Source organism: Vicia villosa, linkage group LG1, assembly GCF_029867415.1.
Source record: "Vicia villosa cultivar HV-30 ecotype Madison, WI linkage group LG1, Vvil1.0, whole genome shotgun sequence".
Lineage (NCBI taxonomy): Eukaryota > Viridiplantae > Streptophyta > Magnoliopsida > Fabales > Fabaceae > Vicia > Vicia villosa.
The window spans coordinates 6,697,806-6,769,894 of NC_081180.1; the positions used below are offsets into that span (position 1 = coordinate 6,697,806).

The 72,089-nt window shown below is 32.2% G+C and overlaps 2 protein-coding genes and 1 long non-coding RNA gene across 3 annotated transcripts; 2 read left to right on the forward strand and 1 right to left on the reverse strand.

The window, feature by feature from the left end:
* Window positions 1-7,132: 7,132 nt before the first annotated feature.
* Window positions 7,133-7,689, forward strand: LOC131600291 (uncharacterized). The gene is made up of 3 exons (XR_009283092.1): window positions 7,133-7,175; window positions 7,268-7,381; window positions 7,616-7,689. It is a non-coding gene; the product is annotated as an uncharacterized LOC131600291 (long non-coding RNA).
* A 36,920-nt stretch (window positions 7,690-44,609) lies between these two features.
* LOC131616058 (uncharacterized) lies at window positions 44,610-46,229 on the reverse strand. Its single transcript, XM_058887639.1, has 3 exons — window positions 46,133-46,229; window positions 45,700-46,034; window positions 44,610-45,431 (listed from the first exon to the last, which is right to left on the reverse strand). Exons 1-3 carry the CDS (start codon window positions 46,227-46,229, stop codon window positions 44,610-44,612), a joined length of 1,254 nt encoding a protein of 417 aa, XP_058743622.1.
* A 17,574-nt stretch (window positions 46,230-63,803) lies between these two features.
* On the forward strand, window positions 63,804-65,415 carry LOC131617898 (uncharacterized). Its single transcript, XM_058889494.1, has 3 exons — window positions 63,804-63,900; window positions 64,005-64,345; window positions 64,993-65,415. The coding sequence occupies exons 1-3, from the start codon at window positions 63,804-63,806 to the stop codon at window positions 65,413-65,415; spliced, it is 861 nt and encodes a 286-aa protein (XP_058745477.1).
* Window positions 65,416-72,089: the final 6,674 nt, after the last annotated feature.

The window sequence follows — 72,089 nt, forward strand, 5'->3', positions numbered from 1 at the left end:
ACATTACATTACCTCATTAAAATGTTTCATCCAAAAACACTATAAGATTTTATTTGTGAGATTTCTGCGAAGAGAGAAAGTTGACTTTGGGGAAGGGAGATTTGAAGAAACAATAAAAAAGTTCTTAACATTAGTTGAAATGATGTTTTGGTATAGAAAGAAAAATAAATATTTATTATTAATATATATATTTTTAATTTTTAAAATATTATAACAAAGATTATATATTGAGAATTTATCTAAGTTATCCAAAATACTACTAAAATGCAAAAAATTTGAGTACTCTAAATTAAAGAATTTCACTTTATGAAAATAGATAAACCCATTTAGTTCCAACAATGTCTCTCAATTTTACATATGTTTTGTATCCTTGATCAATGTAGGAGCTTCGCTATAAACAGACGATGTTGGAGGACTAACAATGTTTTGTCCAAAAGTTTTGACTTTTTTGGTGCTTTTTTTCTTTTAAATGGCCTTTCACAGCAATTTTTGAAAAAAAGACTAATCTGACAAATTTCTTGCTTCCTCCGTTGCAATGTTACTTTCCGAAAAGCATTTGCTATTCTCCACATGCAGCTCTCCATTTTCACAATGATTTACATCTTTATAAATCATCACTGCAAGCTTCTCCTCTTTTTTTCCCAAGGTAACATCATTTTCTTCCGATGTTTTTATAAGCTATGAAAACTGACCAACACTATAACTTTATCCTTGTCACTGTTCTCCGGAGAAGGGATGGTTTCCGTAGGAGGCAGAATCGATTGTGGTTGTGACGAACCCGTATGGCTAGCCGCAACAGAGTTCATCACCGATGAATTTGACCACTGCGACACAAGTCCATGAATATTTATCAGCGGCCTCGGTATTGAAATCCCCAATTCCCTTACCATTGCAAGTTCCCTCCTCACCTCTTCCTCCAACTCCATCCTCCGCAAAATTTCTCTGCGGATAACCTCCTTCTCAAGTTCTCGCCGCAGTGCCTCCTCCCCGGTTAACGAAGGTCGGAAGCCATAAAAACCACCATTCACTGAAAAACAACAACAACGATTAATATCAGGCATACAAAGAATGCTGTTGAAGCAAAAAGGGTATTTCTAGTGACTTACTTTGAAGTGATTGATGAGGGAGATATGTGCCTGGGGAAGGAGAATGCGAAGTTGCTGTTGGTTTGACGTTGTCGACAGCATGATATTTGAACTCCATTGAACAAAAACTTGAAACAGAGATAAATATTATGAGAAAAGAGCTATATGATGATGAGAATGAGAGGTACAAAGAAAGACAGAGTGATATTTAAAGGAAAAAAACAAAGGCGGGAAGAATATGGTTTGGAGGAGAATGGGCCTCATGCGCAGAACTTGAACGCGTTGGTTAGAAGTATAAGGTAAAGAATTTAAAATATTACTGCTTTCACCAATTCATTTTATATTTGTATAATTATTTATTGTAAAAATATTTTTTTTTTACCAAAAATGAAAATTAAATTCTTTTTCAATGATAAAAGTTTTACTATAAAAAGTTTATGCAATTTTTTTGTATAATTATTTTTCTATATAAATAAACTTATTGATAGGAGCATTTGGTCAATAATATTATATTTGGAATTAAATTAAAATTAAAATAATTCAAGTTTACTAAAAAAGAATATAAATAAATTTGGACAAATTCTCTTCAATCTTATTTAATATTATTACAAATGTTTAGTACAATTTTTTTTATAAAAAGTTGATACACTTTTTTTTTCATAATTATATTTTTATATAGATAAATTTAATGATAGGAGCATTTGTTCAATAATATTATTTTTTAAATAAAATAAAAATAAAAGTAATTCATATTTCTCAAAATAGAATATTAATTAATTTTCTTCAATTTTATTAAAAATATTTTTTATTTTATTTCCTATCATATAAATTAAATTAAATTCTTTTTCAATCATAAACCTTTTTCTATAAAAAGTTGATACAATTTTTTTGTGTAATTATTTTTCTATATAAATAAGTATAATGATAAGAAGCTTTTATTTAATTTGGTTGGTCTTGTGTTGGATAATTTAAAAAGAGTGTATAATTCGGGTAAATTCTCCCTCAAAATATTTAACACTTGACAAAAATTGTACTCTTGGGTGAAAAAGTCTCTTGCCATATTATCCCAGTCCTCTTGGGTGAAAATTTTGTTATTTTTATCATCATAATTTGATAGATTATATTTGTATTCTTTGGTAGATTATCTTTGTATCTCTTGTAGTTTTTTTTTTTCATTTTTATTAATATATTATTTGACCACTAAAAAACTTCTTATCTTTGTAGTTGAACCTATAATCTTTTCCATCTAGATGAACAAAACATGCTTGAACGATTTTAATATATTTCATTTTAGTTTCATAAAATAACGAAATAACATTTTTTCACTTCACATTTAGCATATGATGAGAAAAATAATATTGTTTACCCACCACAAAAAGGATAAATGATAAAAATAAATTTTAAAAAGAAACAACTATTATGAATATTAGGTAGAAGATAAATGAAAAAATATATATTTCTTTAGCCTAATAAGAGGATATAAATGCAATTAAATATTACTATGATGTGTTTTTAGTCATATTAGAGCTATTTTGATAAATAAAAAATATATTTTGAAAAGTAAAAATTTATTAAAGAAGAAACGATTTAAGTAAGATATGAGAAAACCAACTATATTCTTAATGGTTTATTTTAGATCCATTATTCATTACTCTATTAGGGTGTTTAGAAATTGAAAAAATCACATTAAAATAGGTTGGTACTGATATTTAGGTTGTTTAGTAGGCATAAAAGTAGTTTTGATTTAGGATTTTGAGCTATGCCATGGAAGTTGCAGAAAACTTCTTCGCAGGGGTGTTTCGGAAGTGTATCAAAAATGCAATTTTTTTAGTTTTTTCTGTTGTCTCGCATATTAATCGATTTCAATTGTTTTCAGGAACATGTCAGACAACCAAGCACGCATCAGACAGGGTAGAGAGACTCAGACTGCGTCGGCTAGACGCGAGCGGGCGATGCAGATGGCGTTGACGCAGGGACGGGGGCAGGGTCGGGGACGATGTGTGTGAGTTCCCGTGGAAATGGACGAGGGTACCTCTACATCTGGATCGAGGAGTCGTCTGGCTCGGGTATCTTCTTCCCGCCAGCGAGAAGAGGAGGAGGCAGTGCCATACCACGAGGCGGAGGAGGTACCGGATGTTGAACCTCCACACAGGGAGGAGGATGAGCCGGAGGATGGCTACCCGGGAGGGTCCAGTGACACTTTCGTGCTGCTTACCTACCACGAGCACGTTGCTCGACGTATCTGGGAGGGAGAGGTATTTTTTATAATTTTCCCGACTATATTATTTAACTATTTATAATTTAGCCGTTTATTCAATATTTTCTTAACGGTCTATTTAACATACTTTTTTATTTGTTTTTTTAACTGGAGAGAGAGCCTTTGAAAATGGTGAACCACTCCCGGAAGGTTTTCAGTTTGTTTAAATCAACTGCTGAGTGGTTTAACGACGCGGTGAGAGCTCCAGGGTTTAGTGGGCTCTGCATGACGGGGTATACCACCATCAGCCACGACATGCAGGGGGCTTTGTGGAGCGGTGGCACAGGAAGACGTATTCTTTCCACTTATCGGTCGGGGAGATGCCGATCAACTTGCATGATATGCAGTGTCTTCTCCACTTGCCGACCAGGGGACGCTGTTGGACCACTCTCGGATCCAGAGGATCGAAGCCATTGAGTGGATGGCGCTCTATTTGGGTATGGAGCCCGAAGTTGCTGACTATGAGTGCTAGACGACAAGTGGGCCTCATACCCGGTTCACCACACTGAGCGCGTATTTCGAGCACCACCTTGTGGCGACGGCCGAATCCGAGGAGGCGGATGACGTCCTATTTACACAGTATCACCGTGGCTGCGCTCTCTGGTGCTGGTACATGTTTGTGGTAGGAGCTGCACTCTTTGTGGAAAAGAGTGCAAGGTACGTCGACGTGACCTACCTCCGCTATTTCATGGATTTGACTATCGTTCACTAGTGGAACTGGGGGTCAGCTGTTCTGGAATACCTATACCAGAAGCTGAATGAGGTCTCCAACTGGAGGACCAGGAAGTTGACCGGATCCTGCACACTACTCACGGTACGTATCATTTTAATTATTTCACATTTATTTTTAGGCCGAGGATGACCACGCCATTGATCTCCTGCTGATCTGCCAGCAGATAGAGATGCTTGGGCGGAACGCGTTGGATCGAGGTGTTGTTCATCAGGGCGGTCTAGAGGCAGTCACCGTGATGGAGATGATCGCCACTGATGCGGACCATGCGGCGGCATACAGGCGGCAGAGGAGGTCCCAGGGAGAGAGGGTTAGGCATACCCAGTAGTGGTCGGGTTTATTTTTTTTTGTTTTCGGATTGTATCTTTCGCACACTATTATTAGTTGGATTTAGATCGGCTTGTATATATTACTATTTTTATCATATTAGTATTTTCTGTTTATATATCGCTTTTATTTGCCGTCTTCCTTTAATTAAAAATACGAGACTGCATAATTCGTATTTCCAAAAACATAAAAAATACGAGACTGCATATTTCCAAAAACATTAAAAAAAAACACAGTTTCTGCATAATTCGGAAGTTCATTTCCGAAACCCCCCAAAATCTGAAAAAAGGTGTTTTCGGAGATGCACTTCTGAAGTTTGAAAAAAATTTTTAAAAATAAATACTTCGGAAATGCTTTTCCGAAGCAGAGGTAAAGTGGAGTTTTCGCTGGGGTGACTCCCATAGGAAGGTGGGTAAAGAAATTTTCTAAGAACACAAGTTAAGAAATCATAAAATCAAAAATATGTGTTAGAAAAATCTAATTTTAAATTTTAAAAAAACTCAAAGAACAATGTTCAATTCAAAATTGTTATACTTGGTGACAATGTAAGTACATGTTAGACCAACTAAAACCTATTATTATTCCTATAATAAACTCATCATACACTTGCAAACAACCCTCGTTTATATAATGGTATGTTTCTAATCAGCTAAACCTAAAATTATCATGGATCACCAACCAAAAAGTCAATAACTTACAGAACATAACATGTCCAATTGACCGACCCCGAGTCACAGTAGTTGAGGTGCTCACCTCGGTATAGAAAAATTACACAAATTGATTGTTCACCCTCGAGGTCATCGACACCTTTTTTATTCATAGGTTATCCTAGTAACACGTCTGGGCTATCTCCCGATCTCCTTTTACAACCCCAACTTCTTTGCTTTCAAGAGGGTGATTCAAGTTGAGGTAAAGTATGGATAAAGTTACTTCGAGAATGTTGAATGTTGGACTCCTAGTTATCATGTTGTATGACGAAGGGGTGTTTACCATTAGATATCTGACTTCGATGGTTTTTGTGTTCATAGAGATGTATTCCTTGACCTGTACCTTCTTGTATGATAACACTACTAAGAAACCTTTACAGTGATATAGGTGTTCAGAATATAATTTTATTTGTTTAAAATCATCCCATTAAAGGGAGTTAGAAAAGTAATTGGCATTTATGAGAATTCACTTTATGTTCCAGTTAAACATTTGTACGCTGATAATTGTTGGAACATTATGTTATTATTCCAAAATAGGAAAATGAATTGAAAAAGTTTCTAAGTTAAGTCCCACATTGTGTGTGTTAGTTAAAAATACTCTTAGTCCTATATTGTTTAGATTAAAAATCTTGGCTGGTTTACTTCATTATATAAGGAAATCACTTGTTTCTTTCCAAAATACACCAAAAACTTATTTTGAGTTTTTCCTTCCTCACTCTCATACACTACAACATTTTTTACTTTAGGCAACGGATGAATAGGCAACTACAACATTTTTTACTTTAGGCAACGGATGAATAGGCAACGTTGTAGCCTAAAAGGGTAAAAGCCGCGGTTTTTTCGATGTAGGCAAGTTTCTAACTTTTTTTATAAATCGATGTAGGCAAGTTTCTAACTTTTTTTATAAAACCGTAGCGTATTCACTTTTAACTTTCTTATTTGAAAAGGCAACTTTAGCGTATTCACTTTTTGCAATTGTGCTATATTTCTTATTTGAAAAAGGCAACGGCTGTAAAGCGTGGCTTTTCTTTAAAGACTACGTAAACACTACGGTTTCAACATTAATCCTGTATATAGGATTATTTTCTCTAAAGAAATTTGTCCCTTAGGGATCGAACACTTGCAATTCCATTTATAAAGCTATAATCAACATCCTTTCTACCACCAAGCCAACTTGAATTTTTGTCAATGTTACATCATGTTACATATTTATACACATGTTTTAATTTAAAATAATTTCAAATTAATAACATGAATTTTTTATTTGAGTCATTTGACAATGTTACGTAGTTATTTCTTAACTACACTACACAACTTAAAATGCATAGTCTTGAGGAAATAAATTTTAAAATTTATTATTTTAATAAAAATGAAATTAATTATATCAAAATTTATTCTAAAATAAATTAAATTTTAAAAAAGGGAAAAATTTATTTTATAAAAGTAGTGACAATCCATAATGAAATATAATTGAGAAAATGGGTGATACACTGACAGTGTAAAATTATTTTACACTGTCCATCAATCACAACCATGTATCTAATTCCATCACACTTTTATCTTTAAAAAATTTTAATGACATGCAAATTGCTTGTTTTCTATTGGATGACAGTGTAAAACTGTTTTACACTGTCAGTGCATATTCATTAAACCCAATATAATTTGTTATAAAATAGTTAAAGCATAATTTATTATAAAATTGATAAATTTCGTTTATAGTATCCGTAATATATTTTTATATATTTATAAATTATGTAAATTTAGTTTTTATTTGAATTAAAGATTGTGTGCAATAGAATGATATATTATATTTCATATCTTTTTAAAAGCATATGGTTTTTTTTATTAAAATAAAAATACAAGTTTACTAAAATAAGAGTGAGATGGGGGCCTATTATTTTAACCTAAAAACCCTATCCATAACCAACTATCTCACCTTCATCTGATCGTGTATCAACCAAGATCTAGATTTTTAGGAAACGGCGTATGGTAATGCAAAACCCACGAAGCCTGATTTGGAGGATTTTCATGTTTTCTTCCAACCAAGCACGTCAAAAATCTGGAAAAGGGTACTTTCATTGCTCCTTTCATGTTTCATTCTTTATGTTTATGTTGAAATCATTACAAACTGAAATCTTTTTGTTGCTGTTGTTGTTATTAGTTTATGATGATTTTGTTTGTGGTGCCAAGAATTTGCGCTTTAGAGTGAAGAGATTTGTTAGGATGCCAACTAGTGTTTTTCAAGTCAATACTGGAAAGTCTCCTTGTGGAGAAGGTCTGTTTTTTTAAATTATTTTTGTCCTTTTGATTATTAACTTCTATAGATTATGTCATGATTTGATTATAAGCTCTAATTGAGAAGCAAATTATAAACAGAAATATTGAAAGAGTTTATTTTATATATTATTTCTTTTGATTTGTTATTTTTTTCCTTTTTTAGAATCTAGAGATTTTGATTTGTTTCTTTTATTAATTTTAATTTTGATATATATTATTTTTATATTTACAGGTTAGAAACGAAGAATATTCCCAAGATAACGATGAATTTTAATATGATGAAGAGTCTTCAAAATGATTATTATCCATGAATGCAAAGTTACAAATTGAGTTGTGTTATATAGTTCTTTGATATATTCGCCATGATTTTTTGTTAACACAAGTTTGTAAGGTCACGAAATGAGTTTGTGTTTTACTTACTAACAAAGGTTCCAATATATTTTGCACATTAGTAATTTTTTGGATATTTTATTTTAAAATTTTATTGCATACTCAATAAATTCAACAATGTGTGTTTTATAAATGTTTACAAAAATAAAAAAAATATAATGCAACGGTCTTAAAGTGTGGCTGAAAATAAACATAAATTGGCTTACAATATTTAATGACCATAGCTTATTTATGAGACAGTCTAAATTGTCATGGTAAACCGTGGTCTGTTCACAATTATAGGCTGCGCTTTTCTATTAACATGGGCTAAAGTGAAAAAAGCGTCCTCTATGAGAATAGGCAACGGCCGTTTACTCTACGCCTGATAAACTGCCTCCTAGACCTTTAAGCTACGGTTTTTCTACATTAAGCCACGGTTTTTGGTTGTTGCTTAAAGCCATTTTTGTTGTAGTGATAACTCCACGTCTTTTGAATTGTCGAAGCGCTAACTTCTCCCCCTTTCTTTCTACTCGTTGAATTTTCCGAGCACTTTCTTGAATTCTCCTTTGAGAATAATGTTAATTTCTCCTCGTTTGAGTTGAGAAATTATCAAGTATAATTTTTTTTTCTTGGATTCTCTTTAGAGAATTATTAAATTTCTCTTGGTTTGAGAAATTATTATGACTGGTCGTTATACCAGATACTAAGATGGTATTTATACCATATTTGAATGGTCTTAATTAGTACGATAGGAGGGTGTATTTCTAGACTGATTATCTATCGTGCAAGTAGTAATCGTAGAGTATAGAACTGGACTGTTTTATCTTGGAGGTGTCGTGGGTATTAAGAGCTGCTTTGCATAATTTTGGTAGTACCGCGAAACGTCTTAAAGAAAGCGTACTGATCCGCGACTCGACCCGGTAATTTCTTCGGTGGCAAATTTGTTAAAATCGTGATCTAACAATAACCTTATGGCCATCCTCGCGAGGTAGGATTTTGGAATTGTATATATGCAAGAAAATGATCTAGGAAGCAAATTCTGAACGATGTTGTATTCTACCAAGGCAGAACTCAAATTCTATGTGAAGTGTGGGAGAGATAAAAATTTATGATGAAAAGATACTTAAACCACAGTTTGATGATCTTGCCTATATACACATCTTCATAAATGAATTACAATAACAAGCGAAGATGTTTCTAGCTGATACTGTCGGGAGTTCCTTAATGTCAAAAAATACATAGGATGTAATTGCAATAATTGAAAGAATGACGTTCAGTGATCATCAAGATCAGTACAATAGGAACCTTTTCAAAAGAAATAATGGCATCATTGAGTTAAACACCAATGATGTAATTCTAGCACACAAAAACTTGTTGACACAAACAGTAGACAAGATGAAAAATTAATTGTCAAAGCTCCCATAACAATTAAAATAAATACCCGACATGCCAAACCAAAGGCATATCGCATTCTGTGAGCACTATGTAGCAGTTATCACCCTACTAGATTTTTCCCTCCAACTAATGAAGTTAGCTATGTTGGCAACCAACAAAGCCCTTGGAGGTATCAAAATCACAACCTACAAAGGAACAATTTCAATCAAGGATGGAGATCATAAGAAGGTCCTTTAAATAGAAAATCGTTTCAGCACTGTGCTGAATCACCTCTACAAGAAAAATCAACAAAGAGAGAGGATACATAATCCTCAACTTCACATAGCCTTAGATTTTATGAATGATACTATTATGTATAAGGTGTCATGGAAACTAAAAAAGAGGAGGCTAAAACAATTGAAATTTGAATGTAAAGACTACTGAAACAATTGTTACAAGCACAAAGTATGAGGTTGACATGTAAAAATAATAACAAATTGTTCAACCTTGCATAACCTTGGAAGTTATAAATGAGACGATTGTTCACAAGGGTGTCAAAGAAACTAAAAAAAGAGAAGCAACTTAAGGAGGTGGTGGCTATAAGTGCAGCACACTCCAAAAATTAAAGTTTGAGAAGATGATGGTTAATAAAAGTGTAGTTGAATCTAAAAGTGAAAAGAAACTTGTGGAGATATTGTGTGATAATGGTGTAAGTATAACATGCTCTAAAATATATACTTATTTTTAGATTTTGTTGCAATTATATACCGTTATCACGTCTGTCTCCCCAAATTTCTTCATATTTTTATATTTAATTACACTTTTAATAATTATCACATCTTCTCAAATTGCTCTTTTTTTTTTTAGTTTATGTGACACCCTTATCAAGAATAATCTTATTCATGAGTTCTCACACTATGCAACATTAGGAAGTTGTTGATTTTTTATTTTTTTTGCATCAACCCTTGACTTTGTGGTAGTAACAACTGTTTCAGCTGCCTTCACTTTCAAATTACATTTTATATAGTCACATCTAAATAAGTTGCTACTTTTTTTAGTTTTTAGGACACTCTTATTAATAATAGTATCATTCATGACTTAGGCTATTCAAGGTTGACAAAGTTATTTATATTTTTCAGCTCAACATTTGACTTTGTTAGTAACAATTGTTTTAATTAATGTATCTATACCTAAAGGTATTTGAAAATCACATGTACTATCGTATACAATGTTTCAGTGTAGAAAAATAAAATCTAATTGCATTTTTTTGTTGCATATATTTGAAAGCAAGAAACAAGGAAAAATAACAAAATTAGTTATTGATAATTCAAGTTAAGATTTATGTTTTAAAAATTAACCAATATATTTGAAACTACTTTTATTCTTCAACATTATTGTTTAACCTAACACCAGAAGAAAATAGGAAAAGTTATGAAATTTACCAGCACAAGAAGGGTTGATTTCCTCTCCTCCAATGCATTCAGAATCTCTCCATTGCAAGTTTCCTCCTCACTTCTTCCTTCAAGTCGCTCCACATCAGAATCTCTGCGGGTTTTCTCTTTCTCGAACTCTCAACATCACTTGTATATAAACACACTATTTATAACTATTTAGTTTGACTCATAAAAGAAAAAAATTAATTAAAAAAATTGGATATTTAAAATGGTATCAATAATTTTTTGTTTTTGATATCAATATTTGATTTCTTATTCTCTCTATAGAATAAAATATAAATAAAGTAGACATTTTTAGAATAAAATATGAACAAATCTTAACAAATACTCTTCAATTTGATTGAGTATTATAAAAACAAATCTTCTCTTTTACTCCCTAATATATGAAATTAATAATTTTATACTCTAATTATGATGCATTTTTATAAAAAAAAAAATTATGATACATTCATATAGTTTAAATACTCTATCTTTTTTATATGCCAAAGATATGTTTATGTGTATTTAAGATAAAGTTAGAGAGAATGTTTTTGTCTACATATTAAATTTAGCATTTACAGTATTTAAAGGAATAGTTTAAAATGGTTTTTATTTTATTCTTTCATCCGAGAAGAAATTTCTCATATAATTAACTCTAAAATATTTTTTTAATTTATTAGAATACATGTTACTCATTAGACGTGGAATATGAAATTATATTATCACTGTATCTCTTTGTTTGAAGAATTTAATTTTTATGCTGTCATTCTAAAGAGTTTTTACACTGTAGATAATTACTCAATACTTAAATAGTTTATTTTTTAAATTTTATCTCATTTCATTTTTTTAAAAACAGACAATTTAAAATTAATTAATTTAAATTAATTTATAGTTAATTAATTTTATTAATATTTTAATAAAATATAATTAAATTATTAAGTTCAAATAAAATACCACTTTCATTATTTAATTACAAAATAACTTGATGGGGAGGGTTCTACAGTTATCAACTAATTAAAGGTTAACCAAAAGACTTTAGGGTCTATTTGGTTCAAATAAGGGCGGGAGAGGGGAGATATTTTTAGTAATCATATATATGTTTGGTTCAAACGAGGGGAGTGGAGAGATTTCGTTTAAAAATATATTTGGTTCACGAGGGGAGAGAAGGGATTTTAATAATAATTTACAATTTTATCCTTGTAATTTAATTTTATATAAGTTATATGATATTCAAATGTGGAAATAATATTTGTATAATTGAGTGATTAAAAAGTCATAACTTATCGCATAATATTAAAAAAATTGAGTACAGTTGATTCGTATTATAACTCTCGACACAAAATAAACTATGCGTTGATAACAACTTTTGAATACATAAAATAAATTATAATAAAAAACAAAAATTACAGTAATTAGAAATTTTATTAAATAAAAAAATAAAAAATAATTATAATAGGTTTATGGAAGCAATAGAGAAAAAATCACAAAAAGAAAAGCACGAAAATGAAATAAAATAATATTTTTAAAATAATAAAACAAAACTGAGGATATTTTAGTAAATATATTAATTTAATTAATATTAAAACTCAGATCTCCTCCCCTCCCCTCTGAATCCCCCGATTCGGGGGACGCGAAAAGTGTTATTTGGAGGGAATTTGCTCCCCTCCTCTCCCCTCCTAAAAATTTAACCAAACACATTTCATTAAAAATATTCCCTCCTCTCCCCTCCCCTCGCTCTACCTCGAACCAAACATACCCTAAAGAAAAGAAAATAAAAAAATAAAAATAACGTTTTAAATATTCATCTCAATTAATGTCGTATGGTACAATTTAAATATCAAGTCATACTTAATGGATCAGAAAGCTAATCAGTCAAAACCTATTTGGAGGAATACAAACAACAATTTCGATAAAAATATAATAATTAAAACTATTATTTACAGACACGATGCTACAAGCATAAGAGTATTTAGATAGAATTCTTGGGCCTACCGAACCCACTATCACTATCTCTTGATCCACGAATAGCCTTTTCCTCAAGGTTATGGGTAAAAACTAAAAGGGTGGTGTTCATGACATCCCATCAACTACCTAACTAATAATAAAACATACCACTAAACACCCTAATTTATCCTTCATGAAAAAAATAATTACCCTTGCAAAAACACTTTATTGTAATTTGCTAAATAAAAATTGTATTTCCACCAATCAAATTTCTCCATTCCTCCAAATGGCACTCCCCTTCCAATATTTCTATTGGGTGTTTCCTATTACCCGGGTAAAGCTTTTGTTTCTCTTCTACTTTTTCATTTCGTTCTAACTCACTTCTACCACTCTCATTCTTATACTTCTATTTCTCTCTCATTCATCAGATTTTTCACTATCTCTCTCATCTAAAAAACAACTCCTACACCTTCAACCCATTCAAAACAACATCATCCCTTCTCTTTTGTTATCTTCGTCAACGTCAACTATGATCTTTTTCACAAACATCATTTTTATTTTCGATTTCTTTGTTTTCCGCTAACATTTTTCGGTTTCATTATTGCAGTTGCTTTTGATTCAACACTGATCTTTCTTTATAAAGGTATTTTATTTTCTATTTTTGTCCCTTCCATTTTCAATTTCTTTTTGTAGTTTCCATTTTCTGGTTTAAAACTGCATTTTTGATTCAAACGTTTATACTAACTTTCTGCAACACACATTGCATTATACAAAGTATAACACCTATTAAACCTATTATGTATAATGTTTTTCGGTTTAATGGTTTAGATTTAGCTTTCATGACCATTATTAATTACATTTATTTTTAATGACCTGGTTTTATGTGTTTCAGTTTAATGGTTTTTGTGACTTAATGGTTTCATTATTCTTGCTTAAAAGTTGCTTTCATGACCATTTTTTAGGGCTATCAGTTTAATAACTTTTTGTTTCTTTGGCATAGATAATATGCAACACGAAGTGCCAAGCATACAAAGATAAATGATTGTAGCACTTTGGATAATGATACTTAAGGATGTGTTGTTTCCTCTTAGATAACTTTAATATGCTATCAGTTTATTTTGTGTGTGTGTGACTTTATTTATCTTCATAATGTAAACTACTCTAATTTATAAACTAACTTTTTTATCTTTGATTAGTCTTTAGCCTTTAGTTGTTGTAGTTGACAACTTTTAATAACCAGATAGCTCTCTTTGATTCTTTAGTAGGACTACATGTAAAAAAGGTTTAATTTTTTTCATTCTTTTTCGTTCAATTTTCTGCACTTTAGCTTAGTTCTTTATGTTTCAAAGGAGAACAATAAAACTTGTGTATCTCTTTCAATCCGCAGGATAATGGAGCATGGAGGGAACAAGATTGCATGGTCTTATAAGAATGTGTTGAAGGTAACTTCTTGATGGGTATAAACTATTTGATTGGATTCCAAAGTTCTTCAATATTTTATGCACTTTTATAGTATGATTACTTTTAAATTTTATAGAATAAGCTTTAATGAATAATGTTGGTCTTATTTTCTTTGATTTACCCGCTTAATATTCTTATGATCCATATCATTTAATAATATTTTAGTACATGATTAAATCAACTATGAGAGTTAATTTACAAACAAAATATTTTGTTAACGTCTTCTAAACTGCACTATTTTATCAATTAAATTATCTTTTATTTATTTGTTATAAACCAATGAATTATGGTGTTTCTATTACACAAATAAGTGAGAACACTCTTTAGACAAATAAATAATTATGTTTATATACATTGCTCTCACTCTAAATCTATGTCAAAAAAATGTGAAGATGAGAGTCAACCTAATGTGTTTGTAATAATCTATACCATTTTGAATTGTAAATCATTAGTAGTGTATTCACAGTTGTAAGATACAGGTTTCTGTGATAGAAAATAAATTGATAAAGTCAACTTGAATAAGATTTGATCAAATTTATAACTTGTGCATGGATTTGGTTATATATGTCGAAGATCGTATAAATTATTATAGCGAAATATTAAAAAATAATTTGAGGTGTTATAGTGAAAAAGTATATGGATATTTTGCTACGTTAATATTATTATAGGTGTTATAGTGAATTGTATTTTATCATCTTTTGTTAAAATATTTTTAATGAAATTATTTATTGAATTATCTAAAATATTAATGAACTAGATCACTGACATTTACTAACTCTTTTTATGTGATAGGTGTGATGTTGTAATGATGCCTTTTAAAATTGCAGACTTTAGTTATCTGTTGAAATCATATGATGTTGTCAAGAAGCTTGGACTGCTATTTTTCTAATATGGTGTCAAATACAACCTTTAGCTTGTATTTTAAAGAGAGTCAGATATAGCAGTGGAGCAGACAAGTCCAAAAAATATTATCTCAAAGTCTACTTTCTGCGTACTATTTTCCTGCAAAATCATGTTTATCTACCTATAATATCACATCATTAGTCCTCCACATCAACATTAGTATTTTCTACTGTAACCGATCCATTTACATTTAATTACATTTGAGAGGTTTGTCAAATATGTAAAAAGAGATTATATTCTTGGAATGCGTATTTATTTTTATGCTTTTCTTAGTGTTTTTTTTTACATTTAGTTTTTTTTCATTTGATCTTTTAACATCTAAACACCCAACATGTCAAACTATAGATCTCTTATAATATGGAACATGTCAAACTATAGATCTCTTATAATATGGAACATGTCAAATTATATGTCACTAATTATGGGTCACTAATTATGTATCACTTATAATCGGGAACGTATCAAATTATAGGTTTTATAACAACAACATTAACAAACAATTATTAAACCCATACTGCAACATTGTCAAATTATAGGTCTTATAACAACAACATTCACAAACAATTATTAAACCCATTCTGCAACATTGTATTTCATTTCAGAAACAATTACAAATAGACCATCCTTCAACATTTACCATGAACACACAATCATTAAACCCATACTGCAACATTAACAAACAATTATTAAACTCATCATTCAACATTTACATTTCATTACCAAATACAAATTAACCATGAACAAAATTGCTAAGCAAATTGTCTTCATCTTTCCATAAAATCCCTCTGCCTTATGTTGGATCTGCAATTCAACATTCTTCTTCATTGCTGACTCATATAACTCCTTCAAGGCTTCAACAGATTGCATCTCTCTTGACTTAGTTGGGTCATTTGTCCATTCTTCACTTAAATTCTCCGTTATGTTATGCCCTGGTTCCATATCATCATCCCATTCGAAGAGGTTGCACGTTTCATCGCTTTGCCAAAAGGGACACCTCCAGAAAAGTCTTCCTCTATTACGGCCGTTCTTGCAGCGATACGATGTCATACGAACATTGCAGGCACACATTCTCCATCTACGATTGCTCACACTTGTTGAATGAACTGCTGAAATCGAGTTGCCTCTATTTGAAGAAGACGCCATGGATTTCACGCGAAGCTGAAGAAGACGAAGCAGAAAGATGAAGAAGAATATTGCTTGAAACAATGAAGAGGAAGAAGAGGATAAATGGGTGAGAGGGGAGAATAAGGCAATGAGAGGGAACAATTAGGGTTTTCTGAATAATTATAATGGGACTCCAACGTGTCAAATGAAAACGTACAGCTGGCCAGCCACGTCACCCTCCGTTAGTGAAAACTAACGGGAGGGACAACATTACGTGACGCCAAATTTTATAGGGACCATTTTTCTAAGAAATTTTTTACAGGGACTAAAAGTGCAGGGTCGCGTTTTTGTAGGGACCCCTGGCATAATTAACCCTTTATAGTTATCAGACATATTAATTAAATTTATCATGGTAGTGATTTGATTAAATTTTTTCAATTATTTATGATTTTATAATAACAATTGTATATCACCAACAACTCAGCCTTATGGAATGACTTAAAATATGAATGACTATTGTATTTCCATGGTTTTTTTTACATAGCTACTATATATAGATTCATTTCATATATATTATATTTTGTGAATATTAATTAACATTCCTCATTCAAATTTTTAAAAAAAAATTATATGTAATACATTATTCATCTTAAAATTTGATTTACCCGTGCGGATGCACGGGTCTTCTACTAGTGTGGTGATAACACATCTTATGAAAGTATTATCAAGGTTTTTCAAATGGGTGGAGTTTGATGATATCAACGGTGAAATCAACAATTTAGTTTTGATAATGAAAACACATGATATTCAACGATATCCAATGAAGCCTGAATCTCTTGATGATATCTCAAGTGGTCAAAGATGTTATCCCTTTTAAGATGCTTTTGTTTATATGTTTCATCATGTCATCTCGTTGAAGCCAACATTGTCATGTAATGATGCTCGTGTGAAGGTTTATGTTTGAAGTTTATCAGATATGTTGGTCTCGTAACTTTATGATTATGGTGGTCACTTTAAAGACATGTTAAGCATCATCAAACTAGAAGAATTTGATTGCTTAAAGCCAGGACTTGAAGCTTCATAGTTGCAAAAAAGAGAAAGTGTAAAAGTTTGTATGGTCGTGTCTGTCTGAGTGAGTAGTGTCTTGTACAGGCACATGGGTATTTCTGGAATTACAAAGGAAAAATTACGCATGCATACTAAAAACCTTTTAGAAACCTCTCTTATTTTTTTAAAAAATTTCTAAAACTATTTTTAAGGCTTGGTCAATTGATTAAGGGAATTGTCTGATCAATTGGAAGCCATATCACAAAGGATAATCGATTAGCCTTAAAGCAATAATCAATTATTTTCAATTCTTAAGACCTAAAATCAATTGGGACAGAATCTTAATGATTGGAAATGGATAAATATAAAAATCTTCCATTTGTGGCATGAATAATCGATTATTCATAAGTAATAATTGATTAGTCTAATCGATTATTAAAGTTATTGAACCTATGGATTATATCCAAATTTATACCATGCTTTGTCCTATAATTATTGAGCTTCTCTATAATTTCAAAACACTCAAAAAATGATCTTTGATCCTAATTTCACATTCTATCATATTTTTCTATAAATCTCTCATTTATGTCACATATATTTTTCCATAGTTCTTTGAGAGTGTTCCGATACCTAGTGAGGATCATTATTCTAGGTGAGGTCATAATTGTAATTTGCCCAAGAAAGTGTTGTCTCTTGAGTGAAGTATCTTCTATAAGAAGTTGTTTGGTTACAAAATAAACCGATAAAAGTTCTTGTTTCATTTAGGGATTGTCTTAGGAAGTTTCCTATGGTTTTTGAGTTTCTCCTGCAGCAAAAGCTCTCTTATGGTTCGTGAAGATCAATAGTAATATTCAAACTACGATATTGGAGTTCCTATTTATAAAAAATTAAGATTTAATAAGATTTGATATTAATCAAGATTCAAAATTGGCTTTATGAAGATTGATATTACGTTCGCTTAAAAATCAAATCAACATTCTGGTCAAACGAAATTCAAAGAGACTTTTGTTTCAAGGATCGTCGATGGTATAACCTATATAAGAGTTTTTAACATTTGTTGATATAGTATTTTTGTATAAAATAATAAATAAATATTTTATTAATATATTTTAATTTTCAAAATATTATAACAATAAAGAGTTTATTTAAACTATTCATAATTGTTCTCCAATACAAATTTTGATTTTTCTAAATTAAAAAATTTCACATAATAGATAAAAGATAAATATGTCGGAATTCTCACAATCCAAATCTTTTAATTTTATTTTTGTTGTCAAGTTATGCATCTTTGATCAATAGAGGAGTTTCTTCCTTAATACTTTCTAAACATTGGCTTTACTCCGTATCCAGCTCCTCCTTCAGCTCCTCATTTTCACATTTTGTTGTATTTTTGTAAACAATTATTTCCAAATGATTCTTCTCATTTTTGAAGTTTTTTCCACTCACATCATTATCACCCACTGTTTCCATAAGTCGATCCTCATTTTTGGATGCATTAGCATTCTTGTGAACCATCACTGCATCCTCTGTTTCAGTAGTCTTTACATCCACAAAATTTTCACTTTTTTTTCTGTTCTTGCAAATCTTCATATTCTGTCTAGCTTCCTTGATCTTGTGCTTCTTACCATTCAGATGAGCATTCAAACCACTCTTACTTGTGGCTTTAATCTCACACAGTGCACAACTCCACTCCTCTTTCAGTTTTTTCTTCAAACCAAATGCAGAAGACTCGGTCTCAGAAACAGCCAATGTTGCTGCTTTTCGCTTTGCATTAAAGAGTTCGGGATCTGGCCTAGCCTGCATTCAAATACTCAAATAAAATCATTGCACTTATAAATACAAAATTTTCAACAAAAGTTATGCTTCTGACCCTTGTGCCTGATGAATAAGGACCCTAAAATAACTTCTTATGTTTATACTATCAAGTATCAACAACAAATTATTATACACAAAATATGAATAGAATAAATCTCTTTCGTCTCATTGTGTAATACATGTGAAAAATTTATGGTTTAAAAAATCAATGATGGTTTAACTTTGTACTCATTAATCACTTGTTAAACTGAGATAAACATATGTGAAATGCAATAATGGAAAAATGGCCAAATCTTATTGTTCTAAATTAAATTGAGAATAACATTTCTGCATATATGGTGCCAAGACTTCAAGAAAAGGCTTTAAAATAGTGTCATTCAACAATACAATCAACTAATATTCTTAACAAAGAGCTACTAGCAAACTATCGCTATCTCTCTTATTTAGTTTTTGAACTATGGAGATATAACAAGTAAGCCTTAAATTATTATTAATCCATCAAATTAGTCTCTCAATCGCCTTAAAATGAGAGAGAATAATAGTTTATGAACTAATTTGATGGATTAAAAATAATTTAGAGAGTACTTATTACATTTCCTTAGTTCAAAGACTAAATAGAAGAGACTGTGAATAAGTGTTGTTGGCAGTCGAGATTCTCTTTCTATCAAAATCAAATCAAAGGACCTTACAATCAAGGAAAATGATATAATTTAAGAGGAAAAAAAAAACAGACAAAACATAACATAAGAGAAGGGAAAAAACTATGAAAACTGACCAACACTATAACTTTGTCGTTGTTACTGATCTCCGGAGAAGGGTTGATTTCCGTTGGAGGCAGAATCAAGGGTGGTTGTGACGCACCAATAGGCCCAACAGCAGCAACAGGGTTCATCACCGATGAATTTGACCACTGCGACATTAGTCCTTGAATATTCAGCGGCCTCGGTGTGGAAATCCCCAATTCTCTCTCGATTGCAAGTTCTCTCATCACTTCTTCCTCCAACTCCATCCTCCGCAAAATTTCTCTGCGGATTACCTCCTTCTCAAGTTCTCGCCGCAGTGCCTCCTCGCCAGTTAGAGGTGGTCGGAAACCAGAAATACCACCTTGCACTGAAAAACAACAACCATAGATAATACAGTAGATATTAAAAAAAAATTGGTTTGTTTTCTTTGGTTTAAAAAAGGTGTTGTTGAAGCAAAAAGATTTTTAAATTAACTTACTTTGAAGTGATGCAGCAGGGAGATATGTGGCGGACGGGGAAAGAGAATGCGGTGTTGTTGTTGCTGCTGGTTTGACGTTGTCGACGGCACGATATTTGAACTCCATTGAACAAAAATTTGAAACTAGAAAAAGTGATAATTATTATGAGAATAAGAGCAATTGTTATTATGATGATGAGAATGAGAGCTACACAGAAACAGAGTGATATTTAAAGGAAAAAAACAGAGGCGGGAAGAATATGGTTTGGAGGAGAATAGACCTCACGCGCAGAACTTGAACGCGTTGGTTAGAAGCATAAGGTAATGAATTTAAAATATTATTACTACTTTCACCAATTCATTTTTTATTTTCTATAATTATTTATTGTAATAATCTTTTTCTTTTAATCTTTTTCTACCAAAAAAGAAAATTCAATTCTTTCTCAATAATAAAAAAATTTCTATAAAAATTTCATGCAATTTTTTTCGTATAATTATTTTTCTATATAAATATATGTATTGATAAGGGCATTTGGTCAATAATATTATATTTGAAGTACGATTAAAATTAAATTATTTCATGCATTCTAAAATAGAATATAAATAAATTTGGACAAATTCTCGTCAATCTTATTCAATATTATTAAAAAATATTATTTTAATCCCTATCATATAAAATTCAATTATTTTTCAATGATAAACTTTTTCCTCTAAAATGTTGATACAATTTTTTTGTATAATAACTTTTCTATATAAATAATCTTTTTAACCAAACAAAATTATAATAATAAAAGATCAAAAGAGATACAATAGTCTTTGGGAAATATTTATTTTACTCCCCATCATATAAAATTCAATTCTTTTTCAAAGATAAACCTTTTTTCTATTAAATAAGTTTGAACAAATTCTCTTCAATCTTATTCAATATTATTAAAAATATTTTTTATTTTATTCCCTATCATATAAAATTCAATTATTTTTCAGTGATAAACCTTTTTCTATAAAAAGTTAATGCAACTTTTTATTTTGTATAATTATTCTACTATATAAATAAATTTAATGATAGGAGTATTTGTTCAATAATATTATTTTTGAAGTAAAATAAAAATAAAACTAGTTCATTTTTTTTAAATAGAATATAAATAAATTTAAACAAATTATTTTTAATCTTAATCAATATTATTAAAAATATATTTTATTGTATTTCGTTTCATATGAAATTAACTATTATAGACTCTAATGTATTAAAAAGATTCATTTTATTTATTTTATAAATTGTTTATTATCTGTATTTACTTTATAAATTGTTTATTATTTTTAATTTATAATGGAGTTGTCGTTATCGTTACTACAATTTAAATTGATCCTAATCACACACAAGTCAAAAAATGAGTAATTTAAAATATACTTACATAACGACAACTCGAATATCGTATCTTAAGGACTCTTGGATTATTATTAACCACTAAAGTGATTATGGGGGTTTTCTTTTGTTTAAGAAAGAAAACAAAATAAGTAATTATCAAATAAGCTAAAACGGCTAATCTACTGATTCTGGTTCCGACTTATCATTGATTATCATAAATTCAATCTCCAAATCTATTCCTATTCGTCTATAATACTCACTGACAAGCGTAACAGATTTTATGCGATGTAAGTTCCTATAATCCGAATTATGCAAACGGATTTAATCCCTCGTGGATTAAGCAAACGTGAATTAATCAAACACGATAACGAATTAAGCAAACGCTAATGTGAATATAGTGAAGGACCATATAACAATCAAATTAAATCAATATACTCTATAAAAATTGAATTAAGAAAACAAGAATCACATAATATAATTGAATGAAGTAGAAACTTGATTAAAATCATTATAACCTAAAAGTATGATGGAACCTGTAATCTGTAGATTTCGCCTTGGGATTAGTTCTCCATTAGAAACGTACAAAGCTTCAGAAATATTTCGTGAATAGTGAAAAGAATATGATGAACAATACCGCGGATGGAATATTATATTATGAATTTAGGATTTCCCCATCTAATTCCAACCAGGTTCAAAACAATAAAAACTGGCCAAAAATTGACCCAAAACTAGTTATTTCCTAAGGTCTGAAACTTCAATGAATTTTCTGAGGCTTCTATATTCCGAATTTGCTTCTGGCTTCAACACAAAAGTTGTAGCTCTTTCTCTTTGCTTTCCAGCGAATATTAGAACACGACAATCTGATTCACGAAGCTCTAGTTATGATTTTTTATTGAAAGCTGTTAATACTAAAAATAAAATACGAAAATAAAATAAAGGTAGAAATAAACTATTATATTAAAACCCATTAAAAGGAGTTACAAACGTTATTGGGATTCATGAGGACTCGCTTTATGTATCAGTTAAACATTTATACGTTGATAACCTTAGGGACATCCTCGTGAGGTAGGATTTCGGCAATGTATCTATGCGAGAAAATGATTTCAGAAGCAAATTTTGAATAATATTTTATTGGAGAGTTATTGGCGATTTGGCGTGAGTCATAGTGCGAGCATATCTTTTGCACAAGGAACTTGACTCGCCTCCTCTAACGAATCCTGCAAAGGTTTTTTCCTCATGATAAGTTCATGGAAGCTAAAACAAAAATTATTATCTTCTCCCACGGAAAACTGAAACTCTATGTGATGTGTAGGAGAGATACAAATATATGCTGAGAAGATTTCCAAACCACAATTTCAATGATCTCACTCATATACACATCTTTAGAAATGGATTACAATAACAACTAAAGATATTTTTAGATGCTACTGTTGGGGGTTCTTTAATTTCAAAATGCGTAGAGGATGCAATTACAATAACTAAAAGAATGACGTCTAGTGATCATCAAGGTTAGCACAGTATGAACCTTGTCCAAAGAAAGAATGGCATCATTGAGTTAAACACCAATGATGCAATTCTGGCACAAAAAATTTGTTGACACAAATAGTAGACGAGTTGACATTGCAATTGTCAAAGTTCCCATAACAATTGAAATAAATACACGATATGCTAAGCCAAAGGTAGATAACATTTTACGAGTTATGTAGATGAAATCACCTACAGGATTTTTCCCTCCAACTAATGAAGTCAACTATGTTGGCAACCAGCAAAAGCCTTAGGAAAATCAAAATCACAAATTACTCAGAAGCAATACATTGAACCAGTTCATGCAGATGTCGATTGCGATCTAGAAGAATACTAACGCTTTCGATCAAAAATATTGAAACATAAATTGGTTAATTGGTGAAGTAATTGGTTGATCAACGGAAGGATGTTTTAACGCCAACACTCAGACTAATCCTAAAGATAATTTTTATTTAGTTTGTATTGATAGGGATAATCAATTTGTTACTTCCAAAGGACAATAAGTAGATGAAACAAAAAAAGAAATGAAGATTGAGGCTTTGGGAAAATCCAATAAACTCCACCGTAAAAGGAATAAGATCCTAGGGTAGTCGTATTACCTATTTTCATAGGTAATATAAAAGCTGGAAATTCACTCATAGACTTGGTACTAGTGTAAGGTTGATACCCAGTGATGGTAGTTCAAAAGATTGGTGACCTCCAGATAGAACCAACCATTACAACATTACAAATGGGTGACAAAACATCCAAGAAGCCTGTGGGAATATTTAAAGATGTAATGATTTAAATATAAAATTTCTCATATCTAATAGATTTCAGGGTACTAGATGTCGAGGAAGATCTTAAGATACCTTTTTTACTAGGAAGACCCTTTATGAAGACCACAAGCATGGGATATTGAAAAAGGTTAAGTGAAGGTAATAATCAAAAATCATGAGGTGTGTTTTCATATGGTTAGTATAACCTAGCATTATAGGCGTCAAACAAACGACGCTAAATAAAATGCTTCTTAGAAGAAAACCCAATCTATTTTTGAAACTTTTTATTTTTAGGATAGATTTTCTTTATGAATTAGTCATGTAATAGTGTTAGAAACTCCTTATGTAACAAAAACCAAAAGTTACTTGGTAAGCGCACTTTGCTATGGGCCAAGTCAAGCTTAGCGAGTTTTGTACAACAACATGTCAATCTGCTTTAAAGTCTCTGCATTGATTTCCAATGTTTAGCAACATGAACCTTGTCGCATAAAATCAATATTCCCCTTGTTTGTAAATGAAATAGGAATAACATGATTGCTTCATGGTTATTAATTTTATGTTGAGAACAAATGCATGCATGATTATTGAACTAATACGATGTGGTGAACACTAGGGTTTAAGCTTATAAATTGGCATGCTATTAACACTAGATTTTTAGGAATTGTAATAGTCAAAATTCATCTATCTTGACTCATTAAAATACAAAACTTTTTTAACCTTGGACGTGAAATGCATTTAACTTCGGCTAAGGCGTCGAGGTAACGAAGGGCGTCATGAAAAGTTTCCACTTAAGACCTCGGTGAATCGGAAACCGGGCGGTATAGTTATATGCACATGAGTTCGAAGGCAGCTGCACTTTAAATATTTATAAAACTAGCATATCTTTTATATCGGTTTAATAAAAAACTGAGGGGTATGATTTTTTTTTAGTTTTTTAAAATTTGTTACATTGTTTACACATAATATTATATTGTTTACACAGAGTATTAAAATTAAAATAAAAGTAAAATTCCATAGAGTTTAAGATAAAAATCAAATTCCCTAGGATCGAGATAGAAATCAAATTCCCTCGAGATTTAAACTTTAGATCTTCTAACTATTGAATCTTGGGGAAGATCTTCTATTTTTTATAGGAAAAAAGGGTAAGATAATTAGTATCAAATATCAAATCATTTTTCGGTTGGAATTAATATTTAAGAAGACAAACCTTGAACCCAGAAAATTTTCTGCTCTTACAATCCATCAAAGAGAACTTTTTCAAGTGTCCTTAGGTTTCAAGCGCTTCATATCTTTCATTTAGGTTAGATTTTTAATATTCAGCATGGTTTAACAATGTATATCCCTTAGGTTTTCCACGGATCACTAATGGAAGCGTCTTGAGCATTGATAAATAATAAATGGACGGTAAAAATTTGTTAAGGCCGGTGAAAAAATATTTAAAAAATGCTTAAACTATCACCTCGGACATGTAAAATCAGCGAGGTGAATGCACAGTCTTTTTTTGTAACATTGACTTGAAATAATATTAAAAATACATTGTATACAAAAAATCTTCGATGATATAAAGATTTTGATACTAGATGTCTCATGCAAGATGCTAGAGATCTTTGGTGAAATCCAAGTTTTGTTGCATACCTTTATGTTGTATATGCAAAAATCACTTCATAACTTATCCAACTTCTGATAAGTCATATGTTCCCACCATGAGAATATATATTCTCTGCACTTGCAATCTATTCCAGAAATATGTTGTAGTGTTAAATATTTCTTTTCTTTGGGTCTGGTTCATATTATTAAGAATTAGGGTAAAATCTGTTTTACAAGTGTTTTTATAGTAAAGTATGATTATTACAACCCCCTCAGTTAACTATAAAACCGAGGTAAATAATCATCTCATTTAAACTATCACCTCGGTTTTGAATAAAAATCAAGGCGAATAATTCTTCTTTTTTATTTTATTCTAAAGATTACATTGTTTACACAAAATATTAAGGTAAATTGTTTACAACAAATATTTGCAGTTATTACAACAAATATTTTGCATTCAAATTCACCATTATTACAAATCTGTTTGTTTACAACAAATATTTTGCATTCAAATTCACCATTTTTAACAATCTGTTTGTTTACAACAAATATTTGTAGTTATTACTGATAAATCAAGATTCCTTCTTTGTGTGACATAGACCTCTTCATCTAAAGGACAATTCATAAATGCTGATTTCAAATCTAAATGAAATGTCAACCAACCTTTGTGCATTCCAAGGCTACCACTAGTCGAACAGTCTCCAATCTCGCTACTGGAGAAAATACTTCAGAGTAGTCAAGTCCTTCTCTTTGAAGAAAACCTCGAGCTACTAATATTGCCTTATGTCTTCCTATCGACCCATCAGCATTGTGTTTCAACTTGAACACCCACTTTACTTCAATATCTTTTATATGTGTTGGCAACTCGACTAATTCCCATGTATTTTTTCTTTCGATTGCCCTTAACTCTTCAACCATATCAAACTTCCATTGTTTAATCTTTAAAGTCTCACTATAGTTTATTGGTTCAGCACCTGCAAGTAAAGCAAAATGAACTAATTCTCCATTTGGTGTGACATCATCACCAGCCACTTCATAGTCTCAAAGTCTTACAGGAAGAATTCGAGTTCTTTAAGGTCTTTGGCTTGTGCTAGCCACATCCTCTCCAATTTCGACATTGTCTGGAATGTCAGCAACTGCTTCGACTTCATCAGTTTCTTCGTCAAAACCATATCTCATCAATGGTTTTTTAATTGCATCACCATAATTCCAATCCCAGGAAGAATGTTCATCAATCACAATATCTCGACTTAACATATATAAGGTCTTGGATGTTATGAATGATAATATTATTGATAAATTGTCACATAAAGTACAGTAAATGAGCAACTTGGAGTAAGAGTGGTTATATAAAATGTTTTTTCTTTGGGTTTTCACCACCGATATACGCTACTAAAATAATTGTTACTACCACAAAGTCATAGGATGGCGTATAAAAAGATCAACAAATTATTCAGCTTTACATAACCTTAGAAATCATGAATTATGAGAATGTTTAAGAAATTCAAAAAGATGAGAAACTTGAGGTCAAAGTCGTTGATAACGGTATAAGTGCAACATTATTCAAAATTGAGAAGTCTATGGAGATGAGAGTTAATAAAAGTGTAAATGAATTTAAAAATGAAGAAAAATTTGTGGTGACAGCGACTCATAACGATGTAGGTATAAAAATTCAAAATATACTCATTTTTGGATTATTTTATTTTTACACATACATCCTTATGAGCCACTGTCTCCATAAAATTCTCCTCATTTTTAGATTCAATTACACTTTTAATAATCATGATCACCATAAATTATTATTTTGAATTCTGTTGCACTTATAAAATTCGGTATGGTTGTAGTTTTGGGAAATTTGAAAAATTGGTATAAAATTTTAATTTTTTAAAACAAATTATGATTCTATACCTATTTTTTTAAACAGGTGTAAGAACTATATTTTTATACCCTTTTTCTTTTAATTTGGATAAATATTCAAAAACATCTATGAAAAAACAAACGAGATGACATACAAAGGGTTTAACATAACAGAACACAAAGGGTGTTAATATATCACAACTCAAAAGAATATAAAAAGCTTTGAAACTTATCCAACACGATAATTTTCTCCGAGTTTCTCTCACTTCTTCCTCCATCTTTCTCTCTCTTTCTCTCCATTCCTCCTTCTCGAGCTCTCGTCTAAGTTTTAATGGTTGTCGGAAGTTATTTTGAGAAGAAATAGTGTGTATATACATCATTTATAACTATTAATTTGAAATGATAAAACATAATAACTAAAAAAAGAAATCAAACACCAAAATTGATATCAAACTATCATTTTCCTTGTTGATAATAGAAATATTTGGCAACTAATTCTCTTTAGAATAAAATATAAATACAAAAAAGCATATTTTTAGAATAAAATGTAAACAAATCTTAACATATACTCTTAATTTTTAATGATTTTAATAAAAAATTATTTTTCTTTTACTCCACAATATATGAAATTAATTATTTTATACTCTAATTATAATATTTATTTATTTTTGGTTACAAATGACTACATTCATATACTTTAAATACTCTTTATTATTTTATTTGACAAAAGATACTTTTTATTACAATAAAGTATATATTTATGTAAAGTAAGTGTTTAACTGGTGGTTTCTTATTTTATTTGTCCATCTAATAAAAATCCATCAACAAATTATATCATATTATTAAATTTAAAATATATGTCATGTTAAGTCAACTCATTTGTTAGATTTTTTTTTATAAGCAACAATGTATTATAGGAAAGTACAAAGGGGTACTTTAAATCCAAATACAAAGAACAGAAGATAAACAAACATGCCAACTACCTCAAATCTACAAAAAAAGCTATGGGATTTTTAAACAATTCATAGAAATTACAATGAATCTTCTTCCTATATTGCTAATCACCACAAGAGTACATCATTATATTGTGATCAACGTCACCCGGGTCATCCACTCCATTATTGAAAATAATTTCGTTACAATGTCGCAACAAACACCAATAAACAGTCAACCAAATTTCCCCGACACGATTGATAGCACAATTAGTTTTCAACGCATTCACCATTTGGATCAAATGATCACAACAATTTTCTTCTTCCAAATAGTTTAACCCAAGCCAACTGAAAACAATCCTCCAAACTCGCCTTGCGCAGTAGCAGCCAATGAAGAAATGATTGGCCTTCTCCCCTTGGTTACAGCCAAACACACATAAAAAATCTGCATATGCTTGAATAATACCCCTTTTTTCCAATTGGAATTTCGTAGGCAACCTATTCTGCATCAACCGCCAACCAAAGATTTGAACCTTAGATGGAACCTTAGCTTTCCATATCACAGCCAACGCGCTCTTCACCCTATTATCCACTCCCTCTGTTACCGAGTGTTAATAGTTTTGCATAATAAGACCGCACCAAAAACACTGTGAACCATGAAATGGCCAAATTAGTGAATCTTTACTCTGACCAGAAGGAGCCACGTGTACTAGTAACGCCTTTAGCTCAGCTAATTGGGAATCAGCCTCTGCATTGAGATCCGAAAAGCAATCATCCAGATGCCATTCCAATGTATTACCAGCCTAACATCCCATATTGCTAACACTACTGTCACTTTCAATAAAATACTGGAATAATGTTGGAAAAACATCTCTAAATGCTCCATGCCCCAGCCACTAAATATTCCAGAAACAGAAAGGAGTCCACATACCATCCCCAATCCTGCTAACTATGTACGAGGTAAATCTGGTGTTGTCCAGAGAGTCCCCTAGAGTCATCAAGTCTCGCCACCATTGGGACTCATTGCAATTCCTTCCTACCTTTTTCTTGAATAGGATACAGTCAATTGGTTTTCCGTATCTCGCCTCTACAATACCTCTCCAAATGGCATCATCCTCTTTAAGAAAGCGCCAGAGCCACTTGGAAAGAAACGCTTTATTAAATAAACCCACATCTTTTATCCCTAGCCCACCCTCCGCCTTCCATTTGGAAATTGACTTCCAACTTATCCAATGTCAATGCAAAGTTATTTTTATTAGTGTTTTTTTTCTCTTAAAGTAAACCCAAAAAAAAAGAATATTAACTTATTAGTCTATATTTTCACCCAATAATATTAAGTTTAGTTCTGCCAAAAGCCCAGTCTGAAACAGTTATTCCGATATAGAACTAAGGTTCAAATTGGTGGTGGATTATCGAATGATGATGGTGCTTGTCGAAAATCTCGTCTTCGGCTCCAAATAAGTGGTATATCGACAAACACTCCAACGATTAAGTTAATAACAAACGTAAGTACGGAGTTTAGAGTTTTAGATAAATATGTACCTTGAGAGGTGGTACTCTAAGGCTTGTATAACTTTGAAAATGTGATTCTTGCTCATGAAGAAGATCAATGTGGATATTGACCCTCCCAAGGCACCCTCCATTTTTTAGGTGTTTTGGTCCCGACTATCTTAGATTGGGTGAAATGTAATACTGATTACGCGACTATGCAGATGGCATCTGCAGCTTGTGGGGGTTTTCGTAATAATTTTGACGACTTTGTGGCCTATTTTGCTCATAATCTAGATTAGGTTTCTGCCCTCACTACAGAAATTAACGGTGTTTTGAAAGTAATTGAAATTGCAACCTCAAATAATTAGAATAATATGTAGATTAAATCAGATTCGACTCTAACAGTCAATGGTAGAGGAACGTGGAGGCGGGAGGCCGGGATGGCAATGGGCAGGGTACTATAGTACCCGTCCCCATACCCGCAGTTTAAAAAAATCCTCGTACCCGAGCCCAAACCCGCGTGGGTATCAATATTCATGCCCGTACCCGTACCCTGTGGGTACCTCAATGCCCATACCCGTACCCGTTTACTCGCATTTATAGTAAAATTAAATCGTTTAATTACAAAATATCATATAATTTAAGTCTTTTTAACAATATTAAAAAAAATTATGTATGTTATTGTTGAGTTAAGAAACAAATAAACACTTTTATTAAAATGTGTAATGATTTAATAGCGATATATTTTTTTAAAAAATAGAATCATGCATTTTTATATCATAATATAAATGACATTATAGAAATATGTAGTGTGGGTATGGGGCGGGTTGGGTAGTAAGGTACCCGTGCCTGCACCCATACCCGCATATCTTAATGGGTAATTACCCGTGCCCATACACATTTTTATGGGTATTTACCCTACCCGATATGGGGTTTTTTGTGGGTACCCACTGGGGATGGGCCAAATTGCCATTCGAGGAGGGTGTCGCTGCAGCCCTCAAAAATTGAAAATTCTTTGAACATGCTATAACTATTTTTAATACACCTCTCATGGTTTTTTATTATATTATATTATAATACATTAGCTTCTGCTGTTTTAGTTCTAAAGTTCAAACAAAAAATTTCTTTAACTTTATTAAGTTACTTATTTTTATACAAATTAATTCATAAAATAATTTTAACTATAAACAATTCCTTGAATTCTCTCTCTCTCTCTCTCTCTCTCTATATATATATATATATATATATATATATATATATATATATATATATATATATATATATATAATATATATATATATATATATATATATATATATATATATATATATATATATATATATATATATATATAATTATGTTGGTTCTATTGTTTTTTTTTTTTTTACAATTTTTTTAGCTTTCTTGTAGTTGGCGTTAGACTAATTCATTCAATTTGATATTAGTATAATATTTATGTTAGCAATGATATTAAATAGTTATTTGTATTAGTGTTAGATTTCTTTGATTTTAGTATTTTGGTAATTTAATTTTTTTTTAATAAAAATAATATTATTTTTATTAATATAATCAAGATAATACATAAATAGCAGACACTATCCCTTTTATTTATTATTTTTACAAAGAAATCACACATATTTAAAAATATTAATACTTAATTTATGCATATTTCATCGATGTTATATAATACTTAAACCCTTACCTTTGATTCGATAGTAATTGATTTGTGTATTTTTTTAAGAAGTGATACAATAATTCAACATAATAAAATTATTATTTTTTAAAGAATGAACATCTAAAGAAAGTAAAATCATATAAAATATTATGCGTTTTTATGTATTTGTTTTTGAAGTGATATAATAATTGAACATGCCAAAATTGATGTTTTTCAAAAAAAAAACATCTAAAAAATAAAAGTTATAAACAATAGCTATTAATTAAGAAAAAAATTGCCGCCCCTTATTATTTTGGGCAAGAACTTCTTTAAGAAACAAATGGAGAAATTCTCCGATTATCCTTCAAAATATATATGAACTTCTTTATCACGCACACTTTTCATCTTTTCGGAAACATTTCTGCGGATTTGCTTGAAAATTTTGGTTTTCAATCTCAGGTTACACTTTTTGAAATCAATTACCTATTTTTAGAAAAAAACAAGATTGGTCTGTCAAGCTTGAGCTTCAGAGGCCTCTAATTTTGTTTTTTTTTTTCTTTGTACTGTTATCCTTTATTTTAATATAAATTTAAAAAAAATATATGGTTTATATGTGATTTAATTTGTGAGGTTTGATGTTTGAATTCTAACATGCGCAATGAAAAGAAGAAAAAAAAACTGATTTGAAGATATATGGGTCTGTTTAGTAAAAACAATGGTTGATTAATAAGCTAACTAATAGTTTATAGCTTATGATTGATGGCTGATGACTTATAGTTTATAGCGGATGATTGAGACTGATAGCTTATAAGCTAATTGAACTGTTTGGTAAAATTAGCGATTCAATTAACTTATAAATGTAAAATGACATAAAAGATATTTAATTGAGTTAATGTTACTTTGGTTTTGGGTTTGCAAAAGATCATTCAACAATTTTAGTAGCAAGGAGTAAATTAATGAAAGTTCTAAGTTTTAAAGAGAAGTATCAAGACTTGATTTCATCAACCTATAATTTGTATGTCTTCCTTACAACATGCGTATGAATTCGTTATCAATCAATATCTCACGTATCATTCGTTTATGCCGTTCATTTCCGTAACGTTATAGCAAGACTTACTTGATTGTTCAATCAACAATTTCTCAATTGATTGAACAACACAAATAACATTTATAAACCGATACCAAGTGATTATCAACCATTAATTCCATGTCTAGACTTAATGTTTGATAGATGATAGAGTTAGGTCAAGATTCAAATATTGTATTTCACAAACATTTAAACCATAGAAAGATAAGATAAAGCAAACTAGATCATCTATATTGATTAACAACTTGTTCATACACAATAGTTATAAGGAAAACATACAAAAAGGAAGGAAGATTACATCAAAGCCTTGACACAAAAGTGTTTAGCTATCCATTGACATGGTAGCTTGCACAAGAAGGGAGGAAGGAAGGATGACAAGCATCAACAGTAATTTCTCGATGATCAATGCTTCGATTCTTTGATTCCAAGTCAAAATACTGAACTTAGGGTTTCTTGGCTCTCAAAATGGTCTACCCTCTCACAAAAACAGAACTGATATATAAATATATATATATATATATATAGAAAAACCAGAATCTGTGCAGCGGGCGTCGCGCGCTCTAGCTCGCGGCGCGAGCCCATCATTAAATGATCAAACCGCCCTAGCGCACATCGCGCGCTCTTCACCTCGCGTCGCGCGGATGCTACTGACTTTGAACTAAAAATTTCCTTCACAGCGCGCGACGCGCGCTCCTGCTCGCGACTCGCCCTTGAGCAGAACTTGAAATATTGCCTTTGCAATTGGCTCAACAATACAAGCCTCAAAATTACACCTAATAAAAGAAAACATGCACACAAAAAATCACTAAAAACAACGATTAAAAGAAAACGAAAGCTTAATAACAAAACTACTATTATTTTCTTCAAAATAAACGGGGTTTTCAAGAATTTGCGATAAAAATAGTCGAAAGGTACCAAATATAAAAGCAAATATTAACACAATTTGGCACCTAACAATAATTCATGGAAGAATATTTCCAAATCTTTTGTTGCTTGCTGCTATGTCTGCTTCAACACCGTACCCTATAAAACTCGAGACCGATCAGCACTGACCCGTTTAGGGTCGGGTAGTCTGTTTTAACAATTTTTGGTATGGCAAAGGAGAAAGTGTTAATCATTTATTCTTTCATCGTTATGTCTTTGGTCACATTTGGTTTTGTTCATAAGTGGTTAAATATATGATGGGTTAGTCCATTAGTGTGATTTTGGTTTTTAGTTCGTAAATTCGTAAGTGGTTTGATGCTCTTGTATTCTTTGTAATCGCAATCATGAGTATGTTATTCAATTTGATGGTGCTAATATCTTTCTTATCATCTCATAATATTTAAGTGTGAGGCTTTTAAGGAAGGACCCTTCAGTCCTATTTATTTTTCCTTGTGGAAGAAGCTTTGGAAAGCTCCGGTTCACTCCCGTGTCAAAAACTTTCTCTGGAGATTCAGTAAAAACATCTTGCCCACAAAGTTAAATCTTGAGAAAAAAAGGTATGAAGCTTGAAAACTCTTGTCCTTTCTGTCATAATCAACTAGAGTCAGTCCTACATCTTTTCTTGGGATGTTCCTTTGTCAAAGAAGTCTGGTTTTCATCCCCCTTGGGTCTTTGTATTCCTCTAAATCCAGATCTGTGTAAATGTTAGAGAAGGGTCTTGATTGTAAGGATGCCTTTTCTTCTCAGTTGGTCTACACAACCTTTTGGAAAATATGGAAGGTGAGAAACAATCTAATTTTCTCAAATGCGCGGGTGAGGCCCTAGGATGCTGCCCAACAGACGTGGGACCATGTCATGGAGTTCAACTTTGTCAACCCCCATTTGTCTGCGACGAAAAAGATTCAAAGTGGAGACGAGACTGTTGAGTTCCCGTTTGACTGTTATAATGTGCAGGTGGATGCAAGATGTTTTGAGGAAGGTGTGATGGCAATTAGGGTTGTCATTAGGAATAACAATCACAATGTGATCATGTCTTCTTGTAGCAGGAAATAGATTGAGGTGGAATCATGTACTACAGAAGCCATGGCAATTGAACGGGGTCTTCGTTTGGCTTACCATCTCAACCTCAAGAAGATTGTGCTGCAATCGGATGCTAAGGTTTTGGTGGATTGTATCAACCACCTTATGGTGTAAGTGGACTTTGATCCCTTAACTGTGGATTGTAATGGTTTAATGAAAAAGTTTGATAATGTTTCCGTTATTTTTATTAGGAGAATTGTCAATGTTAATACTCATAACTTAGTTGGTCTTGGAAGGAGAGTTGTAAGTAGAACTTGGTTGGAATTCATTTCAAATATGTCTTATTATTCGGTACCGTCTTATCCGAGGCCACACTCGACAAACCAGGAACAATATCTGAAGAAACTCCCCCCAGACATGGCACAGATGCTGGCTATAATTGATGAACTACGCCATCAAAATGACACGCTGCAGGAAAGCGTTCACCATCTGTAACTCCAGATTCAGGCAAATAAATTATGTCAAATATATGTTGTAATGAAAAGTACACCATCTATGGCAAATAAATAATGGCTCTGTTTAGCAAATTTTATTTTGTGCTTATAGCTTATATCGCATAAGCTCATATGATAATAAAAGACCTGTTTGGTAACAGTCTTTTCATCACGAGCTTATAGCTTATTTTACTAACTTATAGCTTATTTTCCAAACGCTATTTTAGATAGCGTTTTAGCGTTTTAACTTTTAGCTTATCATTTTTTCTTCCATTTTTACCCTTATAAATTTTAATTATTTTAAATATACATTTAATTATTAATTAAGAAATATCTTTTTATGTCATTTTATATTTATCAGCTAGTTAAACTGCTAATGTTACCAAACATTTTAATTAGCATATCAGCTATCAGTCATCATCGTCAGCTATAAGCTATAAACTATCAGCCATCAGCCATCAGCTGAAAGCTATCAGCTAACTTATCATTCAACCTCTAATTTTACCAAATAGAGCCAATAAAAAATTTGAATAAAAAATATATATAATAAAAAGTATTTAAAGTATAACCGAAAATAAATTAATGTAATAATTCAGAGTATAAGATAATTAATTTCATATATTATGGAGTAAAAGAATATATTTTCTTTATTAAAGTCAATAAAATTGAAGACTATATGTTAAGATTTGTTTATATTTTATTCTAATAATAAGTATTTTGTATTTATATTTTATTCTAAAGAGAATTAGTTACCATATATTTCTATTATCATCAAGAGAAATGGTATTTTGATATCAATTTTGGGGTTTGATTTCTTTTTTAATTATTACTTTTTCATTATTTCAAATTAATAGTTATAAATGATGAATATACACACTATTTCTATTTCAAAGAACACAATCCTTATCTCAACTGTTTTTTGCTTTTTCAATTTAAATATGTGTATGTTTCCCTTCAACTTTTTCTATAGTGAAATTCAAATACATATCGATTATCGAACCATCAACCAGATCATATTCTCTTTCTCCAGTCACATAGCTCCCTGATAATATAATGATTTTTCGGCGTGCACCTGTACATTAGTTTATCTAAAAATGTCGTATTCAGTACCAATACCTGTACTTGGTACATATCTAAATTGTATCAATACCTTTTTTCTCCCATCCAAACTTCCAAACATAGTCTTACTTGGCAATATTCAAATCGGTGCAACGCAGCTGCTGAATATTTATGATCGTGTTGCAGTAGTCAAATTCAACGGAAACCGCGACAGGTACCAAGTTATAGTGTTGCTCAGTTTCACAACTTCTTCTATTATCTTTGTGTCGTGATGATATATTAAACCCTTTGTGTTCTATTATATTAACCCGTTTATTTTTCATCTATTTTGTTTTTTCTCTCTTAAAATTTCATTATTTTTCCGTGTCTTGTTTGTAAGGTCCTGGAGTGTTATAAACAAAAGTTGTTTAGAATATTATACAATTTTCTATAACAATAGAATAGATGACAATAAGAGAAACAATCTATTCTTGGTTATTATATTTAAGGGTAGACAACGGGTTGGACAAATTCCCTTAAAAAAACCTATTTCATTTGAGTATAAGTTTGACTTATAATTTGTCATATAATCTTATTTGTAGGCATAATTAGACATTTTTAAAGATTTGATTAGTTTACCTAAAAATCTATTTTATTTGAGTATATGTAAACAAGCAATTGAGTTAATGTTTATATAGACTAAAATTAAAAGTTCAATGATACTAAAAATTTATTTGCATTAATTTATCTGAACTTAAATAGTAGTATAAATTTTATAAGACTATTTGGTTAGTAAAATTTATATAAACAATATATAACATTGTTCATTTGGTGTTTTCAATCTATTTTAATAAAATTTTTAAGATAACTAAATTTTATTTTATATTTTAATTTAAAGTACAATATAAGAATATAATTGTAAAGTATTCATATTACTAAATAGTCCTTTTTATGACATGAGGCATAGTCTTTTTTACTTAATATAGTCTTATAAAAAAGCTTAGGAATAAAATATTTTTTCTTTACTAAGAATATTTAGCAGTACTCCGAAAGCACTAGTTAACATGGCCCTTGCACTTATACCATTATCAACCACTTCCTCCTCAACTTGCCCATCCTTATGACTTTTTGGTGGTAACAATTGTTTCAGTATGAGAAATTTGTTGATCTTTTTATGCATCAACTCATTGTATAATTCATGACTTACAAGACTATGCAAGGATGAGAAATTTGTTGATCTTTTTATGCATCAACTCATGACTTTTTGGTGGTAACAATTGTTTCAGTAGATTCACCTTAAAAATTACATATTATATAGAGCCTCTTTCTCAAAGTTGCTACTCTTTTATAGTTTATGTGTCACCTTATCAATAATATTATCATTCATGAAATATAAGGTTTTGGAAGGTTAGAAAAGAAGTTTATCTTTTTGTTTATAACAGTGTCACAAAAACTAAACAAATGAACAACTTAAGGAGGTAGTGAGTGATAATGGTATAAGTGCAAGAGAATCCAAAAATGAAAAGTATGTGAGAAGATGATATTAAAAGTGTAATTGAATCTAAAAATGAGGAGAAACCTTTGGAGACAATGGCTAATATCGATATATGTGTAAAAAAATTAATAAATGTCTTGAATTTTTTACACTTACATAGTTATCGGCCACTGTCACCACAAATTTATCCTCAATTTTAGATTTATTTACACTTTTACTAACCGTAATCTCCACAAAGTTTTCAATTATAGAGTATGTTGCACTGATACCATTATCAACCATTTCTTCCTGAGGTTGCTCATTTTTGGAGTTTCTTTGACACTCTTATCCACAGTTGTATAATTCAAGACTTACAAGGCTATGCATGGTTGAGGAATTTGTTGATCTTTTTATTTGTCAACCCTTGACTCTCTCGAAGTAACAAGACCTTAAAATATTTTATATAGCCACTATTTCTCCAAGATGCACATATGTTGAAGTTTATTTGTGACACCTTATCCATTATGTTATCATTTCCCGTTGTTCATTGTAATCGGGCTTGAGAACCACTAATTCTCCTATATATATTATCCCTTGCTTATGAAAAAGAAAAGATAATGGTATAAGTGCAATTGAATAAAAAATGAAAAGTATGTGGAAATGATGGTTATTAAGATTTTAATTGAATTTAAAAATGAGAAGAAACTTCTGGAGACAGTGGAAAATATCGGTGTATGTGTAAAAAAAATTCCAAAATAAGAATAACTTTTTGAATTTTTACATACATCGTTATAAGTTATTGTTGCCACAAATTTATGTACTCCTATTGTATGTCTCATTCTATTTTTAGAGGAATCAAATTTGATTTTAAAAGTGTAGAATTTATTTTGAAGTTATTAAAAAGTAAAATTGAATGTATCATTCTAGTTATTATTTTTTGAAGAATCAATGTAGAATTTATCTTGACATGTTTGGTTGTTTGTCGGATTTTTTTTAAAATTTAAATTAAGATTTTTTAGCTCTTCTATAGTAATTTATAAAATTAAATTTATTGTTCTACTCATTCTTACCGTAATTCATATCATACATAAATTAATTATTTTTAGCTGACTTTTAGATAAAACTAATCTAGGCAAGTTTGATTTGTCTATGCATAAATCAAGCCGACACTAAGACATTGTTAAGTTCTTAACATTGAAATGATGTTTTTATATAGAATGGTAAATAAATAATTATTATCAATGTTTTTTTTTTTAATTTTCAAAATACAATAACAAATATTATATATAAAAAAACTTATGCAACATACATCTCCAATACAATTTTTGAATCCCCTATCTTTGAGAATTTCACTTTATGAAGAAAAAAAAGATAACCCTCAAAGCTCTGACAATTCAAATCTCCCAATTAGAGAAATTTCACTTTATGAAAAAAAAAAAAGATAAACCACTAAAGTTCTCACTTCTCACAATTCAAATCTCTCAATTCTACTTTAGAAGCTTCTTGCGATACAGAGGATGTTGATGGAGAACTAACAATGTTTTGACAAATTTCTCACCACATCTGATCTTCCTTTTATTCATTCATTTATCTTTGCTACTTCCTCCGTTGCTTCTTCTGGTGCAACGTATTTATTACTTTCGGAAAAGCCTATACTGACATCATTTTCAGCCGATATATCTATCATTTGTTCCTCATTTTTAGATTTATTTACACTCTTACTATCAATCAGTGTATCCACTATTTCAGTAGATTTCGCATTCACATTTTTTTCACATTTTTTGTTGCTCTTGCAAATCTTATTCTGCCATGCTTCCTTGGTCTTATGCTTCTTACCATTAAGATGAGCATTCAAACCACTCTCACTTGTGGCTTTAATCTCACACACTGCGCAACTCCACTCTAGCTTCTGTTTTTTCTTCAAATCAATTGCAGAAGGCTTAATCTCAGAAACATCCTTGGTCTTTGCTTTTCGCTTTGCATAAAAGAGTTCCGGATCTGGCTTAGCCTGTATTAAAATACTCAAATGAAACATATGAATTATTCTCATAAAAACAATATCAAAACTTGTCAAAAGAAAGTATCATAACAATACTCTAGTTATACATGCACATAAAAATGTTATTTCAATATTAATTTAGAACAATAAAATTTAACAACTTTTTAAATGACTAGTAACAATACAATCAACTAATACAGTAAACAACAATAAGTAAAGAGTTACTAATAAATTATGAATAGTAACCAATCATAAAAATTCAATTAGAAAGTAAATCTTAGTTTGCTCTCCAAACCATCACTATCTCTGTTATTTAGTTTTTGAACTATAGAGATATACCAAATAATCCTTAAATTATTATTAATCCATCAAATTAGTCTCTCAATCGCCTTAAAATGAGAGAGAATAATAGTTTATGAACTAATTTGATGAATTAAAATAATTTAGAGATCGTATTTATTACATTTCTTTAGTTCAAAGACTCAATAAGAGACTGAGATAATTTAGCAGAGAAAGGGTTTCACAAAACATAACAAGAGAAGAGGAAAAAAGTTATGAAAACTAACCAACACTATAACTTTGTCATTGTTACTGATCTCTGAAGAAGGGTTGATTTCCTTAGGAGGCAGAATTAACTGTTGTTGCGATGCACCGATATGGCCAACAGCAAGAGGGTTCATTGCAGTTGAATTTGACCACTGAGACACTAGTTCCTGAATATTCAGGGGCCTCGGTATTGAAATCCCCAATTCTTTCTCCATTGCAAGCTCCCACCTCACTTCTTCCTCCAACTCCATCCTCCTCAAAATTTCTCTGTGGATTACCTCCTTCTCAAGTTCTCGCCGCAGTGCCTCCTCGCCAGTTAACGGTGGTTGGAAACTAGAAAAACCTTGGCTCACTGAAAAACAACAACAACTGTAATTATTACTAGATATAAAAAAGAAAAAATAGGTTTATTTTCTTTGGTTTAAAAGCGCGTTGTTGATACAAAAGGGGGATTTTGACAGACTTACTTTGAAGTGATCGATCAGGGAGATATGTGATTGCGGAAAGAGAATCCAATGCCGTTGCTGGTTTATCGACAGCACGATATTTGAACTCCATTGAAGAAAAACTTGAAACTTGAAAATGATAATTATTATGAGAATAAGAGCTATTGTTATTATTATGATGAGAATGAGAGCTACGCAGAAAGACAGAGTGATATTTAAAGGGAAAAAACAGAGGCGGGAAGAATATGGTTTTGAGGAGAATGGGACTCACGTGCAGAGTTTGAGCGCGTTTGTTAGAAGCATAAGGTGAAGAATTTAAAATATTACTAATTTGACCAATTAATTTTTAATTTTGTATAACTATTTATTGTAAATATCTTTTTCTTTAAATCTTTTTCTACCAAAAATGAACATTCAATTCTTTTTCAATAATAAAACATTTTCTATAGAAAGTTGATACTATTTTTTTGTATTATTATTTTTCTATATAAATAGATTTACTAATAAGAATAATTGGTCAAGAATATTATATTTGAAATAAAATTAAAATTAAAATAATTCATATTTTCAAAAATAGAATATAATAAATTTGGACAAATTCTTTTTTTTTAATATAAAAAGATTAACTTTATTTGAATATTACTTTGAGCAGTACTTGAGCGCGGTTGGAACAGAAGGTAAATAGTTTTAAACATTACTATTTGACCAATTCATTTTTAATTTTATATAAATTTACTATAAACAATTTTTTTTTAAATTTTTCTACCAAAAATGAAAATTCAATTCTTCCTCAATAATAAAAAATTTTCTATAAAAATTTTATGCAATTTTTTTGTATAATTATTTTCTATATAAATAAATTTATATAACAAATTTTTTTTAACTTTTTCTACCAAAAATGAAAATTCAATTCTTCCTCAATAATAAAACTTTTCTATTAAAATTTTAGGCAATTTTTTTTGTATAATTATTTTTTCAATATGAATAAATTTATTGATAGCTGCATTTGGTCAATAATATTATATTTGAAATGAAATCAAACTAAAATAATACATGTTTTCTAAAATAGAATAGAAAATAATTTGGACAAATTCTCTTCAATCTTATTCAATATTATTAAAAATATTTTTTATTTTATTCCCTATCATATAAAATTCAATTATTTTTCAACTGGTTTCCATAAAAAGTTGATTTAATTTTATTTGTATAATTATTGTTTATATAAATAAATTTAATAATAAGAGTATTTGGTCAATAATATTGTTTTTGAAATAAAATAAAAGTAAAACTAATTCATTTTTTCTAAAATAGAATATAAATAAGCTTGAACAAATTCTCTACAATTTTAATCACTATTATTCAAAATATATTTTTTATTGTATTTTGTATCATATGAATATAACAAATTTAGACTCTAATGTATTAAAAAGATTAATTTTATAAATTGTTTATTTTATAAATTCCTTAAGTAAAATTTATTTTAAAGTTAATTATTATTTAAAATTACGTGATAGTATATGATTGAACAATAGAAACATATTTGATTAAAAAATAGGTTCGTTAATAAAATTTTATAGTTGTGATTTATGAGGGTTGAGATCCTCTCATAAGAAATAGAAAATTTCATTACTATTATTTTCATTGTAGACAAGTTAAATTATGCAAAATACATGTCTCACATTTTAAGAATATATGTATTTATACACCAATACTTTAGTAATTGAGCATTTCATTTCTTATGAGGTATGGAGAGAATCTCAACTCGATTTATGATATTAGTGACAAAGTATGGTGTAGAGGGGGGTGGTGTCAAATGGGGTAATAGGAAAGTATCGGCCTGTTGGAACAATTTGAATATTGTGTGTGAAGGTATTGGCAATTGAACTGAAAATAAAATTACAAGGAAAGAATGTAATAGATAAAATACTATTTTGTTTGATTCGTGTTTTGAGGGATGTCCTCTTTGTTGAAGGTTTAGAATATTTTTTATCTTTTTGTGAATAACTATGCGTAGAGGTCGAGATGATGGTTGATGGATTGAGTTGGAGGTAGAGAAGAAGGTTGTTAGCTTGGGATGCAGAGCAGATGGTAGAATATTGTTCTTTGTTGATTGATATTTCTTTGCAGACTAATGCGTGCAATGTTTGGTGTTGCAAACCTAGTTAAGTTAATGGATTTCTGACATAGGGTTTACCATACTTTGACGCATGTTGAGTCGATTGACCACTTAGAATTGAGAGACATAATTTGGAATAAAATTGCTCCTTTTAAAGTTTCTCGTTTTGTTTAGCGAATTATTTCCAACATAATTGCTTCAAAATATAATTTGACTCGTAGAAGTATTGTTCCTTCTGATTCTTTGTTATATTTTAGAAGTTGTGACCCGACCCTATACAACTCGAGATCGGTCAGCATTGGCCTGTTTAGGATCGCGTAGTTTGTTTTGACAATTTTAGTTGTGGCAAAGGAGAAAGTGTTAATCATTTATTCTTTCAATGTCATGTCTTTGGTCACATTTGGTTTTCTTCTTAAGTAGTTAAATATATGGTGGGTTAGTCCATTAGTGTGATTTTGGTTTTTAGTTCGTAAGTGGTTTGATGCTCTTGTATTCTTCCTAATCGCAATCATGAGTATGTTATACAATTTTGTGGTGCTAATATCTTTCGTACCATCTCCTAAAAGTTAAGCGCGAGGCTGTTAAGGAGGGGCCCTCCAGTCCTATTTATTTTTCCTTGTGGAAGAAGCTTTGGAAGGCTCCGGTTCACGTCTGCATCAGAAACTTACTCTGGAGATTTAGTAAAAACATCTTGCCCACAAAGTTAAATCTTGAGAAAAAAGGTATGAAGCATGAAAACTCTTGTCCTTTCTATCATGATCATCCTGAGTCAGTCCAACATCTTTTCTTGGGATGTTCCTTTGCCAAAGTTGTCTGCTTTTCATCCCCATTGGGTCTTCATATTCCTCTAAATCCATATATGTGTAAATGGTTGGAGAAGGGTTTTGATTGTAAGGATGCTTTTGGTTCTCAGTTGATCTACACAACTCTTTGGAATATCTGGAAAGTGAGAAACGATCTAGTTTTCTCAAATGCGCAGGTGAGGCCCCAGGATGCTGCCCAGCAGGCGTGGGGCCATGTCATGGAGTTTAACTTTGCCAACCCAACCCCATTTGTGCGCCACGAAAAAAATTCAAAGTGAAGGCAAGATTGTTGAGTGTTGTTTGACTGTTACAATGTGCAGGTAGAACCATGTAATGCGGAAGTTATGGCAATTGAATGGGGTCTTCATTTGGCTTGCCATCTCAACCTCAAGAAGATTGTGTTGTAGTTGGGTGCTAAGGTTGTGGTGGATTGTGTCAACCACCTTGCAGTGCGAGCGGACCTTGATCCCTTAATTGTAGATTGTAATGGTTTAATGAAAGAGTTTGATAATGTTTCTGTTATTTTTATTAGGAGAACTGTCAATGTTAATGCTCATAATTTAGTTGGTCTGGGAAAGAAGATTGTAAGTAGAACTTGGTTGGGATTCATCTCGAATGTATCTTATTCTTTGATACTGTCTTCAGTTGTTTCAGTTTAATGAAAGGCGTTTTATATATATATATATATATATATATATATATATATATATATATATATATATATATATATATATATATATATAATATGGTTGACAAATAAATAAATGAACACTTATTTTAAAATCAATAAATAAAATAAATTCTTAAGTACCTATGATAAGTAATTGGGTATTAGTATCTTTTTAGTGCAAATTGATTTAAGATTTAAATTTACTTTAAAATAAAATAATTATAAAAAATAACATGTCATTGAATAATAATATTTGATTGGACGAAGGTACCCAACTAAATTCAAGAATACCGGATTGTTTACCTTAAAAAATCATCCATCACAATTTTTTTCTTCATTTGTTAACTAGAAAACAGTGGCGGATGATTAATCTTTAAAAGCTTAATATACTTTTTAACCTTTATGTTAATTTCGAACTTTATTATAATCTTTTAATTAAAAAAAGTATCATAGGTTCTTCATTCCTTTAAAAGTTATTGCATTATTTTCGATAAAAAAAATCTAAGCATCAGTTGTTAAATTCTTCACTAATAGGGTCCATTTTAAACATTTAAAGAACCAATATAATACATTTTGAAGTTAAGGAAACAAAATGAGTCCCAAAAGTAACATACAGTAAAAGAAAGTTATTAAAAGAAAAGAAAATGAACTTCTGGAGCATAAAATTGAGACATTTATGTTACTAAAAGAAATTTTATGTTTATTTCTAATGAGAAAGTATATGATCCACTTTATGCTCATGCTCCTTTGCTTCAAATGATATATATTAGTCATTCAGGTTGTTTCTTTGTTATGGTTGAGTATATTTGATCAGCTCAGGAGCTTTTGTTGATACAGACTCTACAGAGGATGTGGATGGGGATTGACTGTTTTGTTCAAATATTTTCATTTTCTTCATGTGTTTTTTCCCTTTAATATGACCTTCCATCACAACTTTTGAAAAAGTGCTAATATCACAAATCTCACACCATAAAATTTCATCCTTCTTTCTTTTTGTTAGTGCACTTTTCTTTTCCACTTCCTCAGTTGCAGCATCTTCCTTTTGCACTTCCTCAGTTGCAGCATCTTTATTACTTGCTAAACAGCCTACAAATTCGCTTTTCTCATTTTGAGGTTCTGTTACATCATTACAAACCTCCACAAGCTCCTTCTCATTTGTGGACTTTGTTGCACTTACACTATAATCGGTCATCTTTGCCAGCAATTGCTCCTCTTGTTTAGGTTCTTGGATACCCTTATCAATAATTGTTGCATCCATTACTTCTAAGGGCATGCAAGGTTGAGGATGTTGCTCATGTTGATCTTTTTGTACATCACCCTCTAATTTCGTGTCAATCAGACTTGTTTCAATAGCCTTCAAATTCACAATTTTTTCACTTGTTACGTTGCTTTGGCAGATCTTCTTATTTTGTCTGGCTTCCTTGATCTTGTGCTTCTTACCATTCAGATGAGCTTTCAAGCCACTCTCACTTGTGGTTTTAATTTCACACAATGCACAACTCCACTCCTCTTTCCGTTTTTTCTTCAAACCAATTGTAGAAGGCTCAGTCTCCGAATCAACCAGTGTCGTTGTTTTTCGCTTTGCATAAAAGAGTTCCGGATCTGGTCTATCCTGCATCAATATACTCAAATAAAACATCAGATGAATTATGTTTATAAATATATTTTTCCAACAACAGTAACGCTTATGTCCCATGTGACTAAGGAAGATCCCTAAAATAACTTTCTGAAGTTTATGCTATCAAATATTAACAACAAATTGTCTTACATAAAATCTGAATAGAATAAATCTCTGTCTCTTTTCTAATTGTGTAATACACACGTGAATATTCTAAAATGTTGAATAACACAAGAGAATGAAAAAAGTTATGAAAACTGACCAACACTATAACTTTGTCCTTGTTGCTGATCTCTGGAGAAGGATTGATTGGCGTAGGAGGCAGAATCAATTGCGGTTGCAACGCACCGATATGGCCAACAGCAGCAACAGGGTTCATCGGTGTTGAATTTGACCATTGCGACAGTAGTCCATGAATATTCAGCGGCCTCTGCGTTGAAATCCCCAATTGTCTCTCTATTGCAAGTTCCCTCCTCACTTCTTCCTCCAATTCCATCCTCCGCAAAATTTCTCTGCGGATTACCTCCTTCTCAAGTTCTCGCCGCAGTGCCTCCTCGCCGGTTAGTGGTGGTCGGAAACCAGAAAAACCACCTTCCACTGAAAAACAACAACAAAGATATATATTAGATATAAAAAATCAGGTTTATTTTATTTGGTTTATAAGCGTGCTGTTGAAGCGATTTCGATTGACTTACTTTGAAGTGATCCATTGGGGAGATATGTGGCTGGAGAAAGAGAAGGCAGTGTTGTTGGTGGTTTGACGTTGTCAACGGCACGATATTTGAACTCCATTGAACAAATACTTGAAACTTGAATAAGAGCTATTATTTGTGATGATGAGAATGAGAGCTACACATAAAAACAGAGTGATATTTAAAGGGGAAAACAGAAGCGGGAAGAATATAGTTTGGAGGAGAATAGACCTCACGTGTAGTACTTGAGCGCGTTGGTTGAAAACTTGGCAAGGTAATGAGTTTAAAATATTACTACTTTGTTCCATTCATTTTTTTTATTCTGTATAATTAATTAATTATTGTAAAAAATCTTTTTCTACCAAAAATGAAAATTCAATTCTTTTTTATTGATGAATATTTTTCTATTAAAAGTTTATACAACTTTTTTTATAATTATTTTTCTATATAAATAAATTTGTTGATAGGAGCATTGAATAATATTATCTTTGAAATAAAAATTAAAATTATTTATATTTATATTTTCTAAATAGAATATAAATAAATTTAAAAATTCTCTTCAATATTATTAAAAATATTTTTTATTTTATTCCCTATCATATAAAATTAAATTCTTCTATTCTATAAAAGGTTGATGCAATTTTTTTGGATAATTATTTTTCTATATAAATAAATTTAATGATTGGGGTATTTGGTCAATAATATTATTTTTGAAATAAAATAAAAAATAAAACTAATTCATATTTCCTAAAATAGAATATAAATAAATATGCAGAAATTATCTTCAATCTTGTTCAATTTATTAAAATATTTTTTATTTTATTCCCTATTTCTTTTTCAACATAAACCATTTTCTATAAAAAGTCTATACAAATTCTTTTTATAATTATTTTTCTATATAAATAAGTTTATGATAGTAGTTTTGGTCAATAACATTATTTTTCAAATAAAATAAAAATAAAACTAACTCATATTTCCTAATATAGAATATAAATAAATTTGAAAAAAATTTCTTAAATCTTATTCAATACTATTAAATATATATTTTATTTTATTCCCTATCATATAAAATTCAGTTCTTTTTCAATGATAAATCTTTTTCTATAAAAAGTACATACACTTTTTTGTATAATTATTTTTCTATATAAATAAATTTAATGATAGGAGTATTTGGTTATTAATATTATTTTTTGAAATGAAATACAAATAAAACTAATTCATATTTTCTAAAATGGGGCGGGGCGGTTATAGTTCAGCATGCGAACCTAAAACTTTGACCTGTCCCGCAAAAAATGAAGGCGGGGCGGCTAAACCCGCGCGCGGACACTATAATTATTAGGCCTAAAAATACAAAATTTATGTTAAACGCAAAAGTCTGCATAAAAAACAGGGCAGAGTGAGCGGTCACACTTAGAGGGTGAGGGCCTAAACCTATAACTCGTCTCGCTCAAAAATGCGGACAAAATCGACATGTCTAACGGGCCGGATCTGTTTTGTCACCCCTACTTTTGAACACTTTTAGTTACTATCATTAAAGACGGCAATAATTTAAAAGAAATTAATGTTTTTAAAATGATAAAAAAAATTGATTTAAAAAATGAACTAAAAGTTAATTTTTGTTAAAATAAGAGATAAAGTACATTTATCTCATATTTAAAAAAATAATAATATAAAAGAAGTTAAAAATATTCTCACAACCTATATTCAACTTAAAAATCAATAATTTAAGGATTTAGGAATTGTTGAAGAGAATGAATTTGCTACAACTCACTTTCTCCCCCTTTGAATAATGTCAACACCATTTAAACATGGTGTCAAGCATGAGAAGAGAGTATCAGAAAAGTGCTTTTAAGGCTTGGGCTAGTAGGGGGGAAAAAGGGTGGAAAAGAATGTGGGGTAGGAGTTTTATGATCTCGATTTTATTTTGGTATCACATTCACGTATATAAAAAAGGGGAATCAGATAAATTTTTTTTTTTTTTGGTGTTAACGGAATCAGATAAATTCTATTTGTTGAGATAAAGTTGATGTATTGATTTCGTAATTAATTCAATAAAAGGTCAATGAAAAAATTGTGTTTATATTTTTTTAACAAAATGAGTATAAATAACTCACTAACACACATTATAGCTTTGATGAAAACGCTAATTACCTCATAATAACTTGTGAGCAGCATAAAGTCAATTAACAATGGCTTCTCTTATAATAAATTTTAAACTTTTCACGGCGAGAGGCGCGTCTCTCAGGCGAGGATGTAGATCTTCGATCTAGTTTTTCTGGGCTCGTTTCTTCCGTTTATCTTCTTGCGTGATCAGGTTCTGGGGGTTTGCTCACTTTCTTCTTCTCATCTTCGGTTTAAACTCCTGGTTTTCGAATCAGGGACCTTGGTGAAGGAGGGAACTTGGGTCTTCCGGGATTTGTTGTTGCGCGTCGCTTTTTCTGTAGCCCTGCTCTTTTTGCTGGTTTGTTTGTGTTGGGTTTCGAATCTGTTTGTAGATCTACTTGTTTTGGCTTTCTGCCGGATCCGGTTCGAGTTCGTTTTCTGTCTGTTATGAGGAATTCAACAGTTCATAGGGGAGGAGGGTGGATGGAGGCTAAGAGAAAACCCTTTAGGAATTGGGTGCCATCCTGGGATTCTTTTCCTTCAGGTAACCCTCATCTCGGTATGGGTCAGGAGAAGGTTAGTTCGTTCTATATCTCTGAATTTCCCGACAATACCAAGGCCAAGGATTTGTTTGGTTTGTTTGGATGCATTGGGTGTGTGGTGGAGGTTTCTATAGCTCCCAGGAGGAATAAGGTGGGCAAGAGGTTTGGTTTTGCGAGATTTAAGGATGTGGCAGACTCGAGGTTATTGGCCGTTTCTTTAGATAATGTGATCATCTGTGGTAGGAAAATTCATGCCAACGAACCGAGGTTTGAGTGTTTGGTTCCAGCTGGGCGTAATTACGCAGGAGGCAAGAGGAGTTTTGGAGCAGGACCCGGAAAGGGGACGGAGAGGCTTAGAGTCAGTAGGAATGAGAGCATCGGGCACAGGGGGAGACTTGGATTCAGATCTTATGCAGATGCGGTTGTCGAGAAGGTTCAGGAGCTCCCAGAGACTAGCAGGAATCTGTTAGAGTTTTATTCCTCGACGGAGGTTAGGAACAGATTGGGCAAGGCTTTTGTGGGGAAGGTTCTGATTGCTGGCTCCACTTTTGGGATTCAAACTAAGCTTGAAATGGAGGGGATTTTCACCATTAAAGCAACGCCTTTAGGCGAATGGCTTTGTCTGCTTGAAGAATCGGAAAGGGGCGTGATAGATAGTCTGGTGGAGGAAGGCGAGTTATGGTGGAAGAATTGCTTCGAGAAAATATCCAGCTGGGAAGACTGCGATGTTGACTTGGAAAGACCGATGTGGGTTAGAATTTACGGTGTTCCTATTCAAGCCTGGAACGCAAATTTCTTCGTTTTGCTTGCAGACTCTCTAGGCAAATTCTTTTGCTTAGACGAAGACACTGTTGGTGGTTCTTGCTTGGCGGTGGCTAGGGTGAGGATTTTGGTTCCTCTTGAATTCAAGTTACCAGACTCAGTGAAGGTGAGCATTGATGGGAGGGATTTCCGTTTGGTCCTTAGGGAGGAATGTGGTGTCTTTAACTCGATTGAGCACAGCTATAACTCTTCTGTGTCTGATTCGAATCTGTCGGATGCGGATAATTCCTCTGTGGACGTTATGGCAGAGTCGGATGACGAGATAGAGGAATTCAGTAGAACCCAGGACATTTCGGATTCTGTTAAGGAAGGAGTGCGTGAGAAGCAGGCGGAGACAGCCGGCGATTTATACGTCGAAGGAAGAGCGAGTCCAGGGTGTGATGGGTCTGCTCTGTCCAGGAGGGTAGCTGTCGGTTCACCGACAAACCCATTGTTGGATTCTGGGTGCGCGGCATCCATTTGCAGTAAGATTGCCGCAGATGGTCATATGTCTGAAAACGGTTCAGCTAAATCGAGTTCTTTCGTGAAGGAATCATTGGATCGTACCGTTTTACATGATGATGTTTCTGGATGCGCCGCTGGAGAGGTAGCAGGAGGCGGAGAGGCGACGAGAAAGTGTCACGATAACAGCCCTGGCAGCACTTATCTCATCGATGGGAAAGGAGTCCCTGGAGCTTTTGACCAGGCGATATCGGCTGTTAAAGACAGAAGGAGATGTCGGAAGAAGAGTGCTAGCATGTTGAAATTGTCGGTGTATGCCGGTTCTCTTCACAACAGAGCCACCAGGATGGCTAATATTCATAGAGGGAGGAGTTTGTCATCCAAACATAGGGCCTCTGTTTCTCTTCCCGGTTCGGTACCTTCATCTTCTAAAGCCATCAAGGGGTTCTCTCTTCCTTTGGAACCGGTTCTAGAGCTTTCTAGGGGGGACAGAATTGATTCTTCCTTTGGAGGCAGTGGCGAGAGCATAGACATTTCTAACAACAATAGGAGGCAGTGGAGTATGCTTGATGGTGAGGATGGTACCAAGATATGGAAAGCTATGGAGGCATTGGGGGTTACGAACATAGGCAAAGAAGAGCAGACTATACGGAGAATTCATTTGTTGGAGAATGAAGCTACATCGAAAAGGAGTGGTAAGAAGGAGTCTAAAATAGGTTTCCCATGATTGTTGGATCTTTGAACATAAGAGGGGGAGGCAACGCCTTGAAGAGAAAAAGAATTAGTTCTTTAATTTTTAAAAGTAAGGTGGATATTTTTTTGATCCAAGAGACCAAGATTAGCAACCTTCAAGAGTCGGTGGCGAGGAGTTTTTTTGGTAATAGAGAGTTTGGATACTCGTTCAACAATTCCTTGGGTAGATCGGGGGGTTTGTTGACGGTTTGGAAGGAGGAGGGTGTGAAGGTTATTCTTAGTTTTAAAGGAGAGGGTTTCTTGGGAGTGAAATTCCGAGTGAAAGAAATGTTTATATATGTGATCAACGTTTATTCTTCTTACAACGATGGAGAGTGGATTATTGGTGGGGACTTCAACGCTATTAAGGCGAGCAGCGAGAGGAAGGGGAGAGGGGCGGTGGTTAATTCGAGCGAATTTAGGGAGTTTGCGGATTTTATTGATGATTCTAGTTTGGTAGATGTACCATGCAAAGGGAAGAAATTTACTTGGTATAGCGGCGACGGCAAATCTATGAGTCGTATCGATAGGCTTTTAGTGTCGGTTAATTTGATTGAAGAGTGGGGAGTGGTGGGCCAATTTGTGGGGGATAGAGACATCTCGGATCATTGTCCCGTTTGGTTGGAAGTTGATAAAGAAGATTGGGGGCCTAAACCATTTAAATTCAATAATGAATGGGTTTCTTTCAATTCTTTTCTTTCTTTTGTGGAACTTGAATGGAAGAGCTTTAAGGTGGAAGGTAGAGGTGATTATGTCTTAAAAGAAAAACTTAATCTCCTTAAGGGAAGACTTAAATGGTGGAATAAAGAGGTTTTTGGTAAGGTGGAGTTGGAAATTCAAGAGGAGGTAAGACAAATCAACTTAGGCGATACTTTATTGGAAGCGGAGAACACTCTTCCGGATGCTATTTTTAATAGGAAGGAAGCAACTTGTAGATTTTGGACAAAATTGAGAATAAAGGAGAACATGATAGTCCAAAAGGCTAATGAGAAGTGGCTTAAGGAAGGGGATGCTAATAGTGGTTTCTTCCATAAAGTTATGAAGGAGAAAAGAAGGATAAATCATATTGGGCCGATAAATTCGCCGGATGGGATGTTAGATTCCGTGAGGGATGTTAAAGAGCACATCACCCATCATTTTGCAAAAAATTTTGAAGCGGAGGAAGGAGGGTCTCCTTCTCTAGAGGGGTTAGTTTTTGATAGTATTTGTGATGAAGACAAAATTTGGCTTGAAAGACCTTTTCAAGAAGAGGAGATTTTTGAGGCGCTAAAGTGTTGTGGTGGATCTAAAAGCCCGGGCCCGGATGGTTTTTCTTTTCTTTTCATTAAAAGGTGTTGGCCTTTTTTAAAAGAAGACTTTTTGAGGTACTTTGATCATTTCTTTGTGGGAGGTGAGTTATCTAAAGCTGCCACTTCTTCGTTTTTGGCTTTAATTCCTAAATCTCCCAATCCTTTGTCATTGGATGATTATAGACCGATTTGCTTGGTGGGATGCATGTACAAAATTATGGCGAAAGTTTTGGCGGGGAGATTGAAATTGGTGTTGAATTCGATTGTTTCTCATTGTCAAAGCGCTTTTGTTCCGGGTAGACAATTGCTCGATGGAGTGTTAGTGGCTAATGAGGTGGTGGACTATGCTAGGAAGGAAGTGGCGGAAGTGGATGGATTTGTTGGTTTTTAGGAGCGATATGTCGGTGGTGGTTAATGGGAGTCCAACAAAGGAGTTTTCGGTGAGGAGAGGATTAAGACAAGGGGATCCTTTATCGCCTTTTCTTTTTGTTTTGGTTGCGGAGGCTCTTTCTAGGTTGGTTCGGAGATCGGTCGAAATTGGAGAATACGAGAACCTTTCGATTAGAAGAAGGTGTGACGTTGACATTCTACAATTTGCGGATGATACTTTATTGGTGGGTCAAGGTTCTTGGAAACATGTGAAGGCGTTAAAGATTGTTTTAAGGGCTTTTGAGCTAGTGTCGGGGCTTGGAATTAATTTCCATAAAAGCAAATTGATTGGTTTTAATGTTACGCCTATTTTTTTGGAGACCGCCTCGTTATACCTTGCGTGTAAGATAGAAGAGTGTAATTTTGTGTTTCTTGGCATTCCCATTGGATCTAATCCGAGGAAAGATTCTACTTGGCAACCTCTTCTTGACAAAATGTGAAAGCGTTTACATGGGTGGAGGAATCGCTTTTTAAGTTTCGGGGGTAGGATAACTCTTTTGAAGTCCATTTTAAGTTCGTTAGCCATTTTCACTATGTCATTTTACAAGATGCCGGCAAAAGTGATTAAAGAATTCACCAAGCTTCAAAGTAATTTTTTATGGGGAGGGGTGTCGGAGAAGAGAAACATCCATTGGGTTAGTTGGAAAGTTGTGACTTTGCCTTACATTAAGGGCGGATTAGCCATCAAAGATATCAAAGACTTTAATTTGGCTCTCTTGAACAAATGGAGATGGAGGATAGCTAAAGGAGGGAGGGCATTGTGGAGTGAGGTGTTAAAGGCTCGTTATGGAGACATTAATATGCATGTTTTATGCGGTGGAGCGTCTTCCAATTTTTCTTCTTCATCCTTATGGTGGCGGGACTTAATAAAGGTCGGTTCTTTTAATTCTTTTTTCTATCCGTCTTCTTCTGATCCTTTTGTTTCCAATTGTTGTTTTAAGGTGGGAAATGGCTTTTCCACTCCTTTTTGGGAGGTTTGTTGGATTGAGTCTCTATCCTTGAGGGAGGATTTTCCGGAACTTTTTGAGATTTCTTCCTTGAAAAAAGTTTCCGTTGCGGCTATGGGGGGGTGGAGTGATGGGGAGTGGAAGTGGGGGGATTTGGGTATTTCGGACCGAGATGTGGAGGAGTTGGGTTTGGTAGATAAGTTGGCGGTTTTGAGGACCCGGTTGGAGAATTTCAAAGGGTGGCAAGATGCTAATGACTCGGTTTGGTGGGTTCTTAGTCCGGAAAAGTCATTTTCGGTAGCTTCGTGCTACGAAAATTTTGTTTCTTTGCGGACGCCTTACGGTCCCATTAATAGGCATGACGAGGCTTTAGAAATCATTTGGAAGATGGAAATCCCTTTCAAGATCAAAGCTTTTGCTTGGAGGCTTTTTGTGAATAGGCTACCTACAAAAGACCTTTTATTGTATAGAGGTATTAATTTAACTCCTTCTAATTTTAATTGTTTTTCTTGCGACACGCACGTGGAAGACAAGGATCACTTGTTCTTTAAATGTGATGTAATTAAGGTTGTTTGGAAAGAAATTGGTGTGTGGGTGGATTACTCGAATTGGAAGGATGAGGTTAACATTCCGTTTTTTATGGAATGGAATTCCAAGGGTAGGGATAAAGGAATTAAAGTCGGAAAATTGGGGGTGTTTTGGTTAGCCACTTGTTGGATTATTTGGTTGACAAGGAACGGCGTTTGTTTTAGGAATGAGGGATAGAATATTAACAATATAGTGTGGAACATCAAGATTCTTTGTTGGAGGTGGTCTTCCTTTGGCGACATTACTCAATCCAATTATAATTTTTACGATTTTTGCAAAGACCCTTTGTCTTTTATGTCGTGATTGTAATTGGTATGTAATTTCGTTTTTTTTGTCGGACTAGTTCCGTACCCGTGTAACAAGGTTTGAGAACCCTTAGTTCTCTTATTAATATATCTCTTGCTTACACAAAAAAAAAAAAAAAAAAAATCAGTATAAACTACAAGAAACTTGTGTCAAAACGTCATTTTCTCATATTTATTATGTTCGAATTCATTTTAATATACTTGGTTGTTTTCAAATAAATTGTTTTTATTATCTTTAGAATTATTCTAATTTAAAATTATTATTTGTAGTTTTTGGCATCAAATATAATTCTTACATGTTCATTTCACATTTATGTGAATGATTTCACTCACATAAATGATTTACCATTTAATTTTGGCTTAAATTTAGTTTTTGACCCCTTAAATTTATTAATTATTTGATTTTGGTCCTCAAGTTTTGTAATCGCTTGATTTTGTCCTCTAAGTTTCAATTGTTTGATTTTGACCCCTCAAGTTTGTCTCATTTTGCATTTGATATCCTCCAATGACATATAGACTAAATTTTTCTTTTTTTTCTCATTTCTTTTCTTTTTTTAAATTTTCTTCTTTACAATTTTATTTTTCTTCTTTTTTTAATAGTTAAACTTTGAATATAATATTTAAAAAATCTTAAATATTTCATTCAACTTAAAATATACGGACAAACATGCAATATCTATTATAAAAAATTGAAATTATATATGACTAATAGGATTGCTAGACTTTGGGACTTTATGCTTAACTATCAGAGAGTTATTGGTCAAAGAGTTTGTTATTTTAATTAGGTAGTGCTCTATTTTATTTTGTTAAAATAATTTGCCTTAAGGCATAAGTTGAATGAAAAGTTTAACTATTAAAAAGAGAAGAAAAATAAAATTGTAGAGAAGAAAATTTAAAAAAAGAAAAGAAAGAGAAAAAATAGTCTACATGTCGTTGCATATTTCTCTGTATTTTCTCTTCTTTATTATTTCATTGTTTTATCTCTGTCTTTCTAACATAAATGTTTTTTAATCAATGAAGATTTTATAAATCGATTTTTAGAATTTCAAAGATCATAATTCACTCTCTCTCTTGTTGTTTTTGGAGTCACTTGGTCTACATGTTAAGCGCATATTTTTGAGAGATTTGGGCTACGAAACTAAGAAAGTGCATAAAGTTAAGTAAAAAATTAATGATAAAAGAATAAAATTGATTAGAAAAATTTGTTTGATTGACTGTATTTTTCAAAAAATTTACAAGTATAATACTTATAGGTAAACATTAGATTGACTAGTTAAAACAATGTGAACTACAAAATTCAGTCTTGCTCGATTGATTATGTGAACAATATGTTATTTTTCTTGCGACTTGGGTATAAGGTGACCCATCATCTTCATCAATATAAAAAACTTTACCCTCCTTGGAGGAGTTAGTTTAATCAAAAGATACATGAATAGATTCTCCAATATTATAAGTATATATCTTATAATATCAGTTTGTCTTTATTAGCTAGTTCTCATGCTTGAGGGATTGTGTACTAGTATATTTACAAAGGTTATATAAGATGGGATGCATGATTCACCAAAAGCGAGCAGATAGTACACATCGCCCAATATAGTGCCTCTAGTTGCATTACTATTATTGTGTGCGCCCGTTAATCACAATGTGCGTCCATTTATTAGGTATATTGTATGTTTCTTGTACTACTCGTCCATTTATTAAAACATGGGGAGTGATGTGTCCCTATCCATAACAGTGTGGGAGAGGAAGTAAAAAAGGGGAAGTCACGTTTTCTAGAGTAATAGGGAAATAACTACTCATTTCTCACATTCTATAGAGTGGAAGGTGATGATACTGCTTTCTTTGGGTTCTAAGACTCAAGTCTAAGAGATTCATATAAATACCTCAAACAAAAATTAAGGAATCAACAAACACCAATATACAAAATTTATCATTATCCATGACTGAATTTGCTCTAACACCACAACAACTTTATAATCCTTAAGCAATACTACAGAGTCAATGGTTGTTCCCCAGTTGTAATTTTAGCAAGTACAATTTACTTAGTCAATTCTCTATTTTTTTCATTTTTATATTATTAAATTAAATAATTTTAAAATAAAAATCAAAGTTTTTTAATAAGTACGTAATTTGTATCCAGCAGGATTCAAACGTGAGACCTTGAGAGGAGCACAAAATAAAAATCAAAGTTAATATTGTTAACTTTTTATTGACGTGGCATATTTTTTTGATTTAATATGTATCTATTGTACAATCATCAAATGTCACTTTTTTAATGATAATTAATTTTAAAATAAATTAAATTTTTTAATAAATTTGATGCGTAATCAAAAGTCACGCATGATAAAAAATTAACTTTTTTCTATTTGTCTCTTATACTAGATAATAATATAAAAACTAATTTTATTCTTTAGTTTTTTATTTTTATTTAATTTAAATAGACGCCAATGTTAATCAATATGGCAGCATAAATAATATCCCTATAACTTAATATCTAATATACATATTGAAACGAAACAATGAATATTTTTTATATAAAAAATAATAAACAATCTGTAAAATATATAAAATTTATTATTTGAATAAATTTAGACTCTAAAATAGTTAATATCATATGATAGGGAATACAATAAAAATATATATTTTAATAATATTCCATAAGATTAAGAGAATTTGTTCAAATTTATTTATATTCTATTTTTGAAAATATGAATTATGTTTATTTTTATTTTATTTTAAAGAAATACTGCTACCAATAAATTTATTTATATAGAAAAATAATAATACAAAACAATAGAAAAAGATTAAAAGCATTGAATTTTCACTTTTGGTAGAAAAAGATTAAAAGAAAAAAATTATTACAATAAATAATTATAGAAAATAAAAAATGAATTGGTGAAAGTAGTAATATTTTAAATTCTTTACCTTATGCTTCTAACCAACGCGTTCAAACCATATTCTTCCCGCCTCTGTTTTTTTCCTATAAATATCACTCTGTCTTTGTTTGTAGCTCTCATTCTCATCATCATAATAACAATTGCTCTTATTCTCATAATAATTATCACTTTTTCTAGTTTCAAATTTTTGTTCAATGGAGTTCAAATATCGTGCTGTCGACAACGTCAAACCAGCAGCAACATCGCATTCTCCTCTTTCCCCGGCCACATCTCTCCCTGATCCATCACTTCAAAGTAAGTCAATCTAATATCCATTTTGCTTCAACAGCATGCTTTTAAACCATACAAAATAAACCTATTTTTTTTATATCTAGTAATATTTATAGTTGTTGACTTGTTGTTGTTTTTTAGTGAACCATGGTTTTTCTGGTTTCCGACCACCGTTAACCGGGGAGGAGGCACTGCGGCGAGAACTTGAGAAGGAGGTTATCCGCAGAGAAATTATACGGCGGATGGAGTTGGAGGAAGAAGTGAGGAGGGAACTTGCAATCGAGAGAGAATTGGGGATTTCAACACAGAGTCCGTTGAATTTTCAGGGACCGAGAAATATTGTGTCGCAGTCGCATTGTTCAAATCCAACTGTGATGAACTCTGTTGTTGTTGCTCAAATGGTTTCGCCTTCGTCGCAACCGACTTTGTTTCTGCCTCCCACGGCAAACAACCCTTCTCCAGAGATTAGTGACAAGGACAAAGTTATAGTCCTGGTCAGTTTTCATAACTTTTTCCATTCTCTTGTTATGTTTTGTTAACCTCTTTGGATGCTATCTCTATTTTTTCTTTTTCCATCCATGTTTGTGATTTGTTTCACTTATTTAAAAAACTGTCAAATTTTACTGTCTCCAATTGATGTCAATGCAGGCTAGGCCAGATCCCGAACTTTTTAATGCAAAGCGAAAAGCAGCGACGATGCCTACTTCGGAGACTGGGCCTTCTGTATTTGATTTGAAGAAAAAACTGAAGCAAGATTGGAGTTGTGAATTGTGTGGGATTAAAGCCACAAGTAAGAGTGGCTTGAATGCTCATCTAAATGGTAAGAAGCACAAGACAAAGGAAGCTAGAGAAAATGGAGAGATTTTTCATAGCAACAAAAAAAGTGAAAAAATTGGGAATATGAAGGCCGCTGATACTGATGATACATCGATGGTTCATAAAAGTATAAATGAACCTAAAAGTGATGAGCAAGTTGTTGAGACCGTGGTTGATAATGACGTGCAACATAATTAAAAAATAAAACTGAGGCAACTGGGGAAACTGAGAAGATGAGTGTGTTAACAAAAGAAAAAAAGGTTGAACTTCTGTCGTGTGAAATTTGTCAAGTTAGCATTTTTTTTGGAGAACGTTGATGATTTATCTTTTATTCATAGTATGGAATTCTCAATTTTATAGAACTAAAAAATTGTACTATTTTGGAGAGTTTTGGATATCTTAGATTCTTCAAATATAATATTTGATGTTATAATATTTTAAATATTAAATATATATTGATAATGAATATTTATTTATCATTTTATATAAAAATGTCATTTCAAAGATAATTTTTTTTCCTCTTCAAATATGCTTCTTTTAAGCCCTTTTCATATCTCTTCGTTACAAACTCACGAACAGTCTTAGTGTGTGTTTGCTTATACATTAATAAATTAATTTTGAAAATTTTAGTTTATCTAGAAATCAGCTTAAAATAAATAATTTATGTACAGGATCAATTATGGTAAAAGTAAGTAGACAATATATAAATTTTATTCCATAACTGTAGAATCTATAAGCTGAAAATCTTAGTTACAATTTAAAATCAATTTGAAAAGTAAAATCAGAAAAAAAAATTTAAATAACAATATTTTAAAAAAAAATTAACAAAAAAACATGTTTTTTAGAAAATTTACCAAAGTGTCTAGGTTTTATCCCCTGGAGTATGCGCCAAACCATTTGACGCATTGGTATAAGATTTTCTTGAATTAGCCAATTCATTTGGCTCATTAGTGTAAAAAGTCAAAAAAAAAAAAACCCACATAGGCGCCAAACCATTTGGCTAACCTAATTTGGGTGATAGATTGGCACCAAGCCATTTGGCGCATACACCTAATTTTTGTACCAATGCACCAATTCATTTGGCGCATACTCTAGGGGGTTCTGCGAAACCTATACACTTTGGTAAATTTTTTGAAAAACTTGTTTTTTTGGTAATTTTTTTTTTAAACTTTGTTATTTAAAAAATTTTTTCCGCAAAATCAAGTTTAACTTTTAACAACTCAAACATGTAAAGATCAATTTTACACCTTAAAAATCAAATATCATTCATCCATAAATAGAATCAAATGTACATTTAGACTGTATCATATTGTAGTGTCGTATCTCTTAAACAAATTTTCAAAGTGTATGTTATAATTCTAACATCTTTTTTTATTTTTAATAATAAGCATTATAATTCTAACATCTAACCACAAGTTAAATCACAAAAACATTATTTAAGATGATTGGTGTTTTAGATTCACTAGCCCACGCCAATTTTTTTTTTTTTTGAAAAGCAACGTTAATTAATTAATAGAGGTGAGTACTAGGGGTACTCACAACCCATTACAAATACATAAACAGAATTCATAACAGTGTTAACAATGTTTTATGGCCTCCACCGGAGCTTGAAACCAAGAGAAAAAAGGAATGAAACTGCATTTTTTCAGTCCAATTGAGAACCATAGCCAAGAAACAAGCTTAATGCCGGCAATAACGTCATCTAAAACAATAGCTGTATTGTTGAAGATGAAGTTGTTTCTTGCGTTCCAAATCGACCAAATTGTTGTTAACCACGCCAATGATCACATCTGTAAGGTTATATGAGTTTCACATCACCATCTCTAAAGGTATAAACTATTTTAAAATCCTAAATTCCACACTTACGATCGTTACAAACTTAATAATCATTAAAGTGTTTATAAGCACACCCCTCTTTAAGGACCAAAGACAAAATTTTAACCAAGCATCATCATCATTTAACAACCCACCATCATTTTTAATCCTTAACTTTCATTTTTACCATTACCTTGTGATTATACTGCTTCTCAGTCTCGCATCCACGCAAAATCCTAAATTTTTCTTCAACATAAGCATTAGAGACTGTTCTGTCCATGAATCAGAAATGAAAGCTCTAGCTCCACAAACAAAATTAGAAATAAAGAGAGTTGAATAACTGTTGATCTTTAACAGTATCTCTGATTTCATTTATGATGACGCGAGATGGACCTGCATGATTAGCACTCCAACGGGCAAGTCAGTTCAAGATTCAAGATGAGTATAGTGAAAGTGGAGATCATAGATTGTACCTTGCTCTTAGCATGTGAACTGTATTTATTTATTGGGTCGAGTAGAGTGGGCTTGAGATGGATTGTGCCTTTAGGCCGATCCATAACAGTTTCCCTCAAGGCTTGTCCAACACTGAAGGAGCCGGAGAAAGCCTTAAGTATTGTTGAACGGCCTTCATGTTGTGTTCCGATATGGAATAGAACATAATCGCTTTGGATCGCTTTTTAAAAATAAGCAATGGGAAACATATGTATTTAATGTTGTCCCATTGATGAAACGCTTTGCTACCCTTTCATGACACGTGTAGTGGCATAACCAACTAGGGTGTTGCACGGTTTTGAGAATACTTAAGTGCACTCGAGTTGGTGTGTATCCATAAGTGGAAGTCTAGCCATTAATCTTGTGATCCTTGTTCATAGTTGGTCTTGATCATTCGGTTGTTACTGCTTATAAATAAAGTGAGTTGAGTCTTTGGAAGTTTTTACAACCTTTTAGCTTTCAAACTTTCAGTTACTTTCTAGAAAATGTCTTCGTTCCTTTCTTCTAGTGGACATCACTAAAAAAGCGATTAAGTGCCTCCTTTTAAAGCTTGTGTCATCCCATTTCTCCTACTTCGACAATCTCACATAACCAAGTACCCTTCTAATCAAGTTTTTCCCTTAACATTTCCTATTTTTCTGCTAAGATGAGCGATAATAATGTTAATTTAGTGAGTGACTCTGAAGTGGAAATTGCATATGGGTCATCCCCTAATTCTCCTCACTCTTCTCTTATTATTGATCACAAGGGGCAAAAAATCATATTCTTATTTGACAATTCTGGGTTAGAAAGGGTATCTGAGAATTCATTGGAGGAAAGAACTTATTCTTATGGGTCATCATACGCTTTTATATCAAATGTTGTTGGATTAAAAAATCGTATTGAGGTTTCACTGCCCCCTCGCATCCTGTCAGATGAGGAGAGATGAGCTAACTTGTAAAGGAGGGAACACGTAAGAGATTTCATTCAGCTGTGCATGTAGGATGACGATCGTGAGGCTAGTGATATTGAGGTGCTAGAACACTTAAATATTCCACATCGTCCAATAGTGACGGAGTATGACTGGGTAGACGCAAAGGTATGAGGTACTTCTTCGGCTCTAAGAAGTTAGGCCTCCCTCGTTGCTAACATTGTAGTTACCGATCCTTTGGAGTTGTTAGTCCTTCTGGTGCCATGGAAGAAGATAATATGCAACTCTTTTGACGAATGCATTGTCGGTTCTATGAGTGCTTCTTTACAATAATAGGACTTCAACTTCCTTTTTCTAAATTTGAGCTAGCCGCCCTAAAACATTTAAAACTTGCCACTTCCCAATTTTATTCAGGGTCATGGGCTTATATAAGGGTCTTCCAACTATGTATCGAGCGCATGCACAAGAAGCCTTATCTTAACTTATTATTTGATATTTTCCATCTGAGACGTACTTCCTCGGATAATTTTTGTAATCAAGGGCTTGTTTACATCCATTCGAGCCCCTTTACTCTAGATTAGGGTGATTTTCTGCAACTTTTTTTTGTGAAGCCCCTCGCCCTCACAACTCTCTATTTTATGTTATCTCCCTACTAATTCTCCTTGCTTCTGCCGGTTTTCATATCCGAAATATAGGTCCAAGCTCCATTTTGGCGGAATTATTCATTCATATTGTACGTTTCAGGTTCTCTTTCTCCAAACAAGGTGACGATGGAGGAGGAAATGCAATCTTGGTTTCAAGGTTTTTGTTTATGAGTACGAATTTGGTCCTGGTGAAGTGGCTTTTATCGACGTGAGGAAAAGGAGATTTAATACTCATGTTATCTTGAATAAGTTTAATCTTGATGAGAGGAGGGAGATTTTTGGTGAAAATGGAGTCTTCATGCTTTTTTTACATGCACGGTTGCATTGTGCAGATAGCGTGGATAAAAAAAGCAAGTTGAACATATCATATACAACCTTGCCAATGCTCAAGGTATTTAGGTTGTAGTGAATATGGGACTTCTTATTCTTCCCCATGTTAACTGATGGCAACGATCTAGAGGGTGAGGAGATCCCCACAAAAATTCTTTAATTAAAAATCTGTTTTTAAAAATATTTTCTATGGCAAGCGAAAGTGGTTCTGAGTCGACACTCGTTTAACCCAAACCGTTATAGGAAGAACCGGTTATGCGTATTAAATTGTAACAAAATGAAATAAGCATGCCACAATGATGAAAAAACAAATCAATAAGCTTTTCAAAAATGCGTTTAAACACTTTTACACTTCAATAATCAGTTTCCAATGAAATTAAGAAACAAAAATTGACTATGACAATTTTTCAAACACTTTGTATGCAATAAACACCAAGCTACTTTTTCCTTTGTGTTATTGATGTGAAAATTCAATAACAAGTTTATAGATTGCAATTTTCTTAACAAAAAACAGGTTGAAATATTTCAACACCAAAGAAACTATCTATATGTGGAAATTGCACACTAAATGGGTCCACAAATTGTTAAGAAAACTCTCTTATACTAAATAATAATATCAAATTAAACCCGTTATTTAGTTTCTTGTTCTTAAATAATTTAAATAAATGCTAATATTAATTCGTAGGCAACACAAATAATATCCCTTATTCTATAATATACATATCATAACAAAACATCGACTAATTTTGACTATAAAAATTTACCATTTTAATAAATTAGAGTCTGAAATAGTTGTTTTAATAAAAAGGATAAGTTTTTTTTCTAATTTATTTATATTCTATTTTAAAAATATGAATTATTATTTATTTCATTTTATTTTAAAGATAATATTATTGACCAAATACACCTATCAGTAAATTTATTTATATAGAAAATAATAATACAAAAAAGTAGCATCAACCTTTTATAGAAAAATTTGTATCGTTGTAAAAAATTGAATTTTCAATTTTGGTAGAAAAATATTTAAAGAAAAAGATATTTACAATAAATGATTATGCAAAACAAAAAATGAATTGGTGAAAGTAGTATTATTTTAAATTCTTTACCTTATGCTTCTAACCAACGCGTTCAAGTTCTGCGCGTGAGTTACATCTCCCCCAAACCGCATTCTTCCCGCTTTTTTTTTTCTCCTTTAAATATCAATGTGTTTGTGTGTAGCTCTCATTCTCATCATAACAATAATAATCACTTTTTCAATTTCTACGTTTCTCTTTCAACATTTAAGTTTCAAGTTCTTCTTCAATGGAGTTCAAATACCGTGCCATCGACAACGTCAAACCACCACCAACATCGCATTCTCCTTCCCCAGCCACATATCTCCCTGATCGATCACTTCAAAGTAAGTCAATCAAAATGCCATTTTGCTTCAACAGCACACTTTTAAACGAAAGAAAATAAACCTATTTTATTTTATATCTCGTAATATTCATTGTTGTTTTTCAGTGGACGGTGGTTTTTCTGGCTTCAGACCACCATTAACCGGCGAGGCGGCACTACAGCGAGAAGTTGAGAAGGAGCAAATCCGCCGAGAAATTCTGCGACGGATGGAGTTGGAGGAAGAAGTGAGGAGGGAGCTTGCAATTGAGAGAGATTTGGGGATTTCAATACAGAGGCCCCTGAATATTCATGGAGTCCCACAGTGGTCAAATCCAACGGTGGTGAACTCGGTGATGAACTCTGTTGTTTTTGGCCATATGGCTTCGTCGCAACCAACGATGATTCTGCCTCCTACGGCAATCGACCCTTCTCCAGAGATCAATAATGAGGACAAAGTTATCGTGTTGGTCAGTTTTCATAACTTTTTTTTCCATTCTCTTGTGTTATGTTATGTTAACTCTTTGTATGCTACCTCTTTTCAATCTTAAATTTCACTATTTTTCTGTCTTTTGGCTGTATAAGTTCCTTTGTTTTGATTACGTTGAAGAGGAATCCTGATTGCAATTCACGTGTGTAATGAGTATATCAAAATGAGATAAATTATCAATCATAAATTGAATTTAATTAACTACAAATTTAAACATTATTAATCAAAATTGCGAACAACACTTAAAAATTAAGATTACATACTATTAAATTTGTTGTTAATAAATGATTAATAAGTTACTACAATACTTGATATATCTGTTAATAAAGTTTTGTATGTGATTAATAAATTGTTTTGATTATTTAAAAAGCTGTCAAATTTTACTCTCCCAAAAAATTGATGTTCAAATGACATTTTTCTGTGCATATGTTAAGTATTGATATGATTTTATTTTTTTGATGACAAAGTTATGCTATTGTTTTGATATAAAGGGATAAAGTAAAAATATATTTTATTTTAAAAAATAGTTGGTTTATAAGTAACAACAATTTACTTACATAATCAATTCGAAAAAATATATTTATAAACATAATTCATCTCATGTTTTATTTGGGTATATCAATGCAGGATAGGCCAGATCCCGAACTCTTTTATGCAAAACGAAAAGCAACGGCGTTGGCTAATTCGGAGACTGGGCCTTCTACATTTAATTTGAAGAAAAAATTGAAGCAAGAGTGGAGTTGTGCACTATGTGGAATTAAAGCCACAAGTGAGAGTGGCTTGAATGCTCATCTAAATGGTAAGAAGCACAAGACTAAGGAAGCTGGACAAAATAGAGAGATTTGCAAGAGCAACAAAGAAAGTGAAAAAATTGTGAATGTCAAGGCCACTGAAATAGTTGATACATCGATGGTTCATAAGAGTATAAATGAATCTAAAAGTGAAGAGCAACTTGTAGAGATAATGGTTGATAATGGCATAACTTCAACAAAACCCAAAAATAAAGACGATGCAACTGAGGAAGAGGAAGCAGAGAAGATAAATGCATAAACAAAGGGAAGAAAGGTTGAACGCTTTGTAGTGTGATGTTTGTCAAATTAGTACTTTTTCAAGAGCTGTGATGGAATATAAAAGGGAAAAAAACACAAAAAAATGAAAACTTTTGAACAATTCAATGTTAGTCCTCCCTCCACATGCTATGCATCACGAGAAGCTCCTAAATTGATTAAAGATACATAACCTGTCAACAAATGTAAAATTGAGAGATTTGGAACATGAGGACTTTCAGGGGTTTATATTATTCATAATATAAAATTCTCAATTTTATAAAACTTAAAAACTGAATTGGAGGTGTATTTTGAAAGGTTTTAGATAGCTTCCATAAATTCTTCAAATATAATGTTTGTTGTTATAATATTTTAAAAAATTAAAATATATTAATAATAAGCATTTTTTTTATTATTTTAAACAAAAGAGGAATGTTATGAACACTGTCTGTATGTAACACTCGCTCGTTTTTATTGGGTAAAATACACGTGAGTCCTACCACTTTATGTGAAACCCCTTTTCAAAATGAAGAACTCACATGTATTTCACACAATAAGAGAGGGAATGTTTGAGAAAGTGTTAAAAATGAATGTTCATAGAACTCCTCATCAGTTATTTTCAAATGACTTTTAGATAAAATTAACTTAAGCAAAATTAATTTGTCTCTTAATAAGCAAACACGCACTAAAATTGTGTTTGTGAGTTTGTAGCGGATGGGTAGAGACGGCCTCATAAATGATTCAAGTATGATATTAATTATGGTAAAAATAAGTAGAACAACAAGTTTTATTACATAATTTAAATGTAGAATCTAGGCTAAAATTGTTAGTTTCAATTTAAAATCAATATGAGAAACAAAATCAAGTTTAGTTTTCAACAACTAAAACATGTCGAGATCAATTCTACACCTATAAAATCAAGTTTGCTTTCTCCAAAAATAGAATCAAATGTACACATGAACTATGCAATATGGTTTCATATCTCTAAATCAATTTTTCGGTGTGCATATTGGTACGCCGCAAGTAGACAATAATATTGAAGTAGTAAAAGATTATCTTTCACAAAGATCAAAAATCAAATTACTGCCTTCTATTTTTTCAATGCTTAGCTAAAGCTATCAATTCAAGGAGTTTTGACTACGAGAAAATGATTGAACATTATGCCGCATCCGACGTGCCTATCCGACTCTTCAGGCATAATGTTCAATCATCTTCCATTTTCGTCGATGCATTATTGGATTCTATCCACACAAATCATCTGCTTTTGCGGCATAATGTTCAATCTTCTTAAACCTGAAGAGTCGGATAGGCATGTCTGCCTATCGTGATCTAAAGGTAGAAGATGATTGAACAGTATGCCGCAAAAGCAGATGATTTGTGTGGATAGAATCCAATAATGCATTGATGAAAGTGGATTTTACCATTAGTTTTAGTTTTTTTTACAAAAATGAAATTCTCGTTATAATTGTTATATGACTTGTATGAGTTAAATCGATAGACAAGAATCGGAGTCTCAAGCTCTTGTTTTTTTCTCGTAGTCAAAACTCCTTGAATTGATAGCTTTAGCTAAGCATTGAAAAAATAGAAGGCGGTAATTTGATTTTTAATTCATAGTTCACCATTTAAGTTGTCTGCGCATAAAAGGAGGTGTCCTTCGTGGGAAGGACATGGTCTTGGAAATAGAGTCCCTGCAGGCCAGGGAACACGTAGGAATACCTGCAAAAATTAAAACGCAAGACATTCGCAGTATATAAATTGCATGCGTATAATAAGCACATAAGCACATAAGCCCTAGGTTCATAGGTTCAGTATGACGACTTAGGGGGTCTACCCTCCCCATTGGTATGTTCTAGAAGGTCTCATGGGGTCGTTCGTAGCCGCCGAGACTTTTTGTCTCTTTGGATTTTAGAACAGCTCATTTATCCATGAGGTTCGAATTTTAGGGGTAGGTTCCTAGAGAGATCAGCTAAATACCAAGTCCAGCCCTCAACAAGGTCAAGCCTCGTATCAAACCTTTCCGGATATTTAACCCCCTGTGAGTGGAATTATAGTAAGACTCGTAGGCGATGTAATTCCCCTCTGGTCTTAAATATAATTCCCACACTTATGTTTTAACGCAATTTATAATATCCCAACAGAATACAATAAAGAAACAAATATTCAATTAATAAAAATATTTAATTAACTAAATGTAAATGAATGAAATTGTAAATGAATAAATAAATAAATAAAAATTTAAATATTTAAATATACAAAGAAAAGAAAAAACCTAAATCCTAGAAATTTTAAATAAATATATAAATAAAAATTTAAATATTTAAATATGAAAAGAAAAGAAAGAACCTAAATCCTAATCCAAAATCGTAACCCTGGGAAATTAGCCAAACCCTAAAAAATTCGCCAAAAACCTAAATGATTTGCCAAAACCTAAACCCTGCCAAAACCTATAGGAGCATAATAATTCACCATTTAGGTTGTCCCCAGCAGAGTCGCCAGCTGTAGCAACCTGCCCTAAAAATTAGCTTTTAGAGTCGCCACCTATTCTACCAGGGCAAATAGGAAACCCTGCGCAGTTTAAAGATTCAGGATAAGATTATTATAATCAGGTTAAGGGAAGGTGTTAGGCACCCTTAACCCTTTCCTAAGGGTTGCATTGTAGAATGAAGGTTTATGGATAAATCATAAAGAAAGGTGACAGAAAGTTAATAGGGTATATGATTAAATTTAAACCTGATTAGAGTTTTGAGGAGGGGGACTCGCCTTGTTACCAAGTGCCTACGTATCTCCTTAGGGAGAATCAGAGTCAACGTAGTTCGGGGCAGGGTTGTACGCCTTAGATTTAATATGAGGTTGTTTAAAGGTATTTTGAATTACCTTATAATACTTTTGAAATTCGCAGTTTGCAAGGTATTTTGAATTACCTTATCGCAGTTTCGTAGTTTGAAGATGAAATAGTGTTTTAAAATTTGGCGTACAACCCTGATTTAATATGTTACCATTAGTTGCGGTGATCAATAGGTTTGATCATTATAGTTAACGGATTAGATAAGGTATTGCTAACCATTCTAACTGATAGATTCGATCATCACGAATAGCAAATGAGTGTGTTTTAAATTTTCCGTGATTAAATCTTGAGTTTTATCATTGTTTCTCATAACCAATAGATTCTGTTATTACATGACAACAAATTTCATTATATGTGCTTTATTATTTTATCTCTCGCCAATGCGACCAATAGGTTTAGTCGAATCGAGGAGAAAATTAGCCAAGAACCAGTTAAATTAGAATCAATATTAACAAATAAATTAAATTAAATTAAATTTATTTCTCGCCAATACGACCATTAGATATAGTCGGATCGAGGAGAAAATTGATAAATTAATCAAGTAAGAATTAATGTTTTTGTCAAATGGTAGTGGGATTGAGCAAACCCTAATGCCTAGGTAACAATCTTCTAGGGTTTGTGTGGTTTTTACAAGGATTAAAATTAATTAAATCAATTAAGTCGAATAATCGATATAATGAATAATCAGAATGATCCTAAATAATTCTAAACCCTAATCATTAACCTAACCCTAATTTAATATCCTAATTAAATAAACTAATTAAATTAAATAATATTAATTAATATCCTAATCTAAACAATTATAGAATAAAATAAAAAAATAAAAAGAAAAAACCTGGTTTTTATTGTGTTTGGGCAAGCTGGAAGTCTATAGTATGTGCCTGCATGCTGGAACCTTAGATTTGGATGCGTGGGAGATCCTCCTATCAGAAAACGCTGGTGTATGGTGAGCCAAACGTGAGCGTGCACACTGGAATCTGTGGAAACTGAAACACCAAATGAAATAAAAAACAAAGGATCCCTAGCTAGGGATCGAACTGGTGCACTAAATGGCCACAAATCATATGCACATGCGCTTCCACTAGGCCGATACACGTTTGTTGTTTTGTTGATCCCCATCAAACAAAATATTGAGAAAATGGATGAGTTAAAATTCAAAAAGAAAGGAAACGCGCGGACACTGTTCCTCTTCATCTTCTTCCCTGCGAATGGCCAAACCTTCAGCCACGTTTTTGTTCTGTTGCAACAGGGTTTTACCCACGGACACAGTGTAGCTACAAATCCTCCAAACTCCAAAAATCAAAAATATGCAATAGAAATTAAAGGTGAGAGCATGGTTCGGTTTGTTTTGGCCCTCTGAGTTCATGGGTGCTGCTCTTTTGGTCAAATTTTGCCTGGAGCATGTTTCCCCAACCTAGAACTCCAAAACCCTAGTAATGGCATGCGGCTATACCTGCGGATAAAATCGAATTAACCAATACAAAAAGCTTTAAAGCTTCACCACAAACAGAAATATACAGTCCAATCCCATTAAATATGCGTGATTATATGGAATTGAGTTTAATGCAAAGGTACGCAAACTGTGCAAATAATTTCGCGACTCTGGGCGTCTGGAAGTGTTGTGAGGGTTTGGAAAGATTCCCAGATCCTACGAAACGTGATGGAGACCTTTATTTGGCTTGAATCAGTGTAAAGCTCTGGCTGCAAGTTTGCTTGAATCTCACCGATTTTTGGGGTTCGGCCTTGGTATTTGTTGTTAGAACAAGATTTGTTCTGATCAATATTCTTAGTTTTGATGATAACAAGGATATGAATTTTGTGTGAGATAATGTGGTACTCTAATACATTGCAATTTCCTTTTCAGGAAATATATAAAGGGTATGCACAAATCAGCGCTCAGAAGCTTTGACTCAGAAGGTTCAGCATGCAACATCAGAACATGGTCTGGCAAGACATCAGAAGATGGTCAAGGCAGAATCAGAACATGGGTCTATGGAAGCATCAGAAGAACTTGAGATCAGAAGCAGAAGCACTGAAGTTCTCATGGTATCACGCTCAGAAGCACTTCAAGGTCAGAAGACAAGAAGATGCTATGCACCAAGCTGTTTGACTCTGATGATATTCAAACGTTGTATTCACAAACATCATATCAGAAGAAAGTACAAGTGGCAGGCTACGCTGACTGACAAAATGAACGTTGGAAGCTATTAAAGGCAACGTCAGTAGACACAGCGTGAACAAGGCTCGAGGTAGTTGACAAAAGCATGAAACATTAAATGCAATGCTGTACGGAACACGCAAAGCATTAAATGCTCTCAACGGTCATCTTCTCAACGCCTATAAGTATGAAGTTCTGATGAGAAGCAAGGTTGACGATTTGCTAACAATTATCTTGCTGAAACGCCATTCAAATCAAAAGCTCAGAAACTTCATCTTCATCAAAGCTCACTACATTGTTGTTGTAATATATTAGTGAGATTAAGCTTAAACGTTAAGAGAAATATCACAGTTGTGATTATCGCTTTTAAGAAGCATTTGTAATACTCTTAGAATTGATTACATTAAGTTGTAAGGAACTAGAGTGATCGTGTTGATCAGAATACTCTAGGAAGTCTTAGCTTGTGTCTAAGTAGTTGTAACTAGAGTGATCACGTGGTGGTCAGGATACTCTAAAAAGTCTTTAAGTGTTTCTAAGCAGTTGTTCCTAGAGTGATCAAGTTGTGATCAGGATACTCTAGAAGACTTGGTCGTGGGCTAAGTGGAAAACCATTGTAATCTGTTGCGATTAGTGGATTAAATCCTCAGGTGAGGTAAATCACTTCGTGGGGGTGGACTGGAGTAGTTTAGTTAACAACGAACCAGGATAAAAATAATTGTGCATATTGTTTTTATCGTTCAAGTTGTTAGACAACACTTATTCAAACCCCCCCCCCTTTCTAAGTGTTTTTCTATCCTTCAATTGGCATCAGAGCGCCGGTTCTAAGGTGCAAGCACTTAACCGTGTTTAGAAAAGATTCAGGAAGAGAAAAACGCTTCAGTAAAAGATGGCTGGTGAAGAACTTACATCTACATCTGACTCCACTGAGCAGTACAATGGAAATGGTAACAATGGTTACACTAGACCACCAGTATTTGATGGTGAAAACTTTGAATACTGGAAAGACAAACTGGAAAGTTACTTTCTTGGTCTAGATGGTGAACTTTGGGATCTTCTGATGGATGGTTACAAACATCCAGTTAAAGCTAGTGGCGTAAGGCTTACAAGGCAAGAAATGAATGATGATCAGAAGAAGCATTTCAAGAACCATCATAAATGTAGAACTGTTTTGCTGAATGCTATCTCTCATGATGAGTATGAGAAGATATCTAACAGGGAAACGGCCTATGATATATATGAGTCCTTGAAAATGACTCATGAAGGAAATGCTCAAGTCAAGGAGACCGAAGCTCTTGCACTAATCCAGAAGTATGAAGCCTTCAAGATGGAGGATGATGAAGACATTGAAAAGATGTTTTCAAGATTTCAAACTCTAACTGCTGGATTAAGAGTTCTGGACAAAGGCTACACCAAGGCTGACCATGTAAAGAAGATCATCAGAAGCTTACCCAGAAGATGGGGTCCAATGGTTACTGCATTCAAGATTGCGAAGAATCTGAATGAAGTTTCTTTGGAAGAGCTTATCAGTGCCTTGAGAAGTCATGAAATAAAGCTGGATGCAAATGAGCCTCAAAAGAAAGGTAAGTCTATTGCATTAAAATCAAATATAAAAAAATGCACTAACGCTTTTCAGGCTAGAGAAGAAGATCCTGAAGAATCAGAATCTGAAGAAGAA

Excerpts from the sequence above, each read along its gene's own strand:
- LOC131616058 (XM_058887639.1), bottom strand. The coding sequence starts at position 46,229 with ATGGAGTTCAAATATCGTGCCGTTGACAACGTCAAACCACCAACAACA. Across the intron at positions 46,035-46,132 it reads CCCCAATGGATCACTTCAAA|TGGAAGGTGGTTTTTCTGGT; the intron begins GTAAGTCAATCG and ends GTTGTTTTTCAG. Across the intron at positions 45,432-45,699 it reads AGGACAAAGTTATAGTGTTG|GATAGACCAGATCCGGAACT; the intron begins GTCAGTTTTCAT and ends ATATTGATGCAG.
- LOC131617898 (XM_058889494.1), top strand. The coding sequence starts at position 63,804 with ATGGAGTTCAAATACCGTGCCATCGACAACGTCAAACCACCACCAACA. Across the intron at positions 63,901-64,004 it reads CCCTGATCGATCACTTCAAA|TGGACGGTGGTTTTTCTGGC; the intron begins GTAAGTCAATCA and ends GTTGTTTTTCAG. Across the intron at positions 64,346-64,992 it reads AGGACAAAGTTATCGTGTTG|GATAGGCCAGATCCCGAACT; the intron begins GTCAGTTTTCAT and ends ATATCAATGCAG.